The sequence below is a fragment of the Phyllopteryx taeniolatus genome, chromosome 11 (assembly GCF_024500385.1).
Source record: "Phyllopteryx taeniolatus isolate TA_2022b chromosome 11, UOR_Ptae_1.2, whole genome shotgun sequence".
Lineage (NCBI taxonomy): Eukaryota > Metazoa > Chordata > Actinopteri > Syngnathiformes > Syngnathidae > Phyllopteryx > Phyllopteryx taeniolatus.
The window spans coordinates 6790718-6852489 of NC_084512.1; the positions used below are offsets into that span (position 1 = coordinate 6790718).

The following is a 61772-nucleotide window of genomic DNA, read 5'->3' on the forward strand; positions in this document are numbered from 1 at the left end:
CAAATTAAAGTACAGTCAATTGCTAAACTCAACATTCTCACTCACCCTGTTGAAGAGGATGGAATTTAAGTATTGCTTACAACAAATACTAATTAAAAGTTCATTAATTTCAGCAGTTCAATTCAAAAAGTGAAACACTTGTCAAAAAATTAAGCTTTTCATACTTTCACTCGTTCCAAAGGGGTACACAGCGGTAAAGGAAGATCTGAGCGCACATCCACACCATGTAGCTCCTTGCGTCTTATCTGCAAAATGCAGCCCTCCGTTGAAAAGAAGACAACAAGGAGGAAGCGCAGTGAGACACCGCTGTTGCATGGAGAGCCTCCAAGTCTGTGGCGCACAGCCATGTGAGCGTTTGACCTCTGGTTGACCTTGTTACCGATGCACAGAGACTGCTCACGAAGTGCATTTTATTCACATTTTCATAGCAGTATTATATTTGCATGTTACGGAGTCTATATGATTGAACAAAATCCATTCACAGATACTTTTATCCATTCCAGTTTATATAATAAACTAACCAACATAACAACCATAAACAGAATTTGAGCCCTAACATTAAAATCACTCTAAAATGAAGTTAAACTACTTCTAAATTTGACCTACCAAAGGGAAGTGTTTTTAACAACCCTGTCAAACTTGGATGGTTAAAAAAATCAGGAATATAAAATGAGGCTTCAAAATTGTAAAAAAAATTAAAAAAGAGCCATCCTTTCCGCTCTCAAACACTGTGGATGTGTCCACTGAATTCACTGAAACTATGCCCCGCTCAACTGTCAAGCGAATAACAAATACAACAGCTATGACCTGCAAAAACAGCTGCTATTTTGTCTAGCATCGTTCTTATGCCTACACATAGCTACACGTTTGAATAATAATAATCCATCCATCCATCCATCCTTTTTCTGTACCGCTTATACTCACAAGGGTCGCGGGCGTGCTGGAGCCTACCCCAGCTATCACCGGTCGAGAGGCGGAGTACACCCTTATCTGGTTTCCTCTCACATCCCCAAAAACATATGTGGTAGGTTGATTGAAGACTGTAAATTGCCCGTAGGTGTGAATGTGAGTGGTTGTTTGTTTATCTGTGACCTGCGATTGGCTGGCGAGCGGTCCAGGGTGTACCCCGCCTCTCGCCCGTAGATGGCTGGGGTAGGCTGCAGCATGCCTGCGACCCTAGTGAGGGTAAGCAGTACAGAAAATGGAGGTTAGCAGGGGGGAAAAAAACACGTTTTTGTCATATGTAAAAACTGTCTCTATGACCTGACAGTAGAGTATTATTAAACAGATGGGGAAAATCATCCATGCCTGGCCCCAATTTATCCCTCTAATTTTATAATAATTATTAAAGAAAAAAAAACATGCCCAAGAAAGAATAGCCAATCAGAGACAGAAGGCGTGACTGACAAGATAATTTTCCATCCACCCAAGAGCACACCCGCAGTCTCGCACAGACTTGTTTCTTTGGCCAGATTATTAACTCCGGTTAGCAACAAAAGTTAAAAAGAAGGAACTGGACATCTCCAGACAAAACAAGGGTAAACATATGCAACATAAGCCACCGCTGGGCTTCGAGTGTGCACCGCCACCATCTTCACCAAGGCTTTAAAAAAAAAAAAATAACTGCCAGTGCTATAAAGCATTGGGTTGTGAGAATCACATACCGGTACTCGCCCAGCACTTTAGCGCGCCTCAATTACACATCGAAGCTATAGGCATAGCTGCTAGCTATCTAGCACATCATAATTGACCCGGATCACCACTGAGGTGAAAAGTGTTCAAAATTTTATATAGTGTAGGAGGAGTGACTCATGCCGAGGCTGACTGTTTTATCAACGGCCAAAAAAATCTGGAAAACTGAAAAAAAAGACAGGATTCATATTGTGTTGGAGAGGAAGTGTTGTAAATACATTACACATAAAACACATTATTTGTGGTTAAAAGACATTTTCGCACTTATCAGAATATGCTATCAATTGGTCAAAATCAATAATACTCCCTATAACGACTTACTCATGGAATCCTGCGGACCAAAATCCAAACTTTCCTATTCCGACAGGGAATATCAAATATCTAGGCATTAATATCTCAGCAAAACTTAGAGTTAGATACAGTAAATCACATACCACTACTCGAAAAAAATGTGATGATTTAAAACATTGGAATAGCCTACCTATCTCACTTTTAGGGCGTATAGTTACAGTAAAAATAAAAACGTTACCACAAATTAACTATTTATTTTCAATTATCCCATTCAAACCCACATTAAAAATGGTTCCAATTGCTAGACTCTGCCATTTTAAATTTTTACTCTAAAAATAAGAAAAATGGAATCAGCCGAGCTACCCTTCAGAAAGGTAAAACAGAAGGGGGACTTGACGCACCCAACTTTAAACAATGACTTAGCTAGCCAAATAGAGTACCTCATTAAATGGTTACATTCAAATGTTGAACAACAAGCTTGGCTGGAACTAGAACAAATAGACTGCAATAGCACCAAACTTTCTCAAACACCACAATTGTTTTAAGAATCCGATTATTGCAGACACTTTGTCATCTTGGTGGAAAAGTCTAGAAACAATGCAATCTCATTCAGCACCATATCATTCCTCCCCATTCTGGCAAAATCCCGATTTTGAGATTAACAAAATGCACATGGGAACAAAGGGGAATTGACCGCCTACATCACTTATTTAAAAATAATGCATTCATGTCAAGTGAAAGCTTATTCCTAGAATTTCAAATTAGAGGTGGTAACTTCCTTCGATACTATAAAGTAAGAACAACAATGCTAAAAAGATTTTCAACACACGTGAATCCTTTAGAACTACCCGTTTTTGTTCAGAAAATAGTAGAACTACTCTCACAAAACAAAAAATTTCTTTCAAAAGTATAACAAAAAATAATCTCAAGTACTAATTCAATATACTTACCAATCGCAAAATGGGGAAAAAGACCTCTCAGTGTCTACTGACAATGATTACTGGGCACAAATCTGTAGAAATACATTCTCAATGACAAAAAAAACCTGTAAATTAAATCCATAGATCACAAAAAAAAAACTTCAACTGGAAAGATAAACAAGCTATCAACATTAACCAATGGCAAAATCTGTCATAGAGGATATAACATTAGAAAATGTCTCTGCCAAACGTAATAAGCAAATGGATAACTTTAAGAAAAGTTGGTCAGCTTTCATTAAAATGGTGGCGGAAGCTCGATTCTGTTTGCCTGGGAAATAGAGTCATACAGAGATGTAATGTGACCAAATCATATCTTCTCATTTTAGACCCATGTGCATGCCATAGGGTGGGGAGGGGCTGCCCCCCTTTTCACTGTGGTCTGCCAGCCGGTCGGGCTGGGCCGGACCCACAGGAGTCTAGCCTCTTACTTCACACACTATGCACATTTTTAGTTCTCACACTGTACATACTTTGCACACTGGGTACATTTCCATCTCATTCAGGGTCCCCTGGGGAACTGGCACTGGGAATGTTGCGGCGGCCACATCTGTGCTGGTTTCCGGTCTGGTCGCACCCCCCTTTTCTCGATCCTCCAGTTTTAAAGCATCATACACCCATCTGTGGGGGAACGGCAGTGTCAGGCTGGGGAGGACACTCGGCCAGGTGCTCTGTGGGCCGCCATGCCTTTCCCCCATGAATTTTAAATGCACCACATACATTCACACATCCTTTATGGAGCTGGTTGGCCTCGGTGAGGGTGACAGTTACGGGTCATTACTGCCCCTTGACCATCTCGCCTCACCCCCACCAGTTTCTCCAATTTTAATCCACTACACCCCACCACACACGATCACAGTACAAGGATAATGGTTGCCAGTCGGGGACCTGGTAACCATAGTAATAGGGTGGGTCGTGGGTTCTCACATTTCTCTTGGCTTGACTGCCGGGGCCTGACCCCCTCACGCCTTTGGTTGTCAGGCTGTGGAGAGACGGGGCCTCCTAACCCCCCTTTGGGCCCCACCCCTCTCTTGCCGCCCTCGCCCATCCCGGGTGCTAAACATTGGCGAGCTATGACCGTTTTTGCGTGGCGGCTGACTCCTGCTTTGGGCTCTGTTGGTGGCTGGGACCCCCATGCTCTCCGGGGTGGTGGCGGCGTTGGGGTGCACTGGGTGGGGGGGGATTGAGGGTGGGGGGCGGCGGTCCGGAGCTGGTGCCCCTTCCTTTAGGGCTGGTCGGGGCGCTTCGGTTGGGCTGGGGTCCTCCCTAGGTCCTGGGAGGTCTGTGGCATCCCCCTGGTTGGGTCCCTGCTGGACGGGCTTGCTGGCTTGGCCCCACCTTTTGGGTGGATGGGGCCAGGGGCGGGCCAAGCCTTCCTCAATGTGGCGGCTCAGCAACTCCGTACACTAATTGACTAACATGCATGTGATATGGTGTTCATTCACTCATAAGTTCCATAAACACGCTATAGGCTTTAATTGCTTGTTCCGGGACCACAAACAGCACAGGTTATACTAACATATCAAATCACAGGTTCTTACAGGTGTTTAGACACTAAAAGAAAGAATCCCACAGCACCTCTTGTCAGTTGCACTGCCTTGCTCATTTCCCATATACTGGCCTGTCCTGCCTTTTTCTGTCCTCTCTCATCTTGTTCTCTTGGATAGTTATTGCATATCCTCACTGGGTGTGTCCCCCGCCACCCTTTCCACAAATAGGAACACGATTTGACTGTTGTAATATTACTTGTGCTTGAATATCTAGACAGTATAATTATTGTTCTGCTGTGGTTTCCCTCGTCCGTTTTCTCTCCTTTTCTGTCCAGCTGCATTTTCAATAAATCAGAATAATTAAAACATTTTAAAATAACCAGAATGAGTATTTCAATCTCCCGTTGCACAGCAAAACTGTTCCAGCACAAAAGGCATACAGATCCACCATTCTGCAAGGCCAAGCAGCTGATCAGGTCAGTTTCTTTTCTTTCTTTTTTTTTTTTTTTTTTTTTAAAAAAGAAAAGTGCAATGGTGACAAACTGTTTAACGCTACAGCTTCACAAGTGAGTACTGGCAAGTGGCCGCCATCTTTGAGGAATTTTCTAAAAACATGGAACGAGCACTCAAACACCTCTAACAACCTCCAATTCAGGGAAAAAAATATTGATTACAAAAGTACATAACCACTGCCCACACTGCTCTTATAAATATTTGATTTGCGCTATATAGGTTGACTTTTTAGGGCAAGTGACACAGTTTGAAACATCACAGTAATTTTGACGCAGTTACTTGGAGAACTCCTTGAAATTTTGGCCTGTACCAGCTTACTGGTGGATATTTTTAACTGAAACTTGTCAGGCACACGGAGAAAGGATTCTTGAGTAGCAGAGAAAATGAAGGAGTGAAGGAGAAATAATGAACTTATTCTGGTTTGGAGGGATTTTTTTTGACCGGATTTTCTCTTTTCTCCAACACACACAAAAACTCAATTTCTCCAGGACCCATCGTCTAATTTTGAAAATTCTTGCTGCATTGTACTCAGGTTGAAGTCTGCCATTCCAATCAGATTCAGCATTTTGACCGACTGTAATTTTGGGGAAATCTTGTCGTGTTGCTAGTACTACATTGTTCGCAGTCTTTGTACATTTTGAGCAATTATCTTTAAACCTTTATAATATATTTAGAAGCAATCTCAGAATTCACTTCATCGGGTCTTTTCTGAAAACGGTCAAAATGTGGAAAGAAGTTAACCACTGTAAAACATAAAACACTTGTCATGGTGGACAAAAGTATTGGAACACCCCTGGAGTACTGTATACTGTATCTAAGTCTGCTTAGGCTACTCCATTGTTAATTCTTCCTCTGTTATTCTCAGTTGTTTAGGCTGGTGGTACTTTTTGAATTTGTGTTGCAAAAAAGCCACACACCCTACGTTAATCCTGTGATGCTCTGAGCTAAAGTTCTTTCATGTCATGCAGAACTGACACGACAATGAATCGAATTCCGAAAGCCGCTTGAAGATCATCTATAGATCTTCTATGTACTGACAAATCCAAGACAGAGGGGGGACTGATTTGCTTAGCAGTAGTTCAGTTACAGTTTTACCCCCTCCAAACTCTTAGACCTGACACCTGTTCAACATCTGTCGGCCAAAAACAGAGTTCAGGCTCTGTTTCAAATAAAATGATTAAAGTAAGGCACTCAGTTAGCCCCCGCCCACTGCATCCCCCTAAAACCTAAACCAATCCAAAGGTCTTATTGTGTCAAGAGCTCCATCTCTATAGCAATAAGGCAACACGAGTTATGTTGAGCTAAGAGCTCCTCAATCTCTCCCACCGTACGAGCTTTCTGTCATCCAGCTATTGTGGCCCCTTTTGACATGTATCAGTTTAAATGTTTGGAATTAGCTGGAATGTACACGCATTGCAACTCATTTAGAAAATATGCAGGTCAGATTGCAAGCTGTGCCCTATCCAGTCACTTTTCGTCTCTCCCTTTCACACACATGCACACCCTTGTGTCCTTCTCCTTTAGCGCAGTGTGTCATTGCCGCTTGCCTGGCCTTTGCATAAACCCTCAGTCTGCCCAGCAGCCCTTCTTACTCTCACCCTCTGCCTTCCCATGGCTCAGCGAGCCCCCGGAAAGTTCTCCTCACTCAGAGCGCTGGCACTGGGATCTGAATCCATGTATGTGTTTATGGAGGTCTGACAAATTCCTTCCTCCTCACTCCCTCTCTTGAGTTGCAGACTTGACATGCGAGCATTATATTTAATCCCTCATTCCCAGTACATGCAGTGGCCATGTGGTGGAGCGTCTATTGGTCTTTGAGGTGGAACTGTGCCCTCTGTGGTGGCTGTTGCAGCATTATGGATGTAGCCAGGCAGCGCTATTCAGATTTGTCATGTGGTGGAGTTATGGGTTGTATGGTGGAGCTGTAATTTCTTATGGCATGACTTTGCCCGTGTCATTGGTTTGGGCCTGGCTGACTAAGGGTCAAGTTTTTATTGTGAAGTGTCGCTAAAATAAATTTCATTGATAACACAATGGTGGTGCCATTATGATTCTGGAGGGTGGACTGTTCCATTGATGCCATATTGACTGAAAATGAATAAATTCCTATATGAGCACTTTTATTCAGAGCCTCCACAAAATTTAATGGTTTCTTCCTTAGCACATGCATCATCCACCTAGAATGTTTTGTGGAAATCTGTAATGCGTGGTTCTGTAGTCATTGTGCCCTTTCATTGTTTAACTATTTTAAAATGACTAGTCTGGAAAAGGTAATTAAATCAACAAACAAAAGGATGACTATTGGGTCTTGTGTGGGGAAAAGTGTGCTATAATACTCCAATTATATTTATTATAGTGGTATTTTTTACAGCATATTTGTTGCCATGGAGAAATTGGCTAATTTTAGGTGTGGATTTGTATCATGCTGTGTTCAGCTTTTGGTAGAATGACAACCAGTGGTTTTTGGTTTTTTATTAGTGGTTCTTTCTTGCCAGCATTTGGGTGTTTTACTACCCCCTCGTTTGGCTCACCAAACACAAACGCGTGCAATTTTCAGGAACAGGCAGAAAATAAAGATTCACTAGAAAGATAACACTTGGCTGTTTAATTTCAAACTTATACTTTTATAGGTGGGCAGAGACTCCAGAGACCCAACTATCTGTAATTAAAAGGTCAATGTTCTACAAACCCAAGTTCCAATGAAGTTCGGACATTGTGTAAAATGTAAATAAAAACAGAATACAATTATTTGCAAATACTTTTCAACCTATATTCTATTGAATACACTACAAAGACAAAATATTTAATGTTCAAACTGATAAACTTCCATCACATAATCTACCGTCCACATCATCAAAAGGTCCAGAGAAAGTGGAGAAATCTCTGCATGCAAGCGGCCAAAAACCGACATTGAAAGCCTGTCACCATTGATTCCTTAGGCGTTAGGCTGCATTAAAAACCTACATCACTGTGTAAAGGATATTGCCACGTGGACTCATGAACACTTAGTGTTGTTTCATTCGCGAACGTGGGAGTGGAAACAGAACCGTTGTAGAATCTTCGGCAAATGACCAATGTGCACCCAGCCTGCAGGCAATGGAGGGACTTCACTAAAGGTACTGCCATGTGATTTGCGATTCGCCAGCGTTGTCGCTCACGTCGGTGAATGACCAATGAGCAGCCAGCATCAGGCAGCACCGTTCGTCCTCAGGGTATAACTTTCACTATCGTCCGTTTCTCCAAGCTAACGGCTAATGTTGAGTCACATGAAAACAAGCACACATATTTAAAATAATGTAAATTAATAATAAAATTATATATGTACACATATACATCATCCCCTCACCGTGGTGCGGTTTGTCCTGTCTGGGTTTTTTTTGGCTGGTCATTTCCTGTTTTATTTTGAAAGACTAACTATCATCTCGTTTCGGAGCACTTGCCCTTTCCTCATGTGTCGGCCCTGATTCCTGATTGTCTCCACCTGTGCCCCATTACCCTCATGTGCTTAAATAGTCTGTGTCTCCCTTGTCTGGTGTCAGTGTGTCTTTGCCCATTGTTCGAGTCACCCGATCCTGTCTTCAGCCCATGATCCTTGTCAAAGCCCTTATTGCAAGTATACATTTGAACCTCGAAACGAGTGATTTTAGTTTGTAATTTACAACCAGTTCAGGGTGTACTGCACCGCTTGCCTGAAGATAGCTGGGATAGGCTCCAGTACACCTGCGACCCTAGTGAGGATAAGCGGTACAGAAAATGGATGGAGGGAATTTACATAGCTTAGTTAGTTCCTTTGCTAACACAGCCTTTGGTTTTCCTCCGTCGGGAGTGATTTTCTGTTTGCTAATCTGTGCTTAGAATTGTTTTTCCCCTTTGCTCCTCCTGGAGTGATTTTTGTTGTTCTGTTATTTTTTTCATGTGAGGACAGATCCCCTTCCTCGGAGAACCTCGTCCTCCTGGACTTCTAGAGTACTTTCATAGCCGATTGTTAAGAGGTCATCTGTGTGTATAATAAAACCTGCACTCTCTAAGTGATCTCTCCGTCTGAGTCCTGTGTGTAGTCTCTACCTGACCGTACGCTCTGACCAGTATGGCTTCAGCAGAGACTGGCCAGCTGACCGCAGCGCTGCACGCGGAGGAAGACCGTCTCTCCCGTCAGGAGGAGGTTCAAGTGGCGATGGCCTCACAACTCGGCCAGTTGTCGTCCCAAGTACGGGACCTGGTCGACCTCCTGTGAAAGACCTCCAGCCCACCCATAGCGCCGGAGCCCCCAACCAGCGAGAGGACTGATACCAGAGCCCAAGCTGTGTGTGGAGGTGAGCCCGACTATATCTAGCTGGAACTTCTCGACCTCCTACACCAGCTCGGGCTCCTTCCCTGTCAGATGGGCCTTGCTGCAGAGGGGGGGGCCCGGTGACCCGCATCCAGGCGAGGGAAAACGAGATCCAATATTTGTCGTCATCATAAGGGGTCTTTGAGCCATACTTTGTCTGGTCCCTCACCTAGGACCTGTTTGTCACGGTTGACCCTACCAGAGGCGTAAAGCCCCAGACAACTTAGCTCATAGGATCATTGGGAGACCCAACCCCCCCCCCCCCCCCCCCCCCCACGCTAAGGTGACTGCTCAAAGAGGGGTTTTGCAGGCATCAAATTCAAAATAAGTGAATAGTTGCAACAATAAAGTTTATCAGTTTGAACATGAAATATCTTCTCTATGTAGTGTATTCAATTGAATAAAGGTTGAAAACGATCATTGTATTCTTTTTATTTTTTTTACACAACTTCCCAAATTCATTGGATTTGGGGTTTGTAAACCCACAGGACCTTGTTCAATTTTCCCTCTCAGCATGTTTTTGGGCATGTACTGCTATAGTCTTTTTTTAGTTTAACTTTTTAGATGATTTTATAATGGTTTCTTTTGGATTTTAGCATATAAGGTTTTTAGATTTCATCAGTTCTTATTAGTATAAAATTCATTTTTATCGTTTAACTCTTAAATTCCAGTTTGCGTGCACAATGCACAGGTTGTCAATCTACCTCAAAACTAACATTTTTGTTGATAAATGACAATCTCGTAGAAAACAAAACAAATTTTAAATTGGGTCTAAAATGATTTTTTTTCCTAGTTGTATTTAATCCAGTAAATAACAATGAATTGATGAATGAGGTTTTCATGTTTAATGTGGCTGTGATAGAGCCAAAACTTACAAATGATCAATAGTGTTTTATTAATACTGTACATAGAGATCCAGATGGAGAAAAAAAATATCTTTGGGGAAATTTCATTACATTTGCATTCACACAGCTAAAATGTCTTAAAAAAAGAAAGCAAGGTGGGCACAAATAGGCAGCATAAAGGTGAAAGGTGAAAGCCTTACTAGCAGCCTTAGCCTTTCATCATGAAGAAAAACTGGTGTATCTTTGGTGACTCAGCTATTCTGAAATGCATTGCTTTCCCTGGGAGTGCTAAACCAAAGCATGTCGCAATTTAATAATGCTTACTTAAAAAAGACCTTAACAAGAAGCGGCACTGGAAAATCTGTTCTTTTCTTTTCCACTTCTGGTGAAACCTGGCAGTGGTAGAATTAAAGGGGTCCAAGAGAAACTGTGGTTTTGTTTCTCAGCAGTGTGATTCAGCCAAAGATTACCACAAAGGAACCTAGAGATATTTCATTCATCCCCCAGGGTCCCCTCTGTGGGGGTGGGGGTGGAACAACCTCTCTGATGTCACATTGGCCCGTCCCTGTTTCCCAGTGACTCGTGCAGCTCGTCATCATCACTGGGCACCAGCTATTTGACCTGAGCCCACTTAAATTGGGTTTGATTAACTTCTTATTTTTTTTTTTTTACTGATATCCTTTTCTTACAGGTCTGGCTGCTAGTCAAAATTATACTGTCCACATGCTGTTACTATTTCCCGGTTTAATTTCTTGTAATCTAGATTATCATCCTCCTTGGTCACTCCCAACAAAAACCGCAAATCATTAAGCAATTCAGTTTTGGGTTGTTGGATAATGTACTCAGGGGCATCTGCATCTTCTGATCTTGAATTGTTCAACAAGCTTGCAAATTTAGCTTTTTTGCAAGCTAAATTCTGACAGTTTAACCCATTCTGAATTGACAATAGGTCCTGCATGAGCACCTAAATACGTCTTAACAGCACCGTCTTTGCTAAATTAACTAAAGATAACAAACGGAATAAATACATTTTACCTGGATGTTTTTTTTTTCCAGATAATATGAAGAGTTTCAGATTTTTTTAGGCTGGCGCACAACTATGCATTGGCCACAAGTCATTCTTGTCACTGACTAAAAGAGTCTGTTGCATCATTGTTCATAATGCTCCCTAGTTCACCTTCCTCTGTGTTGCTGCTGTCCCGTTTTTTTGTTTGTTTGCCCCCCCCCCCCCACACTGTATAAATCCCCAATGATCTCTATTATAGAGATTCATGATTAACTTTATTTTCCCACAAGTAAGAAATTTGTTTTGGGCCATTAGCCCATGCGGCAGGCACAGCACAGAACATATGTGTACAGAGTAGATATGTGCTGTAGCTGACGCTCATTGCGTTTGATGGGTTGCTATGACAACAGAAAATCTTTAAAATGTGTATCTGTTTGGTTTTATTATTTACATGTACATATTTATATGCGCATAATAATAATACATTACACTTATGTAGCGCTTTTCTCGACAATCAAAGACACTTCACAAGTTCATGCATTATTCATTCATACCCTGGTGGTGGTAAGCTACTTTTGTAGCCACAGCTGCCCTGGAGCAGTCTGACAGAAGCCTGGCTGCCATTCTGCACCTACGCAGCCTCCGACCACCACCAAATATCCAACCACATTCATTCGTAGGCAATTTGGGTTAAGTGTGACACAACGGTGACATGCACTCGGGCGGGGATATGAACGGGCGACCTTCTGGTTGCAGGGCATACTTTAACTCTTACCCTCAGCGTCACACCGCCCACATAAGGTCATGGTTTTGTGTTTAGAGCTTGTTGAAGTGTTCATTTGGGGAATTTTATGTGCGCAGTCACTTCCTGTTTGGGTGACTTATGCGGATGTTGCAAGAGAGAGTGACGAGAGCATATGATCGTGTGGTGGACATACAGTAAAATATTCACTTCATCTACTGCTGGTTTATAAGGCGTACATAGTATGTTACCTTTTGTTTATTTATTGAACATTTCTGTCAAAGAACTGATTACTCGAAATACTTGGGTTGTTTTTAGTTTTCACGGTGCTCCATGACGGGACGAGCAATGCAACAATTTTGGATAGCGGTACGAAGCGTGGTTCTTTACCGGAGTAGATACATGAGCATCATATCATACACGGTGCCAAAAAGTGCAAAACACATTGTAAAATGACAAGATAAATGCAGTACAAAAATAACACCTAATAAAAGGTAATACAGTACAGTGCTATAGTTATAATATGTAAAAGTACTAACCTGTGCAAAATAGACCAATGCAGGTCATCTACGCATCAATCAATCAATCAAAATCTCAAATGAAATCTTTACCTCACTCTTTGTTTTTTGTTTTTTAACATTGCATCATCATCCACAGAGTTTGAAAAAAGTAACGAGCCTATTTTGACAAAGTGAGGAGTACAAAGTACAGATGTTAGATGTTTTCAAATGGAGGGCGTAAAAGTAGAAAGTTGTCAGAATCAGAATCATCTTTATTTGCCAAGTATGTCCAAAACACACAAGGAATTTGTCTCCGGTAGTTGGAGCCGCTCTAGTACAACAGACAGTCGATTTACAGAACACTTTGGAGACATAAAGACATTGACAAAAAACAATTGTGCAAAAAGATGCAGAGTCCTCTAGCACTTAGAGCAGTTCGAATGACTAATATCGCAATAGTCCGGTGCAATGACCGTTGTGCAAAGGGCGCTGAGACTTCAAGGAGTGTATGCGGTTTAAAGTGACGAGTAGTGCGATAATCTGGGACAATGGTTGTGCAAATGTTACAGAAAAAGTGGTACAGATACATGAAAAATCTACTTGAATACAGTAACAAAGTATTTTCACTTTATAACTCCAAAGTACTTAGTTACTTCCCACCACTGTGTAAAAGTGGCTCAGACTCCACAAGAGGTGTAAAGAGAAGTGTAACTTTTTGTGTCGTTACATGTTATAAAAATAAAGGCAGAGTATTTTTTACACTTTGCTAACAACAGAATAATAGCGGTTCATTTCAGATTAACGAGCAAAGCAACAATCATCTAACACTTATTAAACGTGAAGTGTGTTTAACAGAGGGAATGTCTGTGTTGATAAAAATGAGTTTTAGCCTAGCCATACCTCAGGCTCCATTTGTACTATACACTTGAGATTGGTGGCCATGACTTAAACCAAACTAGGGGGTTGTGTGTTTAGGCACAGTATATGTATATGGAAAAACCATTAGGGCATTGGGTCGTCCTACCTACAGGAATTGAAAATGGAAGAAAATATTATATAGCTGCAAAAATCCCCATTGGTCCAACTTTGGTGCATGTGATTTACCACAGTCCACAATTTATTTTATTCAGTTGTGTGCCACATGACCTCCCAGCTGCTGCAATGATGTCCACCACGCTGCTTAAATGCATGCAGACAGTCTTCTCCCTGTAAATTGTATATTTGTAGACAGAGCTGTATAGTCTACTCTACAACCTTTTTCTGCATGTGGGGTCTATATGGCTACAGTCCACTCACGCTGGTCTGCGGAATTTCAATTTGTTGTGAGTTCAAATTATGAGGGTAAAATTATTTGTGTAAAGAAACCTCTTTTTTAGCTTGACTGTGCTAAATGAGACTCAAAGCCAAATCTCCCGGTGCAGGCGGTTGTCTCATCGAGAACATTTTAAGAACTTGCTGTAGTTGGGTGTGATGCGGGAAGCAAAGCTTAGAGAAGCAGAGATTGTTTGAGTCTGGACTTGTGGTCAGCACAGCAGTACTCGCAGTACTCAACAGGAAATGACAGAACTCTGCATGCACAGTGGCTAAAAATAAAGGCCGTTGTTAAGAGAGAATAGCGCCAGGGAGGCAACAGAGAACAGCAAATATTATTTCAATTAAACCACAGGCTTAAAAACTGGCTGTTATGTAAAAAGAAAAGACCAATTGGCTGCTAGAAGGAAGAAAGAGGTGGAGGAGATTTGGAGAGAGCAGAGCAAGGAGGAGTTGAAACTCTTGCTGATGGAGTCAAATGTGGAGTGGGGGTGATGGGGTAAGATGCCTGAAGTTAGGGTGCAGGAGCCTACTTGGGCGTTTCCACCCTGACATTACGTTTGTGAACAAAAGATGAAAAAAAAAAATGGGGCACTGAGGGCTGTAACTTTGAAACTCACACCGACACCAATGCCACTCCAGTTCACCTCCCCCTTTTCTAACACACACACACACACACACACTGGCGAGCTCCGCACACCCTGGCACTCAGCAGCGCCGAGCTAAGAATGGAGCACTCCTTTAGCTCTGCTCACGCAATGTGGTGTGCTGAAATTTCCTGCTATAAAAAAGTGATTGGGAAGATACCCATTAAAATGTGTGAGGGAAGAGGAAAGAGGAGCGCTTGCCAACCATTTGCACACACGTGGAATGATAAAAAATGAAAAAGAAGGCAGGAGTGGATGGAAAGTAGTTTAGTGGGGAAAAGTTAAAGAGAAGCACAAGAGGGGGATCGTATGCTTTCCTTGCTAACTACTAGCTAAAATGCCACCCATTTTGAACAAAAAAAAACCAAAAAACATATTTTGGCTTTATTTGCATTCCCACTTTCTTCAAATTCTGTTTTCAGTTAGCGCCCTGCAGTGCTCCCTCGAACTCTTGACTTTCCCAAACTAAAAGCTATTTCCTGATTCACTCCCTCGCTCATATAATTATTCTTCAAGGCAGTTCTTTTTTCAGCCTTTTCTCTTCCAGCACTGCCCGTTCTGTACTCAGGGTGACATCACAGCCTCAATGAGGCAGCCCGATACAGTATGTTTGCAATCGGCCAAAGGTCGCGACTGCTCCCAATATTCATACAATGCATACTTAAAGCCATGTTGTGAGCAGCATTCACATCAAGACAGTTTTGTTAAAAACATTTACATGGGATATTTAAACCGTGCGGCAGTGACTGGCATCATTTTTGACCTGGGTCTTTGGACCCCTTAAAATGAATTCAAAGATTTGTTTCTAAATGTGTTATACTTGTTTGAAGGTGATTGCTGAAAACGTGCAAAGACTGAGAATTACGTAGAACTCATTTGTGAAGATATAGCATGCAAGTGTTTTTCAGCATTTAGTTTTCCTGAGCTTGGGGGGGAGGTCACGTGACAGCCAGCATATGGACAGCGAGCGGTTTTGCACCGTTGTGGCTGCTTTAGAGCGCCTCATTGTTGCGGTGTGGAAAAGCCCTGCGACGATCTGGTGGGATATATTCTAGCCACTGGAGCCTTTAAGATGATATGTTCGTGGCTCAAACATGTAGTTATGCGTGTGCATAAGAAAGGTTCTAGATGAAGTAGCATCCATCTGTAGTAGTGGTATTTGATTGACAGTTGAGCGGGGCACGGTTTTAGCACATTTAACAGACACACCCACAGCATTAGAGAGCAGTGAGAACGCCTTGATTTTTCACAATTTTGAGTTTTTTTTGTTTTGTTAACAACACTCTTCTCTGTGCTCGGTCCAATTTACAAGACATTCATTTCCACTTTACATCCACTTTAAGAGTGATACTGGAATTTCTTTACAGGAAAACAAATAGTGCAACAGAAAGTCAAATTTAACATGCATGATTGTATTTGTAGAAGGACCCATAAGGGTCGCAGGAGCGCTGGAGCCCATCCCAGCCACCATTGTGCAGGAGGCAGGGCACACCCCGAACAAGTTGCCAGCCAATCGCAGAGCACACAAACAAACAACCATTCGCACTCACATTCACACCTACGGGCAATTTAGAGTCTCCAATTCATGCATGTTTTTGGGATGTGGGAGGAAACCGGAGTGCCCGGAGAAAACCCACGCAGGCACAGGGAGAACATGCAAACTCCACACAGGCGGGGCCGGGGATTGAACCCCAGTCCTCAGAACTGTGAGGCAGACGCTCTAACCAGTCGCACACCGTGCCGCCATTCATATACATTGCAACATTTTTTTTTTTCTAACCAATGGGAATGTGCCCTTAAATCTTATATTTAGAGTTCACTACCACATAGCATTAATCATGTATTTCATACACTAAACCTGCACGTTGTCAAAGCATCACGCCTCTGTCCATCCGTGTCTCTCTCTCTCTCTCTCTCTCTCTCTCTCTCTCGACACTTGGCTCTTCCCCTTCCATCCGTGTGCTTCTGTACCCATTCCAGCTGTTCTGGGTGTGGCTGCTGCTGGAACCACAAGGAACTGGCTCTGCTGGAAAAAGTGAGTTCTGTGCAAATACAAACTCCAATTCCTATGAAGTTGGAACATTTTGTAAAATGTAAGTAAAAACAAACCACAATCATTTACAAATTCTTTTCAACCTATATACAGTATGTATAATTGAGAACACTACAAAGACAAGCTATTTGATGCTCCAACTGATAATTTTTTTTTTGTTTTTTTGCAAATATTCTCTCATTTTGAGTTAGATGCCTAACACATCGCAAAAAAGCTGTGATGGCACAGCAGCAACAAAACACTGGAAAGTTGAGGAATGCTTAAAAAACACCCGTTTGTAACAGGTGAACAGGTTCATTGGAAATTGCATTGTAGAGTTTTAACTTGCATTTGTAGATGTAGCCAAATGTGTATTCCTGAGGCCACATGGCAATATCCTTTACACAATTATGCCAGTTTTTAATGTCTGAGGGATTGAAGGTCGCTTCCGTGCAGATATTTCTCCAGATCAGAATCTTTTGATATAATTGACTGCATATAATTGAACTCCCTCAATTTTGTGCAATTGTATTTTGAAAACCATTGTTCTTGTTGGACTATTTGCTCACACAGTTGTTCACAAAGTGGTGAACCTCACCTCATCTTTTCTTGTGCACAATTGAGTGTATTGGGGGAGGAGAATTGTGTTTTTACAATTGATTGTAAATATAGCTTGGTTAAAAATTAAAAGTTAGACATGGAATGTGAAACAAAGAGGGTGGTGGGGGTGGTAAGATAAGATGTAGGGAGGCGCGGAGGGGGGGACAGTTTTGGTAAACTGAAAAGAGTTATTGGGGGAATAGTGGGTGAGGTATTATTTTATATTAGTGATTGGAATTGATTGAGTTGTTTAATGATGTGTTTTTTATTGATATTAAGTAGTGGGATGGGGGGGTGGATTGTTGTTTTGTTGTTTTGATGGGGATTTGATGGGGATGGGGGGGGGGTGATATGTTATATTGGAGTTATAGGATGGGGTTTTTGGTGGTAAATTATAATGTTAATTTAATGTGGTATTTAGATTTGTGGGTGATTTATTGTGGTTTGTTTTAGAATATTTATTTAGATTAATATATTATGGTAAGTTTGAAATGTGGGATTTGTATGGGGTTTTTGTATGAGTGGTAATATGTGTTTTAGGAAAAATGTAAATAGTGGGTAGGGGAAGTTATAATATTATAAATGAAGTGTAGATTGATAGAATTATATTATGTGAATTGGTTTAAAAAGTAAATGTCTTTGTAAATATAGGTTGAAAAGAATTTGCAAATTATATTGTGTTTATTTACATTTTACAAAATGTAAACCCAACTTCATTGGAATTGGGATTTGTAGTTGGATGTCATGATGGAGATATTTCTCTTGATTTGTGTCTGCAGATATTCTCATTCATTCAGGTCATTTAATTCTTAGGGCATTGAATCGATTGCAACTAGACTGTTCTAGTTGTCTCAGAAGATGTTTCGCCTCTCATTCAAGCAGGCTTCATCATGCAACAAGGCTTAGTTAGGACAGAACTAGCCTGAGTTGGTGTGGAAAAACTATTTATTTATGCTCCAAGTTGAAGGCACGATGATCAATTTTACTACACCAAATCAGAAAAAAAAGCCTTAGCTAATGTGGTTACAGTATATACTGTATCTTTTGCTGGCACATCATGGAAGTCCTGCAACTTCTCAGACTTCAGGCTCTGAATCACTTAAAATAATTATACAGTTTACTTTCCAAGCTGTACACTAAATATTTTAGGAAAACAGAGCATGTACTATCCAGCCATCCATTTTCTAAACCGCTTATCCTCACAAGGATCGTGGGTATGCTTTAGCCTATCCCAGCTAACTGCTGTTGAGAGTCGGGGTACACCCTGAACTGGTCGCCAGCCAATCGCAGGGCACATATAAACAAACAATCATTCACACTCATACCTACAGGCAATTTAGAGTCTTCAGTTAACCTACCATGAGTGTTTTTGGGATGTGGGAGGAAACCGGAGTACCCGGAGAAAACCCACGCAGGCATGGGGAGAACATACAAACTCCACACAGGCAAGGCTGGAATTGAACCCTCGACCTCAGAACTGTGAGATAGATGTACTAATCAGTTGGCCACTGTGCCGCTGGAGTGTGTACTATTTACCCAAAAATCCTCCAAACAACTTTGTACTTGCCTCTTACAGAAGAATGTTGCATAATTTATTGTTTTCTTTTCTGGTTAACACTTAACAGCGTACCAGTGTGTGACATGGTAAAATATTACAGTCTGGTAAATTTATAATAATTTGTAATATAAAGGAAATCAATTAAAAGATAAATATTGATATGGGTTAAAAAGAACATGTAAAATGGTTGATATTATTTTAACATTTTCTTGTCAATCACATCTCTAACAGTGTATCTGGGATATCACAACGTATGTGATCGAGCGGTCTGAGATTGATTGTTTATGTCTTCGTGTGCCTACCAAGACGACAGCGGGAGAGTTTCCTCACTCAAGTAAAGTCTGTTGAGGAAACAACACACGATCACTCTTGTGATTATTTTTCTCTCTCTCTCTAAATCCCTTCACTCCAACCCTAACAGATTGCTCTGAGAAAAGTGTTGCTGTTTGAGGAGAGCTGTAAATTGATGGGTGAATACGTGTCAACTGGGGCCAATTAGAGATCATCAGTGAGACAGTAAGACCTTCTAGTTCAGAGTCAACTCCTGTACAGCTAACAGACTTCCTGCACTGTCAACATGATGGAACAGCTACTGTACAGGAAGAGGCACACACTGACCAAAGACGATCTACTGGAAATATGTAATTTTCTCAACATATCTGGGAATGGCGACACGGTGGCCGACTGGTTAGAGCGTCAGCCTCACAGTTCTGAGGACCCGGGTTCAATCCCCGGCCCCGCCTGTGTGGAGTTTGCATGTTCTCCCCGTGCCTGCGTGGGTTTTCTCCGGGTACTCCGGTTTCCTCCCACATCCCAAAAACATGCATGAATTGGAGACTCTAAATTGCCCGTAGGCATGACTGTGAGTGCGAATGGTTGTTTGTTCCTATGTGCCCTGCGATTGGCTGGCAACCAGTTCAGGGTGTACCCGGCCTCCTGCCCGATGACAGCTGGGATAGGCTCCAGCACGGCCGTGACCCTAGTGAGGAGAAGCGGCTCAGAAAATGGATGGATGGGAATGTTAAATTTAAAATGTGCATATCATTGGTGACTCATTATGAAGCATCTTGAAACAGAGGAACTTGATGCGCTAGAGGATAAAGGCATGTCTGAACTATTGCAAATGAGGGATACATTTTCACTGCCATGTCAATGTCATGCACAGTGATCATGATACAATACAAACTTTGCATGGTCCAGGGATAGGAGGAACTGAGAGAGATACAGCAGAGCTAAGAACTACAAGCTGACAACAGGGACTGAAAATCAAGCTGATGACGACAGTTAAGTCGTCATCAGCTTGTTTTTGCCCCAGCCCCAAAACACGCTTGGTCCTCAAGTGTGCATGCTGCCCTTAGTCAATACTCAACCTCATACTGGTGCAAAGACTTAAAAATGTTTGGTCAAATAAGTGAACCAGGCCAGAGGAATAAGATGACATTCTCCAGTCTTGCTCATCAGGTTGAGAATGGACTGAATAGAGGATATCATGATATCCAAATTTTTTATGCTGTTATCAGGGCCATCTTCCCTGGTTTACAGCTATGCAGCTACTTGGAGGTAAAATTGAACTTAACACTTTATTGCCCGTTTGAGAAAAATCCCCCGAAGTGCAGCGTCATCCCACCCACATTCAACCGCAAAAATACAGAACTCAATCGAGTATTCCGCGACGGACTTCGCGCCCTGAGTGAGCGGGAGGAGACGACAGGTGGCTTCTTTGCCCTGAACGGGGTGATGGAATACTTTACGCAGTTCGGCAGAAAAGGAATCGAATGACTGGAGTACCAGGGAGGAGTTGTGTCATAAGGAAGTGGACCATTTTGCTGCTTTGCCGCAGAGGAGGTTAGTGACATATGCTACTTTGGATCGTTTGGTGGGATAACTGTACGGTTGAAGATTGAAAACGAGTGAGCAATTAAGTAAAAACTGGCTCGGGCGGAGGGACGTGAGGTTCTTTGTACGGGAAGCGGGGTGACTCGGAGGCTGCGGCCTCAGAAGGAGTACTTACAGGAGGGTGGTCGGATTGCATCTTCGAGGAAAACAGGGATACTTGCGTGAGGGAGGGTTCGTGATTCCATGATTTCTTGAAGAGTCTTGTCTTCCTATGTGGGTGCCTTGGATGGTTAGTGCGTTCATAAGCGCCTCCGGGGTTGCTGGGTCCATAGTGGCCAAAGTATTCTGTCACGTATGGAGAGCCTCTGGACCCAAGAGCAGGCGGAAGCAGATAGATTATGATGAACGGTTTATTTAGGAAAGGTAATGGAGGTGGACCTAGGTGGGTTGGCAGACAGTGGCGAGGACAGGCGGCGGGCTTGGTGGCAGGAATGATGTGGATCAGGAAAACACTGAGAACAAGGAGAGACGCAGGAGTCAAAAAGGGAACGAGGAATAGTGTGGCTTACGTGAGGAAAATGGGCCGTGTTACCACTGGAAGTAACTGCAATACTTTGGCGAGGATGTCCAGGAACAGGCAGGCTTATAGGTGGTGACAAGGGCTTATTGGAGACAGGTGCTGAAAGAGAGAGGGGAAGGGAGAGTGCGAGAGGGCGCAAAGCCCCCTCCAGGCTCCAATAATGGTACTGCAGGTTGGTTAGAACTGCTGCCTCACAGCAAGAATGTTTGAGGTTTGATTCCAGCTCAGATCAAGTTGTTTAGAGTGGAGTTTGCCTGCCACCCCTAGACTTATACAATTTTTACTTTGTTCTACAAACTGACAGATAGATACATATGGATCAGTGGCCCTCCACAGTTGGCCCCCGGGCCCAATCTCTCAAGGTCTTTTCACACTGCACTTAGCACAATGCAGTGCACCTTCAACCAACCCATTAATTGCATAAGTGCTGCCACGGCGCAGCGCCGCGTTGCAGAGGAAAACCACGTTTTGTATGTGTTTTGGTTGGGTCAAAACAAGTTTACCAGGACTCGTCTTTATGCCGAAGATACAAGTGCAGCCTGTTACTGGGCCACCCAGAGATCACTGCTGTGTGAGCAAAGTTTCACTTTTGGTTTGGGAGTAGCATTCATATTGTTGACACTTTGCCAGCTCGAGGAGCCTCTATTATATATGTTCCAATTTCCCTACTGAAAAAAGAAAAGAAAAGTAGTTGACAGTGAAAATCAGCAATTTGAAGAATGCACTGAAAAATGTGCATTCATTCTCCCTCCAAACACCACAAGACCCGTCAATCCATCATCCATCCATTTTCTATAATGCTTATCCTCACTAGGGTTGTGGGCGTGCTGGAGCCTATCCCAACTGACTTTGGGTAAGAGATGGGGCAGACCCTGGAGTGGTCGCTAGCCAATCGCAGGGCACAGCTAGACAAGTTTTCACACCTATGGACAATTTCGGGTCTTGAATGGATGTTTTTGGAATATGAGAGGAAACCAGAGAACCCATGAAGCAGGGGGGAACATGCAAACGCAGGAAGGCTGTGCCCGGATACATGCCAACCTTGAGACGACGTGCTAACCAATCATCCAACGCTCCCGCACAAGACCCATGTGCTTGAGAAGACTGAAGATTCCCAGTTTGAAATGGCATTAAGAGATGAAGCATAGGAATTTTGAAAAGACATTTCCTGGAAATTCTGAGGTAAGAACAACAAAAGCAAGCATCATAGGTTACTAAGCTGCAAGCCGAAGTCTTGTCACATCTATCACACAACAACAAAAGCAAGAGTGCTCAAAGTAGTGGGGATATTGGGCAAGCACAAAAAGCTATTCTCAGAAGCTGAAAAAAAAGAATATGAATGAATGACAGAATAGACACAATGTTTATGCAATATTGTTCTGTTTTCGGCGGTACGGTGGGCGACTGGTTAGAGCGTATGCCTCACAGTTCTCCGGTTTCCTCCCACATCCCAAAAACATACATGGTAGGTTAACTCAAGTCTCAAAATTGCCCGTAGGTGTGAATGTGAGTGTGAATGGTTGTTTGTTTATGTGTACCCTGCAATTGGCTGGCAACCAGTTCAGGGTGTACCCCGCCCCCTGCCCGATGATAGCTGGGATAGGCTCCGGCACTCCCGCGACCCTTGTGAGGATAAGCGGCTCAGAAAATGGATGGATGGGTGTTTTGTTTTCAATGAAAGGGACATTTTGTTTTGAATATTACAGTATTATTGCATGTGGCCTCACCACCCTCAATACACAGACCTTTGAGTCATCAGAAGTATTCTTTGTGGCCCTTTAAGATTTGTGTCTGAGTAGCCCTGACATAGACAAACAACCGGTCACACTTTAACACCTATGTGCAAATTAGTCTTCATTGAACTTAAAATGGAGTACCCAGGAAATGTGGCATCTCCACAGAGAAACATCCAACTTGTTATTTGGATGCTGTGAGGCAACAGTGCTAAACCCTCTCCCATAATGCTACCCACTTTTGGCCCAATCACCTGTTAAACAGTTGAGTGATGCTATGCGAGACAGTTAAATTAAGCTACAGCTTTTACAGCCTCACTAATCAGTCTTTTATAGCAACAATGGGTCCATGACAATTGAAGTGAAGTATAATGTGACAAACCCGTTGAGAATTGCCTTTCACATTATTCTTTAAGTCATGCGGATTTGCAACATTAAAATATTTACTTGCATTATCCTGTGACCTCAACAGGCAGTGTGGAATACTGTGGAATCAATGGAAAATAGTAAAATACCCTCTAGCACCAACCAGATGACCAAGTTTCCAGGTTACACAATTGTGCAGCATTGTTGAAAATAGAAAAGAATAGAATAAAACAGAATCAGCCTTTATTAATTCTGCAATGTTATTTTTTTCTTTTACAATTTTCGAGTATCGATGTAGACAGTACCAGCACAATTTTTTAAAAACTAAATACAAATTTATAGTACTAATCATTCATTTCATCCATCCATTTTCTACACCGCTTCTCCTGATTAGGGGTGGGGGGTCCTGGAGCTACTGACTTTGAACGAAAGGTAGACTACTCCCTGGACTGGTCACCAGTCAATCTAATAATCAAAAATCCCTAGATACACGTAAATATTTGCAACATTAGCAGAGACTGAGCAGAATGGGCAACAGCAGTATATACTGTAGTAGCTCATCAGTTTATATGTGACCTGGAGCCAATGGAGGACAATCGGTATAGAAACTGGATGGTTGGAAAATCTCTTCATTTAGTGTAAATGTACATTGTTACAAAGATATTGCAAATACAATAACTGTTTCAGATTTTCTCGCTTTAAGTACAGGATACAACATGGTATTGGCTTTCCAGCTCTTTAAATTCGACAGAGTTGACAGTTTATTATTATATCTGGTAGTATAAGCGTTGCACGCAAAACTGCAACATGCCATTAAATATTATGTAACAATGACATCCCATTTTGATGAGTGTTGTATGTAAAATGGAGTTTCCAGCATGACAAGAACCAAACGCTAAGTCTTTATAAACACAACCCTTGAACATACACATACTAATTTGATAAGAGACTTAAGACAGCAAGAATATAAACTTGGTGATTTGTTGAAACATTCCAGAGCATATCTGATCTTTATATCTTCAAAACCAAGCAGCATTCTTACTTGTGCATACTCTCACTTATAGCAGTGCCGCAAATAGGCCACAGATGAGACTACGATATGTACTGTAAAAGCAGATGACACTTTACACCAGTTTCGAGGTCATGAAGTGTGCAGATAAGTCCTCGTCTCTGGTACACAAATGAATTTGCAGCTTAAAATACAGCCATACAACGTGTGTTAAGTTAGGGCGCATGTGGAGTCACGTTTTACGAGTGCCTGATGATGTCGAGGAATCTGCTGTGTGTAGGGTCGCATGCCGAGGATCAGAGCAGGGTTAGCGCCAATGACCATGATGTGATCTACAGCGGTATAGTAGACATGCTCGTTGCCCTGCAGTAGTTGCCTATTGAGGCAAAACTGTGCGAAGTTGTCTTACTAGTGAGGACAAAAGAGTTTAGTACTACAGGGCCCATAAGATGGATATCAAAGAAATCATGTTAAGTAGAAAGCTGTATGAGTGCTGCTTACCTTCTGGCTTTGAGGTAGACTCAACCAAGTATGGTTAAATTAGCCAGTGGTGGCTAACACGACGGCACGGTGGCCGACTGGTTAGAGCGTCAGCCTCACAGTTCTGAGGTGCGGGGTTCAATCCCCGTCCCCGCCTGTGTGGAGTTTGCATGTTCTCCCCGTGCCTGCGTGGGTTTTCTCCGGGCACTCCGGTTTCCTCCCACATCCCAAAAACATGCATGAATTGGAGACTCTAAATTGCCCGTAGGCATGACTGTGAGTGCGAATGGTTGTTTGTTCCTATGTGCCCTGCGATTGGCTGGCAACCAGTTCAGGGTGTACCCCGCCTCCTGCCCGATGACAGCTGGGATAGGCTCCAGCACCCCCGCGACCCTAGTGAGGAGAAGCGGCTCAGAAAATGGATGGATGGATGGCTAACACGAAGCCACCACTGGCTTATTTAACCATACTTGGTTGTTTAAATTCACACTTGATGAAAGCACTTCAGAGACTCAACTATCTGTATACAAGAAATTAAATACATTTTCCATAGTATATCCCCTTTGAGACATATTTCTCTATGGATCCAAAAGTTCCAAAATGAGAGAGCCATTTTTTTTAAATTCCAGGTTATAACTATAATAATGGTAAATGGACTGTACTTATATAGCACTTTATCTACACTATCAAATCTCCCTTTCATAGCCAAGATTGTTGAGAAAGTTATTTTTAATCAACTCAGCAATTTCTTGAAGTTATATGAACTTTTTGACAAATTTCAATCAGGTTTCCAAACTCATCACAGTACAGAATCTGTTCTTATCAAAGTGCTAAATGATATAAGGTTGAATACTTGGGAAAGGTGTCAATTCTGGTCTTGTTGGTTCTCAGTGCAGATACGGTAGATCATAATACACTACTGTACAGGTTGGAAACGTGGGTAGGACTAAATGGAACAGTCCTTAAATGGTTCAGGTCGTACCTGGAGGTAAGTACAGTAATTTTCACGTATTAATAGGTGCAGTCTCAGTTACGGGGTCTATTTCTGTATTTAAAACATACATTAGGCGGAGGCATGGTAAAACATACGCTAGCTTAAAACATACGGTAGCATGCATGGACGCTAAAACATACGCTAGTATTTATGCAAGCGTATGTTTTTAAAAAGGCAGCGGAAGCAAAATTGAGTTCGGTTGTACTTTATTGAAGTATTTAACAATGTACTCACGTTATTTTTTTATCAATCCTCGTCCACAAATCCATCAAAGTCCTCATCTTCTGTATCCGAAATGAACAGCTGGGCAAGTTCTCCATCAAATGCGCCAGGTTCTCTCTCGTCATTGTCTGAGTCTGTGTCGTTGTCGTGCGGCTCCTCAGAAATGATGCCGGCTTTTACGAAAGCTCGAACAACAGTGCAAGCAGGCACGTTAGCCCAAGCATCCACAATCCATTAACAAATTGTGGCGTAACTCCCCCTGCGCTGCCTCCTAGTCTTAGTAAAGCTGTGTTCACCATCTGTAATCCATCGCTCCCACGCCGCTCGCAATTTCACTTTGAACACCCTGTTTACACCAATGTCCAGCGTTTGGAGTTCCTTCGTCAAGCCTCCCGGAATGATGGCAAGCTCCGAGTTATTGCACTCAGTCGAATGGTGACTGTAGAGACGCTTCTCCCGGCTGTTCTTTGCTCATTAATCCATTGCTCGAGTTGGTCGTCCAACTCGGGCCAACTCGCCATGTTTCCGCGGAAACTCAGCTTTGTCTTCTTGACTTGGCGAAGCTCGTTTTCCTGCTTCCTCCACTTGCGAACCATGTTTTCGTTGCTCTTGAATTCTCTCGCGGCTGCTCGAGTCCCATGCTCCTCCACATAACTGATAGCTTGCAGTTTAAACTGTGCTTCGTAAGCGTGTCTCTTCGTAGGTGCCATTTTCGGGGGGTCCTTAGCCAAACCGATGTTGTTTTGCACAATGCACATACCGGCGCTATATACCTACTGGGGGCGTGCCTTCAGCGTCAGCTTTCACGCGCACCCATCCCCCTTTAACGTCCGCATGCTGTCCTAAGTCACGTCCGCTTTTCCCCTATATAAGCAGCGTGTCGGCAGGAAATGGTCCCAGTCAGTCAAGCGGAGTGCTCATCAAAATCACACAACAACATTTACAGATTTTGGAACTCGGTGCACACATAAGGTTTTTAAAAATTTAAGACTTTTAGGTGCGCCTTATGGTGGTGAAAATACGGTAGTTATTTTGTAACCATTGGAAGTGTTCAATCTCATCGAATGGCAATGACCTATGGGGTCCCTCAAGGGTCAGCTGTTGGACCCCTCCTCTTCAGCCTGTATATGCTACCCTTGGGTCAAATACTTCAGAACTTTAATTTTGACTATCATAGCTATTCAGATCCATCCATCCATTTTCTACCGCTTATCTGAGGTCGGGTCGCGGGGGCAGTAGCTTTAGCATGGACGCCTAGACTTCTCTCTCACCAACCACTTCATCCAGCTCTTCTGGGGGGGATCCAGATGCTGATGACACACAGTTATATCTAGCAGTGTCTCCAGATGACTACAGTGCCATTTCACTGTCTAAAAGAGATAAATACTGGATGAGCCAAAAGGTTTTTCAATTAAACCACAACAAAACGGTTTTTGGCAATAAATAAAAGAGGATTGCTCTTAGTAAATTCCTGGAGTCACTCTCTTTAAAAACCAAAGACCAAGTCCGAAACCTATGTATTCTGATAGATTCCGACCTGACTTTCAACAGTCATATAAAATAAATTACTAAAACTGCCTTCTACCATCTGAAGAATATATACAGAGTGAAGGCTTGCATGTGTCAAGCAGACCAGGAGACGCTCGTCCATGCTTTTATCTCAAGTAGACTTGACTATTATAATGGTCTTCTGACTGGACTCCCTAAAAAGAGCATTAGACAGCTGCAGCTCATTCAGAATGCTGCAGCTCGGGTTTTGACCAGAACAAAGAGATCAGAACATATTACTCCAATTCTAAAGTCTTTACACTGGCTTCCAGTCAGCTTTAGAATAGATTTTAAAGTTCTGCTACTGGTCTATAAATAACTAAACGGTTTAGGTCCTGAATACATGAATGAAATGCTAATAGAATATAAACCCAGTAAATCGACAGACTCAGGTCAAATAGTGGAGCACAGATCCAAAGCAACCATGGTGAAGCAGCATTTAGTTATTATGCTGCACACAAATGGAATAAATTGCCAACAGAAGTGATGTCAGCCCCAAATGTGCATGCTTTTAAGTCCAGGTTAAAAACTCTCCTTTTCCCCCCATGCTTTTTAGAGCATTTCCTCTTTTAAGTGACATTTATTGCACTGTATGCTGTTTTCATTGTAATTTTTTTAAAACTTTGTTTTAAATATTTATAAGCTGTTTTTTTTCTTTGATTTTAAATCATTTGAATCATGTAAAGCACATTGAGTTACCTTGTGTATGAAATGTGCTATATAAATAAAATTGGTATCACAGTGCCCAAAGCCACATATTCACCTATTCGCAAATTAGAGTTCCGTGTCTTGCCCAAGAACACATCGACATGCTGGAGCCAGGATTTGAACCAGCTACCCTTCAGTCACTGGAAGACCCGCTCAACCTACTGAGCCATAGCTGCCCTATTTGTGATGCAGCCTCATGGAAATGGAACGCTGCAAACAAACTGCCCATCGAGGCAAATTAACACAGCTTGTTAAAAACATCCATCCATCCATTTTCTGAGCCGCTTCTCCTCACTAGGGTCACGGGTGTGCTGGAGCCTATCCCAGCTATCATCGGGCAGGAGGCGGGGTACACCCTGAACTGGTTGCCAGCCAATCGCAGGGCACATACAAACAAACAACCATTCGCACTCACATTCACACCTACGGGCAATTTAGAGTCTCCAATTAATACATGTTTTTGGGATCTGGGAGGAAACCTGAGTGCCCGGAGAAAACCCACACAGGCAGAGGGAGAACATGCAAACTCCACACAGGCGGGGCCGGGGATTGAACCCCGGTCCTCAGAACTGTGAGGCTGACGCACTAACCAGTCGCTCACCGTTCCACCTTGTTAAATACATGTCGGGGTTGAAATGTTGTAGTACATACACATTGTAGTGCATGGTGGGTTTTTCCCTGAGAGCGGATTTTTGCACACTGACTTCCTGGAATCTTGACACACTTAGCACTCCAAGCTTCAAGCAAAGACACTGTCGAATATTTCTAACGAAATCTGTAATATCCTATGGAGAAGCAATTATTTGTCTGAGGGTAACTGAATGTAAGGGGAAATTGTGGTATGTAATGTTATGGTTAGGGATGGGAATGCGGAACCTGAAAAGTCGACGTGTGATGTCGAGAAGAAACCAAGTGAAGACAGAGTAACAAAACAAACAAACACTGTCTTGCTGCTTCAGGCTCTTTCCTACTGTATGTGGTGACACACAAGTTCTAAGTCAGGGTGGCAGGAATGAGCTCACACAGCGCCTTTGAGGATCACAGGAGGCCGATTAAGCCAATATAAGGCTGCCGGGAGGGAAAGGAGACACCACCGAGGGAGTCTGGGGCACGAGGCATCCAGACGACAGCTTTGCAAATCCATGGGCCCTCTCTGCCAAACAGCTCAACCTTAAAAACCTCTTGCTGGCCATGTTGCCGCATGCTAGGATTATCTATAGTAGGTTTTTCTGTGATGAAGCTGACATTTTCATGGAAGTATAACACAGACCTTTGTAGTTACATTTCATTAATGATGTTACTATAATGCCGGCATGGAGGTAACTGGTTAGCACATCTGCCTCACAGTTCTGGGGACCGGGATTCAAATCCCAGCCCCGTTTGTGTGGAGTTTGCATGTTCTCCTCGTGCCTGGGTGGGTTTTCTCCGGGCACTCCGGTTTCCTCCCACATCCCAAAAACATGCGTGTTAGGTTGATTGAAGATTCCAAATTGCCTGAAGGTGTGAATGTGAGTGCGAATGGTTCTTTGTTTCTATGTGCCCTGCGATTGGCTGGCGACCGGTTCAGGGTGTACCCCGCCTCCCGCCCGAAGATAGCTGGGATAGGCTCCAGCAGCCCACGACCCTAGTGAGGATAAGCAGTAAAGAAAATGAATGGATGGACGTGACCATAATTGTGCTTCTTGAACTACGTTGTAAGCGGCAAAGCCAAAAACCAACATTGAATGCCCGTGACCGTCGATCCCTCAGGTGGCACTGCATCAAAAAACGACATCAATGTGTAAAGGATATCACCACATGGGCTCAGGAACACTTAAAAAAAAAAACAATGTCAGTAAATACAGTTCGGCGCTACATCCGTAAGTGCAACTTTACGATGCAAAGCAAAATCCATTTATCAACAACACTTAGAAAAGCCGCCGGCTTTTCTGGGCCTGAGCTCATCTAAGATGGACTGATGCAAAGTGGAAAAGTGTTCTGTGGTCCGACGAGTCCACATTTCAAATTGTGGACGTCGTGTCCTCCGGGCCAAAGAGGAAAAGAACCATCCGGACTGTTATGGACGCAAAGTTGAAAAGCCAGCATCTGTGATGGGGGCTGTGTTAGTGCCAATGGCATGGGTAACTTACACATCTGTGAAGGCACCATTAATGCTGAAAGGTGCATACAGGTTTTGGAGAAACATATGCTGCCATCCAAGCAACGTCTTTTTCATGGACACCCCTGCTTATTTCAGCAAGACAATGCCAAACCACATTCTGCACGTGTTACAACAGCGTGGCTTCGTAGTAAAAGAGTGTGTGTACTAGACTGGCCTGCCTGCAGGCCAGGCCTGTCTCCCATTGAAAATGTGTGGCGCATTATAAACCGTAAAATACAACAACGGAGAACCCGGACTGTTGAACAGCTGAAGCTGTACATCGAGCAAGAATGGGAAAGAATTCCACCTACAAAGCTTCAACAATTAGTGTCCTCAGTTCCCAAACGTTTATTGAATGTTGTTAAAAGAAAGGTGATGTAACACAGTGGTAAACATGACCCTGTCCCAGCTTTTTTGGAACGTGTTGCAGCCATAAAATTCAAATTAATTGATTATTTTAAACATTATTTGCTAAAAACATTACATATCTTACATAGTGTATTCAATTAAATGTAGGTTGAACATGATTTTCAAATAATTGTATTCTGTTTTTATGTATGTTTAACACAACGTGCCATCTTCATTGGAATTGGGCTTGTATGTTTGTATCCTTGAAAGATGAGAGTCACGAGGCACAGCCTGCATAAAGCAGTGTGGCAGGCATATGGGCAATTAGTGGGAAGGCTGCATACCTCCCATCTGCTGAGTCATAATGAGTGCAGTGGTTCCCTACTGACCCTGAAGACTGGTCCAGTGGTCAGTTTCACCCAAATAACATTTTGCAATCAGTCAAGGTAAAGAAACTTTCTTTACCTGTTAACAGCAATTTCTATTGACTTGACAAAAACCATAATATTGCTCAGGTGTATTAGGGTCACGATAAAAAAAACCAAGATGAGACAAAATAATAATAAATAAAGCTATATTCTTGAAAACTGGAAATTTCTGACCTGGCAATTAATTTGGCTGTGAATCCAAATGTCGGTTGGCAAGTGAATGGAGTTTCAACATAACAGATATTTTCCGCCAATCAAAATACCACATAGTTACGTCACATGATCGTTTACAACAAAAATAGTTTCCCAAGTCAGATCCAGCCTGTAGCCACCAAGCTGTACCAATGTACTGTATATGCTACTCACAAAAAGTTAATGTGGTATCCAGCTTGTGGGTGAAATTTCAGGACGAGCCTAAAATGCAGCTTTACAGTTGGACTTAATTTGACCTTTTTTTTTTAAAACTTTTGATTGCCGACTGCTCAATGTGGCAGTGGTTTTTGAACAACTTGCTGTCTCTAACAAGGAGCTGAATGGTAGATTCCCAACAGGTGCTTGATCCCTGAAAATTTCCAAAGATCTCCACTCCTAAGCCTTTCTGTGACTCCTACCGTCTCTATGTATCTATGTTGCAATCTGCTGATGACACTCTGTGACACTTTCAACTCAGTGGCAACTTCCCACTGAGAAATAAGCCTCACAATGTTTAGGAACGGTTGATCAGCTGTTAGTTTTTCTTCAAAGTCTCATGATGTCAAAATGTGAACAGCACGATGAAGAAAGAGGGCTGTTTTATTACAAATTCTAATTGAACCAGGAAATGTATTTGTTGATGGAGAGTCTTTCTGCCGCCAAAATGGATGCATGGACAGCATCACCCAGGGGTCAGAGGTCAGATAGAAATGTGAACTTAGTGTCAGTCTAGTTTTCATTGCTTTCACAACCTTTTTCAATACAATTAAAGTAAACTAGTTATACTTTAAGTTACACAAACGTTTAGTTCTCACCAAATGTTTTATGCTGATAACATTATAATTTTTAGCTCAAGTGGCACAATTCAAGTATGTTTCATGCGAGCGTAGAAAGAAAAAAAACACACGGAATCGGGCCTCTTTAGGAGGTCGACAAAAATACGGAAAGACCCAGTCAAAGTGAGACTGACGTCATTGAAGTATGCCGATAGCTGATGTAAATACACTCGTGTGTGCCCAAACAACACAACTAAACACAATAGAAAACACCCACTGTGAATCTAAATTACAGCGAAATAATTAACAATGCTAATTAAGTATAATATATATGTATGGGGTACTTTAGATGTTTGTTACTAATTAAGAGAACTACCGTAATTGCCAATGGAGCCCCAATAAGGTATTGCCGAAGTTGCCCTCATTTAAATCAATGGGGAAAAGAGTCAGCCGATGCGCCTCGAAATTTACACTCTCCCTATGCCTGAAATGTACATCGGAAATAGACAGTCAAAAAATACATAGGTAAAAGGCATTAAATCAGAATTTGGCACTTGGACTTGCAGAGTAAATCCAGCCTTAGTGCATCCAGTTCGGGACTGCACTAACATAGTTACTCGACCGTTTGCCCAGGAGGTTATGTAATCACTGCTGCAATTAAAAGGATTACACAAAAATAGCAGGCCACTTTCTTTGAAACGAATGGAATTGTGCCGCGACGTGAGCTGAAGGAGACACCATTGAATTATTGTCCCCATATGAGGATTCCAGCATGATCTGTCACAGGAAGATGGATATCATTCTCGCTGCTCTGTGACAGATATTCATTTTGTTGCAATACGCTGTTGCTGCTTGTTGTTGCGAGTTCTAGCTAAAAGTCATGATTGGTTTCATGAACACTAAGCGATAAAAGGCATCCTTTGCACGCTACAGTTTCTCTGTCCTCACACAGCTGGGCCAGAAGACTGTTGGATGGATGAGGAGGGGCGGAGGCTGGGGGCGTTATTGCGGGCCGGGGGTGGGGGGGTTGGGGGAGTGGGGTAACATTCCTTCCATCGGATCTGTGCGTCTGCTAACCGGGTCACTCCCAGTTCAGTCCCGGGAAACTGTGAGGGACGAATTTACTAAATGTGTCCATACTGGACTTGGCCACATTTTGCACAGTGTACTTTTGAGCCTTTGAGATGTGTGTGTAACCAAGCTCCTGGTATTGTATGTCCTGCATGTTATTTGATCACAAGTGCAAGGTTGGAATAGGTTTGTGTGGATTGCAGGTGTATGTATGAGAGAGAGAGAGAATAACAAACAATTGAAGAGGATATACTTGCTTCCACTTTGACCAAACCATAACCTCAAATGCAATTCTTCAGGGCACTGATTAAACCAAGAACAAATGACTGTTTCTTCTGTATCTTGTACTTTGCATCAGATAGCGGCACAGAGGGGAGATTCGGAGGTTCTGGAATATTCTAGATTCTTGATGTGGCCTGATAAGAAAAAGATGAAAATGTTTTTGGTTTTGTGAAAAAAAGTATTGGGTCAGAAGGGCAGTTTGATGCTACGGACACCAAACCATCCTGTTTGGAGAGAAGAACCAGAGGACTCACCCCTTCTTTCCAAACCTCCAAATTCAAATAAAGTCATATATTTCAGAAAATATACTTCTAATATCACACAGGTCATCCATCCATTGAATTTCTATACCACTTGCCCTCATTAGGGTTGCCAGCTGACCTTGGGAGACTGGTTTCCAGCCAATAGCAGGGCACATATGCATACCCATTCACACCTATATGGACAATTTAGAAACGTGTAGTCTTCAATTTTCTTAACATGTACGTATGTTTTTGGAATGTGTGAGAATGCTGGAGTACCCAGAGAAAACCCACGCAAGCACAGGAAGGTCCTCCAAGCAGTAATCACTGTTTTTTTTTTTTATTATTATTTTTGTGACCCCCTAGCAAGGGAAGGACCAGGAATGAAGAGCCTGCTTTAACAAAATGTGTATAAGAAGAAGAATATAGCAAAATAATAAGAATAATATACAATAATGTGTGAAAAGTCACCGTTGTATTTTTTATTGTTTTAGCAATGCCGTAATGATCACATATTGTATCGCTAAAATCAAGGGCGGCTGGTGGTGTTTTCTCCGGAGGAGGGGTGATAACACTGAAAAGCAAGTAAACGTGTAGCGTATATTGGCGTTGGATAAAACGTAATTTATTTAAGAAATCACTTCGTCGAAGGTGAACGTCTGCGTTCACTTCCGGGTTAGTTCCATTTCCGTTTTAACGTCACAATTTGTCTCGTAAAGGACACCGCGTCTCGTTTTAAACGTGCACAATTTAGGAAAAGTGACGAAAAACCTCTTATCAGTCTCATAATCGGAAGGTTGCTACACTTAGGGAATACAAATTCTCGATGACAGCAGTCTTGTCGAATCCAAACGCACAAACGATGCAGGCAGTGCATTTTTATAGAAAATGTAATGAAATCTAGCAGGGGAATAAACTACAGTGAAACAATGCATAGAAAAGGAAAACAAGGTACAGGTAAACATTTGTAAAGCAGGTCGAACTTGTAATGTAGGTGTAAAGGACCAAAAGGGAGATAGACCGCGACTCTTAGTATTAATTTTCCTCCTAGGATTATTTGTGAGGTCGTGGTGAGGTCAGCAAATTTGCATTATTAATCCAGCCTTGACTTTTGTTGTCCAAATGAAGTGTGTTTTGTTATATTTATGTTTTACGGCCGGTAAATTATTTTACCACTTAAAATAATGTTTAAAAAATCATTAGATGTCATCGTCATGAAAGTTAAGACCAAACGGTCGGTCCCAACTTTATTGACGATGGCAGATAAGCCTCTCTTTCTTTTCTTTTTTTTTTTTTTTTTTTAGACGTCTTAATGTTTACATTGGTTAATTTATTTTTATACCCATTTGACAGTTAATAATGGCAACAAGCTACTTCACCGTTCCCTGTAGAGTTGATTAAGGTTTTATGATGGTGACAGTTTGACATTGGGATTGTTCCTATTGCCATTGCCTGTAGGTGTGAATGTGAGTGCGAATGGTTGTTTTGTTTATATGAGGTCTGCGATTGGCTGGCGACTAGTTTAGCGTGTACCCTGTCTCTTGGCCAAAGATAGCTGGGATAGGCTCCACTACGCTTAGTGAGGATAAGCGGTTACAGAAAATGATTGGCTGGATGCATGATCTCCTATGGAAGTCAAGATAACCAACTTCCCCATTCCACCCCAAAAAAGTACAATTTTTTCCATTAAATTTCATGTTCATCGTGCAGTATGATGTGGATGTTATTCTGTTAGAAATAAACATCGGTCAAACTCCCACACTTTAAAAAAAATTAAATTAATTTAACTGTAAACAGACAATGTAGATGCAAAAAGCAAAATATGTGAGTTTGCTGACAGTGTGGACAATGACAATGATAATATTTTTTGGGAATTTCTGAAAGGTTTTATCAGAACTGATATTTTACTGTGACAAAGTGGACATTTTTTTTTTAAGCTTGACAACATCCAACTACACACGTTATATGATGAAAATTATGAAACATAAGGGTCAATATTTATTCTGCAACAATCCACTGTTTCAGCCTCTATAGTGAAGAAAGGCAAAACGCTGGCTGTAATGTTGTCGCAGCAAACATCAGGTTTCAGCACTATATTGCAAAATGTTTTTTTAAACTAATAATTGGTGTAATCAGATGTATACCATGGTTGGGCCACAGAAAACCCGAGTTCAAATCCCAGTAACGTACAGGAACAACCAGGAGAGTCAAGGCAAGACGCTATATCTCCATTTCAACTGAACATGTATATGTTCAGTTGAAATGGATATGGAAATATGAAATGCCTTACTGAATATTACGTTTTTGACTGCAGTACCACCTTTCTACCAGTAGATGTTGCTAATACACTGAGATATGTCGAGGCAGATATGACTGTGTCGACCTATTTTTTAAGTCATCTGAGTCGAATAAGTCGATTTTTTTTCCCCCACAGCCATAGTTCAGTATATCAAAATGACTTATTTGATCAATTAACATTTTATGGACTATAAACCCATGCAGAAATGGGATTTCGTATTAATTAACCACTTAGCACACACACTGTTGTTGGCAGAGCAATGGTTGGTTCATGCCAAAATTATTCTTAACTGTGCATCCAATGAAATAATGGTATAAATAAAGAAAACATTTAAATAAGCTTCTTATTGGACCGGCTCGTGTGCAAAGGTTTGGCCACTTATTTTAATAAGGCCTCAGATTTTAATTATTCAGCTACATTTTTATGATGACTGAGTGATTCTGATGAGGACACCAAAAGCACCTTAAAGTGATAAGAAGATTTTTTGAAATCCAAACAATTTTGGATTCAAATTCTTTCTTTCCTTTTCAAACATGATGATGAGCTTATTTAGCATTGCACATTAGCATATAAGATTAGCACGTTAACGTCAGAGTCGATCACGTCAGCACAATTGCTTTAGTGATCAACTTGAAGTGGAACTCAAATCCAACCTCCCCGAGCTGCGAGCGTGGCTGCAGACTGCTTATCATGTTCAACCACATGCAGTTCGTCATGACATGGCCATCTGTCAGTTATAAAACTGTCATTGAGGACAATACAAAAGCTGGGCAACATATGGCCAGAACTTCTGATAATAATTGTGTGGTTCATTTCATCCTTATTATAAGTATAGCTGACAACGTGATTTTCGATTTGATGCAACTTTGTACTAAAGAAAATGCTTAGCACTGGTTGAAGGTGACATGACTCCAGTGCATATTTTGACTTTAATGAAGGACTTGTACAATACTGATCAAATCTACTTACTACATATCGCTAAAAATGATAGCAAATCCCTTTTTGTGCTTCTGACGTCATTGAAAATGGTGAAAAAAGACATGGAATGAGCTCCTTTGTGACTTGCGGTTTCTGCTAAATGTGGTCTTGATTTTTTTTTCTCAAGACAGCATAAAATACAATAGAGGAGGGGTGGGTTGACAATAGCTGTGTGTGAACTAGCAGAAAGGTTTGCAGGGGGGGGAAAAACTAAACACTGATCTCCACAGTCATCCCCACTTTCATGTTTAAAATAATCAAACAATTGTAAATATCAGACAAAAAGATAACCCAAGTAAACACAAAACATAGTTTTAAAATGGTAATTTTATTTATCAAGGGAAAAAGTAATGTAAAAAGTAAAACCCCGTGTGAAAAAGTAATGCTGCCCCCTTGTTAAACATGAATAAACTGTGGCTAATCACATGACGTTGCAATTGACAAACACAGCGCGCTATGTACGGCAATGTACACCAATGCTTTTGGACTTTGGTTACGTAGAAACTCTCTTATATTTTCAACTGCAGGGTTCCACTTTCCCCAACATTGCGCATACTTGGCGACTAAAGCATCATCGACCTCCCTAATAAATATTCCCAATCATTACTCGTCGCATTAGCAACTGCTAAGAAATCAATTCTATTAAACTGGAAAAACAAACAAGCTATTAACATCTATCAGTGGCGAAATCTCATCATAGAATATATAGCGTTAGAAAAAATATCAGCGGAATGAAAACATCTATTACATACTGTATATACATATACTGGTCAACCTTCCTCAACATGCTAAATCTAGATTCTTGATTCTGGGTAGTGGACTATTGCTACATTAGTCATTCAAACTGCTCGAAGTGCGAGAGGACTTGCATCTTTTTGCACAATTGTCAAAAAATAATAATAATAATTGTGCCGGTCCCTGCGGCCTCCTCCGGTTGGCCGGTTGTCCTGGCGCCTCGGCGGGGGGCAGTGGACCGTCCGGCGGGTTGCTCTCGGGTGGACTCCCTTGCATTTTTATGTCTCAAAAGTATTTATTGTCAAAATGGCTGTCTATTGTCGTACTGCAGTGGCTCCAACTACCAGAGACATATTTCTTGTGTGTTTTTGACATAGTTGGCAAATAAAGAGGATTCTGATTCTGATCATCAAATGGAGAAAACATGGAACAGTGGAAAACATTCCCATTGCCGATAAAAATTACCCCATGAGCACAGCGACGACTTATCCAGGAGGCCACAAAGGACCCCAGGACAACAGCTAAAGAACTGCAGGCCTCCCTTGCCTCAGTTTAGGTCAGTGTTTATGACCCAACAATCAGGGAGCGACTGGACTAAAATGGCATCCATGGCAGAGTGAAAGTCCTTGCGAAAACCACTGTTGACCAAAAAGACCATAAAGTCTTTGCAACAACAACAACCAAAAACATCCAAATGATTCCCAACATTTTGGGAAAATATTCTATTGACTGACAAGACGAAAGTTGGAACTTTTTGGAACGTGTGTATCTCGTTAAATCTGGCGTGAATATAACAGCATTTTAGAAAAAGTATATCATGCCAATAGTCAAACATGGTGGTGGTAGTGTGATGGTCTGGGGCTGGCTTGCTCCTTCAGGACCTGGATGACTTGATGTGAACTAGTAGACATTCCAACAGCTTCTTCCCTCTTGCAATCAACTTCTTGAACAGCTAACTTACAATTCCATTACAACAAGCTGGCAATTTTTTGACTTGAGTTCGTTGTCACATTTCTGTATTATGTATTACTCGTGCACTCACTGTAGTTGTCTCGCCGTGCTGCACTATTTGCATATAGTGGCCACTCATGCCAGAGTAGCATCTGCTCCATTTGCACACTGATTGAGGAGTATCTGTAACATTTGCACAACCATTGTCCCAGATTATCGCAGTACTCGTCACTTTAAACCGCATACACTCCTTGAAGTCTCAGTGCCCTTTCCACAATGGTCATTGCACCGGACTATTGCGATATTAGCCATTCGAACTGAGGACTCTGCATCTTTTTGCACAATTGTTGTTTTTTGTCAATGTCTTTATGTCTCCAAAGTGTTCTGTAAATTGACTGTCTGTTGTACTAGAGCGGCTCCAACTACCGGAGACAAATTCCTTGTGTGTTTTGGACATACTTGGCAAATAAAGATGATTCTGATTCTGATTCTGATTGATGGAACCCTGAATTCTGCCCTTCACCAGAAAATCCTGAAGGAGAATGTTCAGCTAACAGTTAACACTTCAAGATGAAGCACAATTGGGTTCTGCAGCAGCACAACGATCATGCAAACCCCACACAGGCGGGGCCGGGATTTGAACCCCGGTCCTCAGAACTGTGTGGCGGATGTGCTAACCAGTCGGTCACCGTGCCGCCACTATACAGATGTGTTTCATTTTTAAATTTAAATCAAAAGCATAATAGATTAGATTATACTTGATTAAAAAAGATCACTTAATTTCTTGTCCTGCAAGATGTCACTGCAATTTGTCCTTTCTTATGTGTTATGGCTGAATTACCAGGATGGTTCTGGTCAAATGTATTTTTGAAACTTTATACTGAGGAAAAAGAATACTAAGAATTCATTACTGTCACACATAATGAGGAATTTGTTTCTGCTAATCTGATACAAAGCCTCTTGCAAAAGCTCCTATTCCCAATGGAGGGACACCAGTGGTTTTAAATCCCATTCTGATAGTACAGTGCCCCCTTGTGGCCGTATCGCTGTCTAGCTCAGTGTTTCCCAACTTTTATTGAGCCATGCCAATGGCACATAGTGTATACTAGGAAAAAACAAATCTCACGGCACGCCAACAAGAAAAAGTACCAAGTACGGCTAAGAGACCCCCTATGATGAATAAAATAAATGGATCCATATTTCCCTTGCCCTGACGCGGATCACCGGGGCCCCCCTCTGGAGCCAGGCCTGGAGGTGGGGCTTGATGGCGAGCGACTGGTGGCACAGGCCGAAGAGGCAACGTGGGTCCCCCTTCCCATGGCCTCATCACCTGCGGGAGGGATCAAGGGGGCTCCTCGGTAGTGGGGCCCCCAGGGGTGAAATCAGCACCTCGAAATCTGCGGCCATGGTCCTCATTCGGAAAAGGGTGGAGTGCCCTCATGACCTTTTTCATATGGTTCCCATCATTCTGACACAAGTGTGCGCGGAAAGTGTGGTGTAGGACCCAAGTGCACACCAAACCACCGGAATAGTTGGAAATGATTTTAGTATCAACTGTGACAGGTCCCTTCAAATCCGTATAAAAATTAACTTCACAGTCAAGATGGCAAAACTTTGAAAATTAGACATTTGTCTTGGGGCAAAGTCATGTAATGCTCTGTAATCCACAGGTAGCAGGCCAGGGATGCTCACACTTCATTGTTGTCTCAAACCACAATTCACAGAGAGCAGGACGGGAAAACTCACATATCGTTGTCTTTGTAGCAGAAAACAGCCAAGGGGGCACGTAGACAAACATGCTTAGGCAGAACTCATGGTCGGAGGCACAAGGCTGGGCAAACAGCCACAAGGAACAGGCAAACGTGGGATGGCAGAACTCGTGGTCTGAGGCGGAAGGCGGAGGGGACTCACAGGGTACTGCTGGAGCGTGAAGAGTGTCGAAAAATCTGACGAGCGAGTCATCAACAAAGCCTTCAATAGGTGATTGTGGCTGCCTGCAAGGTGTTCGTGACTGAACGTGGCTGACAGATTGTGACCGTAAAGGGGTTTTCTTCACCAGGGAAAGGACTGTGTGATCGCCCACTTCTGTGGTGGTCTTTCCTGCACATTCTGGTGTAAGTGATGTTACCAGTGTTTGCTTTCTTTCAAAGAAACTGAGTACCCAATACTAAGTCCAGAATTGCATCTAATATTTATCATTGCATAATTACAGTAATCTGCCACTAAGGAGAATGCAGAGTTTTTGATCGAAAAATAGCATGTAACAAAAACTCTGAATTGTGTTGTCGTGCACAAGCATGCGGGTAGCAACCCCGAAGTTACTACACCAAAAACACCTGCCAATAATAACTTCAAGACAATGTTTGATTTCACCCTGAGTCACGTCCCACTTGCCCTCGTCTTTTATCCACACCCACACAGACAAAGGTAAAGAGCCACGTGACTTCAGGCTTACGGGCAGTGGGGTGTGTGTTGAGTGTTGGATGGCCAGACAATGCTTACCATCCCATCAATGAGCAGTGCAGTGATGGCCCAAGTGACAACAATGGGGGATGCGATGAGGAGTCACCAGGACTGCGCTGATGTGTACTCTAACGTGGCCACTGTCAGCTCCACTGCAGGTAAGTTAGAAAAAAACATACTTATTCCTATAATTGTTCGTTAACTAATTGGGGGGGGGGGAGCCTATTTTTAATCAATCATTTTTCATTAATTGCATTTTCATAACTAGTAAAAAAAAAAAATACACAACTTTGTTACCATATAGAATTGATTGAATACAGCATATGTACAATTGATATGATTAAAAAAATTATATTATTATTATTGAGGGATAATAATTATAATATAATAATAAAAGATAATAATGTCACTGAGTGTTCACCAAGGAAGTTAGGTTTTCATCACGTGTTTGTTTGTTTGTTTTTTGAGGGGGTGTGTGTGAGGGGGGGGAGAGGGCCAGTAAGATTATGCACAAACTAGGGCAAGGGCCAACTAGGAATTTTATGCAACCCCCCCTCACCCCCTGCCCACACAAAATTGTAAATTTCTCAGTAAATAATTCACGTTTAAATAACACAAAATTAAGAAATATGCAATATGTTGATATATACAGTATATAAAATGTAGAATCTGGATTGTCTGCCTCCTCTGGATGCTGGTCTAAATAAATATATGTATATATTTTTTAACATACTACATATAAAATGAATAGTTAAGCCACTATAGGGTGCTGATATGCAAGCAAGAAACATGGATCAATTATCAAATTGGCCTTTTTTTGTGTGACTGGGCAATGTTAGTTCAGTCCTCCAGTCTGACAAATTAATCACTTTGCTGTTAGTTGTGGTAATAATCTGCATCAAATCCCTCCGTTTCTGGTATCTCTTTCTCACGAGCTTGTGTTTGGCCGCAAAGCTCTCTGGTTCTCAGGTTGCTTCATGGCAATGGGAACCACGAAGTCTGTGTAATCCCTCTTTTATCGAAAAAAGTCATCATTGAGGTAACGGGTTAAGTCATGCTTTTTTGCAGGATGCCAACCTGGGAAACACAAGGACATCAGGAAACAGGAGCTGAAGAAAAGGTACAAAACCTCACCATCTTTGTTCTTCCTGAAAGCAGATATTGGAGATTCGGTGAGCAAGGTGTCATTGTGTGAGACTTCCGTGGCTGTGGGTGTTAGTCGGCGGAGCCGAGCCTTTCCGTCTCCGGTGAGAAGACGCCTCCGCACAACCTTCAGCCGTAAGCAGCTGGAGCAGCTGGAGATGGCCTTTGGACAGAACCAGTATCCTGACATCTACTACAGAGAGGAGCTGGCCCGAATCACTAAGCTCAATGAGGCTCGCATACAGGTACCTGCTAGGGGTTGTCCATACTATTCGACTAGTCGACTTGCCTACTCCACAATGAGGTTTAGACCATGGCATCGACGAGTCGCTAAGAAGGTTTTTTGTCCACTTGCAGCAACAGATAAGTCCACTGTATGCAATTACCGTAATTGATTTCAATTGTCTCCTATTTCTAAATGTGCAGCTTTGGTAAGTGAGGGAGAACCAGTGAAGGGGGAAAAAAACAGGCTTTAGCAAGATTTGGAACATTTTTTCAGCCCACACTATCACAGTAGAAGAACAGCGAGGGATTATTTGACCACACATGAAGAGTTCCGTGATTATTTGCAAAAACATTGACAATTCCCATCATGCAGGTTTTCCCGTTTGGCCAAGTTGTGAAAACATGACCTGGTTGTCCCAGTGGCAGGTACACCGAGCAAGAGGACATTTTTTTCCTCCAGCTGGAAATACCATCACAGTACTCCGGGTGCTGCCTTCACCCAGTCCACGTCTGTGTTCTTGAGTCTATGGTCTACACAAATTAGGTGTATGAACTGTCCATTGATGGTGAATGTAGACTATTACAAAGCATTCCCTCCTATGATTTTTACTTTTTTTTTTTAATGATAGTATTGTACTGTACTTTTTTATTAACTCAAACCCGGTACTGAATTTTTTTTTAATTATGACGTCATCAGCGACTAGTCCAACTCGACTTTCATTGTAATTGTGTCGACTTAAAAAGAAATCAAGTCATGCCACCCCAAGTATACACACACACTTTTTTTTATATTAGTATCTATGTTCACTTTCTATATCTCCTCTTCAGTATGTGTGATGTGTGATCACCCAACATTATTGTCTCGCTATGCTGTTTGTGAGTAAAAGAGTACTTAAAGTGTGTGCCCAGAATTGTCTGTTGCAGTCATAACACTAAATTATCTTATCGTTAAGGAGACATACATACTCTACTCTATCTTATCAACCAAGTGCTTTATCAACCCTACGTCAGTACGTATTATACAAAACCCACGCAACACAAAACATTTGTAATACAATTTACAGTTATTTCACACGTGTAATAACATTTGAACGATCTTGCAGAATGGAGCTCGGCAGAATTGCATTTAGCAATGACACCACTTATCTAGCCAACTAATGGCAGACGCACAACTCAGTTGAACGATACAAGTTGATATCCCACCATATATCATATACCGTCTCCACCGATGTCAAAGCAAAACCGTCCCCAAATCATGCTCAATCGCTAATTTAATACATACACACACAAAAATTGCTAATTAATTACACTGTCATTTATAAAATATTTATAATAGCGGCTAGCTGCTAGCGACCAGTTGCCGGTAGACTCGCGACGGCCGACGGACTCCTTTTCCGAGGCAGTTTGATAGTTGCAAAGGAATCTGTACACTTTACTTTTGATGCCGACAGCCGGACACACTTGCGGTTCCTACCGATCCATTTTTAACAAAGCAGGCTAACTAAAATATAGCAGCCAAAGCACCGCGGTAGTTCCAATGTCGATTCACAGTCTGTGGGCGATGACGTTTTCGTCCAACATGGCGCTGCCCGTACATTGATGGCTTATTCTTAGTCCACGATCGCAATATTTAATCAGAGTTCTGTGTTTTGACTAGTGCTGGATCATACAATGTAAAAAAGAAGAGTAATGTGAAGGCGGATTTAGTTCCCCTTTCAGGATTAAGTTTGGTTTCCTGTGATTGGCTGTCGACCAGACTCCCAAAAGTCAGTTGGCATAGGATCCAGTTCACTTGTGACGGTGTGACCGTGATGGATGGATTACATTTGGTACTTGTTGCCTCGTGTCCGCTGAACCACCAAGTGTCTCGTCCGTGTGTCAGCAGGTGTGGTTCCAGAACAGAAGGGCCAAACAGCGCAAGCACGAGCGGGTCTCCCAAAAAGTGCACCCGCTGGGTGTGATGTCAGGCCACAGGGCACTCCTGGGCAGCATGCACGTCGCACCACCCATGGCCCGGCAGTACTACGCCCAACCCCTGGCCCACATTCCCCACGTCGCTACAGTGCTGCCTGCCAGAGTGTACCCCCATCATCCCCAAGGTCCAGTCAGCCAGTGCCCGTTTCCCTCGGTGCCATCGCAGGCGGCCTCTCAGCACCAGCATGAAGAATGGTACAGCCACGTGAGGAGCAACCTGACCTCAACGATGTTCTCTCTGACCTCTGTGCAGCCCCTGGACCCCTCCTCTCACTGGAGCTAAGCACTGGCCAGCAAATAAAAAGCATCACGCATGAGGAGTTTGCCGTTTTTTTCTCTCCGGTATTCCTGAAAACTAGTCTGTAGAGTTCTCAGTTAGGGTTTCTCAAGTATCACCCAAAACGTGTCAAATATTACCCGGTTCGATAAATACATTTTCCTCTGTACTGTCTAGACTTGTATGAATTACAAATGGTGGCTTTCTTTCAAGTTATTTGGACATTTTTGGTGTTCGTGCCCACAACCACAATGTATAACAGACTAAGAACAGTCGGAAAATTGAAATTTGAATTGTCTCCTTGAGTCAATGTACATTTTTTTTAAAAGTCAAGTTCTATTAGCTGCTGTTTTTGTCTTCTGCAGTTAAACAGAATTATTGTACTTTACTCGATGCTCAATGGTTTGAAAACTTGGAATTTAATACATTTATTTACAAAATTAGTTGGTGTCAAATTAATGAAAGAAAACCATAGCAGTCTTCTGTTTACAGATTTTAATAGTTTACATTCCAGTGAAAAAACATACACATTATGTTCATATTTCTAAATATTTGTATTCAACAGACTGAAGAATCAATACAAGATGGGAAAATATATATTTATAGAATTCATAAACTGTACATTATCAAAAACTCACAGATGGATTTGACAGTTTCAAAGATGTTTTCATCTTGAGGCAGCTAATATGTCAAGTTGTGCATGTGTGTGATTTGAGCTTCACGAGTTTACAAACAAACAGCAGCAAGTCAATCTCATCCAGTGATAAGAGGCAGCATTGCACAGGCACTGCGATACATTCACTCTGCGATGACACTTTCCTGTCACGTATCCCGCCGGACGCGTGAACACAGCGAGTATGACAGCCATTGCCTTCTATGTGTAAATTTGTACTTTGACAATCAACATCAAGATACAAGTTTCCGGAAGAAACAGAAAGTTTCCCCCTAACATGTTGTATGCACTGGTATTAATTATACAGCACTCTTTTTGGTTTGTGTAATAATCCCTTCAGTGGTAGTCCATCTTTACACTGCCAAAATCAAGGTATGCAACCTTGGCCAGACACTCCAAAGGGACTGGGGGGGAAAAAAAAGCATTTGATTTGGGTGAAGCAGCCTTTACAAAGGCACTAATTGTAGGAAACTGCAAGAATGGAAAGTGCAGATTTTTATTTATTTTTTTGCTCGCAAGGTATAACCTAAAAAGGGATACGTTTCCCATTTGGCTGTTTTAAATTGGCAGATTTGCTGCTTCAGATGGGAGAGAAAACTTTATTTGCTACCGACAAGACTGGTCCTTGCAAGAGAGAATGGTGCTTTTACCGTGGGGGTGGGGGGGGGGGGTGTAAACAGCTTGACAAAGAGGTGACACCAGTATTAAACGTGGTGATGTGTCATTCCAGTGATTTGGCAAACTCAGCGTAGTCTATGTAACCGTCATTGTTCTTGTCATCATCCCTCAGAACGTCGTCGATGAGCTTGATTAGATCGTTTTCTTGTATTGGCTGGCTGTCCTCGCCTCTTTCCTAAAAAAGAAACCAAATAAAGTAGATGTAGAATCAGCAGCAGTGATGTGAAAGCATATTTAAAAAATAAAAAAATAAAAAAAAATGCAAATGTTTTAAGTTGGATTTCTTGAAAACGTCTTTTCCAGAAGTTATATGTGGGGAATGAGATATGAATAAACAGATTTTTAGCCAGTGGGAGGCCCAAAAACAAAAGATGGATTCATCAGTTCCAATGGTTATACACTTTTCTTAAGAATAAGAGCAATACCTCCACTTTTTTTTTTTACAACACATATGAAACAGTAAAAAAAAGAAGAGTAGAGAGTCACAGTATGTAGCTTTTTATGTTTGCTTTTAACCCTTTGTTGTTGAAGAGTGGATATTTTTTACATCCATTTGAGCATTACATATATTAAGATCCTTTGAAGTACATTGAGTCAATAAAAAAAAAACTGAAATATGCACATATTTCTATCCTCATTTAAAATGGGATTTTTGTCATACATCTGATTAGGAAGTGCACGGTCCTACGTGGCCCCCTGGCAGCGCCGTCGAAAAATTGTGCCCCCCCCCTCCATTATTTTAGTTTCCCATCCCTGCTCTATATGTTCCCTGCGATTGGCTGGTGACAAGTTCATGGTGTACCTCACCTCTTACCAGAAATCAGATGACCCGAGACCCTAATGAATTACAACAGCTTTAGTGGGAAGTAAGTAGCAAATGTTTACATTCATTTTTGGTCACACCTTTTAAGAGGAAAAGCAAATGTATGCACAAGAGCACAGCTCCCACCTCTCTGTGGACGTGGGTGATCGCTGTAGCCAACTCCAGCCCGTCTAAAAGGTTGTTGCCATCATAATCGTGCATCTTAAAATAGTGAAGCTGAAGCTCCTGAGGTGACATGTCTTTTTCTGGTTTGTCAATCACACCCTCCAGATGCTCCAGAATGTGGCTGCAAGACAACAGACCAATTGCTGTGCACTGCTGCTGTGTGTACTCAAAAGTCCAGTAGAATGTGCAGTATTGCGGCATCTCTCACTCTTTATCCTGGACCATATTTTTGTCGAGGCGGCCGTGACCATGCCCCGATAAGTGAGCTGCACTCTTGACAACGGGGGGCTGTCTCTGATGCTGACAGCGGACACACAGAAGACAGGAGGACAGGAAGAGGAGGAGACTGTGACGTCTCATTCTGCTGGAAGGCACAGGGACACGCGGAGACGGTTAAATATCTGCCTAAGCTAAATCATGGTTGAGAAACACCTGAATATGTAATGAACCTATGCAGGTTTTTGGAATGTGGGACGAAGCCGGACTACCCGCAGAAAAGCCATGAATGCACAGGGAGTACCCGCAAAGTCCACACAGCAAGGACTGAGCTGAGATTTGAACCAGGGACCTGGCAACTGTAAATCTAAATGTGCTGACCACTATAGGAAACAGTTTTGCCGAACTTCAAAAATCAATTATCCAATTTCATTCACAAATGATCCACGCCAGACAAATAATAACAGGCCGAACTTTTGAATGGTTTTCGTAGATGGAAGAAGAAGGAGAAAAAAAAAAATGGAGTCACCTGTTGTCATTCAACCAGCAGAAAGAAAACTTTGTGGGCAACAACGGGCCCAGAATTCACAATGAGTAATTAAATCAATTTAAATAGACTGATTTAAAAAAATAATAATGCGTGTGTAAATTGAGACCGGATCCTCATTATTTCAGTTCACGGTACGTACATAGTTTTTGTAACGTTTTTTGTTTGTTCGTCATGTATATTATTGTGCCCTGACTCAATAAAAGATGGGAAACGCTGACAAACGGAAATTAAAAGATACAGCAGCCGGACAACATCAAACTCAAACGCATTGCACGTTGTGAATAGAAACCGCGTTGCGACCATAATTTCAGACATGAACTAACCTCTGCAAAAAAATTGGCATCAGGAATCTATGGCGTGCTTGCAATAAGTCGACGTGTCACGTACATAACAACGATGGCAGAGTACATTGAAGAAAAAGCTGCACTGCCGTTACTCAAAGCCCGCTGTTGATGCCGTAGCTAGCACCGAATTTTACATTTACAATACTTTCATTGTAGCACGCAAATTATTACAGTGGACGAGTTTTTCATACAGCCGCATATACTGTTAAAAGTTTTCACCTGGATAATCGGCGTTGTGTGCGCTTGTTTTTCGGTGCCCGGTTAACAATAAGCGGTCACAGCTTTGACAGTGACACCAGACCCAGCTGCTTGCCGTAGTTCCACTTGGACACGACATAGCATCGTGATTGGTTGACATTGACAAAGAAGAAACAAGTGGAACAAGATATACACTTCAATTTCTTGACAAGTTTTGCATTAGCTTTTCGACGCCGTTTAATCTCTGGGAAATGTAATTATATAAAAAAACAAATGAATATATAAACGAGGATTATCTTTTGAATTATTTTTGTATAGTATGGGCGCTATTATTTGCACGTAGCACGATACTGGAACTCATCATTCAATAGTTACATGGCATCTGGCTTCAGGTCGTCCATCCATTTTCTGGACTGTTGATCCTCACTAGGGTCGCGGGCGACCGGAAGCCTATCCCAGCTGACTGGGCCGTGTCTGATTACAATTAAAAATGTAAATACAATGTGGTTAAAACTGATTACCACTGACATACACAATACATGTGATCAACAAATTCATCAATTGATTTTATAAAATAAATAAATAAATAAATAAATTAAAAAAAGACTTTCTGGACAATCTATCATTATTATGGACCTGTTGTTAGCGCTGCCACGTACTAATGCTTGCTATAGACAGCTTTCGGTCACGTGCTATGTATTTGTTTGTCCACCATGATGGGAGGATACACTAAACTAGTAGAGACGACTTTGTTTTTTTCCCCTGCATAACCCTAATTTGTTAATATCAGCTATATAAATTTTAAAATCTCCTTAGATGTGCTAAAATGAGGGCTGAGTATAGAGAACATTTGGAAGCAGTGGCAAAGACCCGACGTGATGACAACGTGCTCGTCATAAATAACTATGATCCCTATATAATTTATCCATCTCTCATCACCTAACTGCATGCCAAGACAAGCGCAAATAAAACCGAGATATGTTTCACTTAATGAGTTACAGCTTGCCTTACCTTTGTCCCTCCCACCTGTTTTGTTTACAACCAACCATCACACAGTAATTCACCATTTTTGACGTTAGCTATCAAATGTAGCTATTAAAAGATGAATAACATTAATAACATTAATAAGCACAGCAAAGCTATCGTTGACAATTTTTTTCCTCTGTGAAAATTTGCACTCAGGCCATCAAACTCATCAGTTTTCAGTTGCTCATTATTTAAAAAAAAAATATTTGTCATTATTGGAGAACCCTCCTGTTTGTTTCCACCCAAATAAGAAAATGTGAAATGTGAAGTCACAGCAAAATACAGGTGACCTTTCACCATTACATAACACCTACACTCACTTTTGCATTTTGGACTTTCAGTGACAGGCAGACTGGTTAATGTAGTCAAAGAGAAAAGGCCAGAGTGGCATAATAAAGCAGCAAGGCCCCAAACGTTGATTCAAAAGATGAGTAATCGTCAGCTTCTTGTGAACGTGGAGAATTGGATAGCGGAGAACCAGAATGCTTTCCTGCCACCAGTGTGCAACAAGCTCATGTGAGTAAGCATGCGTGTTATATGACTTTATGAACAATATTATTTTATAGGTGCAACTACAGAAGAGCTCATCTGCCTCACAGTTCTGGGGACTGGGGTTCAAATCCTGGTCCCGCCTGTGTGGAGTTTGCATATTCTCCCCGTGCCTGGGTGGGTTTTCTCCGGGCACTCCGGTTTCCTCCCACATCCCAAAAACATGCGTGGTAGGTTGATTGAGGACTCTAAACTGTCCTAGGTGTGAATGTGAGTGCGGATGGTTGTTTGTTTCTCTGTGCCCTGCGATTGGCTGGCGACCGGTTCAGGGTGTACCCCGCCTCCCGCCTGGAGATAGCTGGGATAGGCTCCGGCAGCCCGCGACCCTAATGATGAGAAGCGGTAAAGAAAATTAATGGATAGATGGAACTACAGAGGAGATTTCAGAGCAGCGATCATCAACAAATAGAATCAAATCTCACCAGATCACAAGATTTGAGCCAGTTTGTTGGCGGTGATGTTTGTTTAAAGGCGTGCATTAACTGTTTTTATTTCATCCAGGCACTTTTCCCAGTTAATCATTATGTTTGTTGGAGGGCCAAACACCAGGAAGGATTATCATATAGAAGAAGGGGAGGAGGTATGACAAGCACTGATTTACAATCAATACCGCCATATACAGAATTGCAAACGACACAAATGCACATGACAATGGTATAAGTGCTGCTGGTAGTTTTAATTATCATCGATGTTACACAGATCACACGCCTCCTCCATTAGACACTACTGTTGGTCTGGACACCCAGACAAGGGGCAAACTCTACTTTCATTTTGCAATATTAATGAATCACCTATTACTTTTAGCTTGATTCATGTTTGTTAGCTTTTGTGTTGCAATCTTGCAGTGAATATGGTAGTCAGCTGGTAGCTTCATACAATATGTAGCGCACACTCTGCAAAACGTTTCTCCTCATCCCCAAAACTTCATACTCATGCATGATGTGGAGGTTATGTAGTAATATACTATATGTTATGGCAATATTGTTTATTTCCAACAGCTTTTCTACCAGGTGAAGGGTGACATGTGTCTGAAGGTGATTGAAAATGGCAAGAGCAAGGATGTGCACATCAAGGAGGGAGAGGTGAAATCCAATATACTACATTCACACGACCAGAGATGCAACATTATGCGTTAGAAATGAAATGGAGAACAATGCATGCAGATCAACTCATTAAATGGTGTTATCACAATAGCTGTATGCCTTGTTTTCTCTTTTGGGGGTCCTATAGCTAGCAAAAACATGCGCTGTATGTTAGGGTCATCAAAGACAAAAAATTGAAAGGGACTGTGGATGGTTGTCTGCATGTGTCCGCCCCATGACTGACAGGTCATCAGTCCAGGCCAGGGTGTACCATTGACCAGTAAACCATTGACTAGGGCCATTCCACTGGACCCAAACAATTCAGCTTAGCTTTAAAAGCTAAACTGCAGTAAGGTTGAAGAGCACAACAGAGTCGGCTCCACAACAAGACCATGAAAAACAAATCCTCCCATGGAAATTTCATATTTGACTCAGTTGGCCAGTTGTCGGGGCGCCTCGGTGGGGTCGGCGGACCTCCCTGGGTCCCTCGGTTTGGGATGTGTCCCGTCCGCCGGGCTGCTCTCGGGTGGAACCCTGGGCCCGATCCCGCCCCTCGATTGATTGGGTGGGGTCCTCAGCATCCGCGGTGCAGGCACAGCAATTACAGGACACTTCTGTCAGTCTTTAAAATGGTCTCAATTCACTTGCACGAGTCCGCAGACACACACCCCTGGGACTCTTTCACTGGGTGTGGGGTCACGCACTGACTGCGACAAATAACTCATGAATATGCGAATTGCTTGTGTATCCCCTCACTCATACTCTCATCCTATAGACTTTTATAATTTACATAGTCAATCCCACCCCACTTCAGTTGTACAGCCGGGTTCACGACCCTTGTCTTGCATGCTTCGTCTCCTGTCCTTGCCCTGTTCTATCTTGTCCTGTCCTTCCCTCACAGGGTGTAGCACTACAGCCCCATGCAACACTCATATTTAATGTTTCATTGTTGTAGATAATGTAATGACTTACTTTTCTCATCCTGTTTACAATTAGTGCTTTGTCTTTTATCTTCGTTTCTCTCTCCCCTCTAGAAACTTTGTTCTGTTCGACTGATCGACTCTGATTCCCAATTAACTTCAATTATCATACTTAGAAACCACAGCGGAAGCTTAAAAACTCCACTGTGACACAGTAAAACTGTACCGGCATAAAAGGGATACAGTGCTTCCGTTCTGCTTGACCTAACAGCCGAACAGGACAAAATAAATAAATAATAATAATAATAATAAAAAAATAAAAATGTGGCTTTTATCTTGTTTTGGGAAAATAGCTCTTCATTTGTCCCCCTTAGTAATATGGGGCCCCATGATGGTATGTAGCAGTTTCATAGTGCATCTCTTCAAATCACAATTTTCAGATGTTTCTCCTGCCTGCTCGGATCCCCCACTCCCCTCAGAGACAGGCCAACACTGTGGGACTGGTGGTAGAGAGGAAACGGCTGCTGACTGAGACTGACTGCCTCAGGTTTTGCATTGAACCTACTTGGAAAAGAATGGCAAATGAAAACAGCAGAAGAATAAATTGACACAAAATGTAGATTTCCACATATCACGTGATTTTATTTTGTCACTATGCAAAATGAATGTGTGCCTGATTCAATTTCATCATGTAGACACAAGCATGTGCTGATGCCTTCAGGTACTATGTTGACAACACAACTGACATCTTGTTTGAGAGATGGTTCTACTGCGAAAATCTCGGAACCCAATTGGTGCCGATAATCCAAGAGTAAGAAATATTTTATGATCACCCACTCTTCATGGCTCTATTTAAGATAAATTCCTTTTCTTACCAGGTTCACGGCATCAACACAGTGCAAGACAGGAAAACCTGATCCGAGTGAGATGCTGTGTGGGGATCTGCACTTATTAAGTTTTTTCAGAATGTCATTATCATTATTTTTTGAACAGGTGAAGTCTTCGGGGAGCCTCCATTCCAGATGAACAACATGAACGTGATGTTGCCCTTCTGCTTGAAGTCCTGGCTGGAAAAACAAAAGCCATTCCTCGCCAGTGGCAGCAGCATTAACATGTTTGGAGCTCAGTTTGAGACAGAGGTACAATGTTGGACCTTATCAGACACGAATGAAGCCTTTCATTACGATAAATACAATTGAACACCGAGATAACGTCAACGATCAATAACATAGACTCACTCACCTGCCACATTATGTACCCCCGTAATATCTGATAACACACATATTTGCATGCATACAAGAAAGCTTTTGAGTGACATTGTTAAAGAGGCACTAATAATTGAACAATAGGTTGAGTAGCATAAAAGCAACCAAATACTGTATATGAAACACAACAGTATGATTCAGTGCATTTTGTTCACCACGTTACAAAGTTATTCTAGTTTATTACCTCTGCACAGTAACAGCTCTTTTATGCAGGTGTACCTACTAGAGGGTGCATCAAAATTAACATTATTTCTCAGTTGGAAAGTAACAAATCAGCTTAATTTTTCCATTCGGAGATCATTCGAAGCCGCCACGGTGGGCGCCTGGTTAGCACATCTGCCTGTGTGAATGTGAGTGCGAATGGTTGTTTGTGCCCTGCGATTGGCTGGCGACCAGTTCAGGGTGTACCCCGCCTCCCGCCCAAAGTCAGCTGAGATGGGCGCCAGCGCGCCCGCGACCCTAGTGAGGATACGTGGTTTAAGAGAATGGATGCATGGATGGAGGTTTGGGGGGTTTGCTTACACATTTCTTGATAAAATATACTGTCACATGATCATTTAGATGTGGGCAAATTTAGCTGCCATCCAACGTGGCATCTTGCAGGGTTAGCAAAAACGTGATTCTTCCCGTTGCATTTATCAATCCTTTCATATTGTGTGTCTTGCCATACAACAGCCACTTTTTTTTTTCAGAGAAGAAGGTTGTAACATCAGGAATATGAAATAATACTGCTGCTTGTGATCCTGACAGGTGACCATGTATGGACCTGGTTTGTCTGACACATCCTTGCAACAAAGTGATCTCTGGATTTGGCAACTGGTATGTTCTATAAATGTGCTGCTTATTGTATAGCTTTATGTTCTGTGTGCTATCTGATGATTCCATCTCTAACAAGTTAACAATTTCCAACATGCAGTTAAGCCCAAAACAACCTTTCTAAATTCACACGCAATAGTTTGCATAATTCTGGAAGATTCTAGTATTTTTGTGCATAATGTAAAACATTCCAATCAGAATGAACTAGGCTTGTATTACAGAAAATAGTATGAATGAATTTCAGACATGGAACTTTTTGTAAAAATGTAAGTAATTCATATCAATATCACTTAAAGCAAGCATGTTGCAGGACGTTTTCACTTTCTTGAAGAATACCCATTCTCCAAATACAAATTCACTATAACGTTGTACACTGTAACATTGTAGCGACATTGTATCTCTTCTGCTTTTCACCATCAGGAGGGATCGTCCCGAGTAACCATGAATGAACAGGAGTTGAATCTATCTGCTGGAGACAGTCTACTCATTCCTGAGCACACCCAGTCAGCCCACCTTATTATTTGCAATATCAATGACACACTCTGATTTTCCATCTGTCATAAAATTTACGTGAAGTACATCAGTGGTTATGATTTTTAATACAGTATATATTCATATCTTCTTCTGTAGGTACCAGTGGAAGCGAAATGAGGAGACTGTAGCACTGGTTGTGGTTCAAAACCCCGAGCGTAAAAGACCCTGATCAGACCTGCCAGCAACACTCAACATGGAAAATTTTAACACAAAAGTCTTTCAGTCATATAATTAATGACAATAATAGAAAATACAGTTGCAAAAAAAAATACATAAACTCCCTGGAATTAGCTGGATTTCTGCATACGTTGGTCATAAAATGTGATCTGAGCTTCATCTGTTAAATCTTAACAATGGCAATAGACAAACATAGTTTGATTAAACTCATACCACACTAATAATGACATGTTTTCATGTGTTTATTGTACACACCATGTGAAAAGTCACAGTGCAGAATGGAAAAAACTTGTAAACCCCTAGGCTAGGGGTGTCAAACACATTTTTGTCACAGGCCACATTGTAGTTACAACTTCCCTCAGAGGGCTATTGAGACTGGGAAAAAATTATAAATGTTTAATTGGCTCATAATATTATTACATATACACAACACATTGGTGGATAACTAATTTTGAAATCAGAAGTCCAGGAATAGTTTTTTTCAGTTTTTGTTGACGTTACTGTTGTTGAAGCGCAACATTTATTACATATGACAATTTGGCTATTTGCTGCTGATTTGACACATGATTTGGTTTGACGGACCACATAAAACTGATGTGGTCGGCCAGATCTGGCCCCCGTGCCTTGCGTTTGATCCCTGTACCCCAGGCTAATGACTAATTGTCAGGAGTCAGCCAACCTCGAGTCTCATCAATGTGTTGAGATTGGAGGTGTTAGTTAATACTGCTGTGGCCTATATATATAACCATCCATTTTGAATTTGCCAGGCTAAAGCAGCATTGACTGATGTGAATTGTGCCTCACGCAAAAGAGCTCTGAAAAGACCGACAGTTAAGAATTCTTAACTAGCATACAAAGGTACCTCTAAAAAGTATTTTATCAAGAGATTCTGCAGGAGAATTTCGGGCCATCTTACTTGCCAATTGAAGGTTAACAAAAGACGGTTGATGTAACAGGACAAGAAGAAGTAAATCCACAGAATTGCTTCAAATAGAAGAAAATATGCCTTATAGAGAATTTAGAAAATGGATGGATAGTATAATTCCATCCATCCATTTTCTGAGCCACTTCTCCTCACTAGGGTCACGGGCATGCTGGAGCCTATCCAGCTGTCATCAGGCAGGAGGCGGGGTACACCCTGAACTGGTTGCCAGCCAATCAGAGGGCACATAGAAACAAACAACCATTCGCACTCACAGTCATGCCTCCGGGCAATTTAGAGACTCCAATTAATGCATGTTTTTGGGATGTGGGAGGAAACCGGAGTGCCCGGAGAAAACCCACACAGGCACGGGGAGAACATGCAAACTCCACACAGGCGGGTACGGGGATTGAACCCCGCACCTCAGAACTGTGAGGCTGACGCTCTAACCAGTCGGCCACCGTGCCGCCGGATAGTGTAATTATAATGTCTAAATATAATATTAAAACATACAGGCTATCTGAATTTTAGAACTTTACTGTTTGCAGTGCTCAACATTTCAATTCCAAGATGTGCATTTTATACATTTATTTAGAAATCCATTCAAGAGTCACAATTACTTCTTGCATTGATACATTGGGTGAAAATGCTGCAAATTACTGTAGCCATCTTCAATTAGTTGTCCATTCAAATCTGAATACAAATGTTGTTCTTATTTAGAAAATAATAACAAAAAATATATTGAGAATCCAAATATACATGGATTAGTCCAACACAACAACATAAAGGAAAACCTGAAAAATTTTCAACATTTCATGAATTTACTTTTGTGCAGTTTGTTCCAAAATGAGTGTGAATGAATTAGTTGATAGCAACTGTTGGAAGCTAATTTTTCTAGATTATAGCAATAGCTGTTCACGTGAACATTCTTATCCTCAGCGTGTTCTTGATTACATGCTGCTCTGCTATGAAGGCTGCAATAGCCCAAGGTAGCGCATACTCCAGAGTCACCAGTCCTCCCAGATTATATTTATAACCCGAGTAGTCCCAGGGACACGCCCCGAGCAGCCTGAGCCCGCTCCCCCAGCTGAACTCCCATAGGTAGATGAACAGTGTGTAGGTTATCAGACGCACAGACAGTGGTTGATGATGAGCCAGCAGCCAGCCTCTCAGACTCTCCATGAGGTAGATTGCACTGGCATACATAGGCAGCGCCCAGAGGCTGCTGTACCCCATCATCCTCCTGTCCTGGATGCTGCACCAGTCCAACACAGCAGTGAAAGTCACCTCACAGAAGCAGCCGTGCAATGCATACACATAGAGACGAGCCAAAACAGAGAGGGAACAAGTGGAGACCCTCCCACAAAGCTCTGCAGGGTCCTTATCGCCAACATGGCCTGCTACCAAGAACATTTTGTTAGTGCAACATGTGGTGGTGTGTGATAAAAAAAAAAAAATTCAACATTACTGGCTGCTAAAATGAAAAAAAACAAAAAAAAAACATATGAATTAAAAGTTTCCTTAAATGATACATATTTAAAAAGGGTAGATTGTTGCTAGTAGAACAGAGATGCCTCTCTTTTGTGTTTGTGTGTTGGTTCATAATGAAGTTTATTCATTGCCATCTACTGCCTTGTTCTTGTCAGTGTGCATGCTGCTGATTGCAGAAAATGCAGCTACTCACAATGTGGCTGGACAAACCAACCCAAATACTAAGTTCTGTAATTTTTGTTCACTTTTGTCAACAGCTCAACCTTGGTGGAGGTCTGCGCTCCACTGGGTGCTATTTGGGCGGCAGTAGCTCAGTTTTTGGGGGCTTGGACTTTGGAGTTGGAGGGCATGGCACCGAATATTATTGCAAATGATGGAGAGGCAAGCCCAAGAATAAAAGTGGGCAGTCAAAAAGTACTCACCTCTGTTGTTTTGGGGAATTTGAACATTATAATAAGATATTGTTCTTATAATTTAATATCAATTGGAACTGCCCATTTCTTCCCATATTTCATTGTCATTACCGTCTACACACATTCCATTTGTCACAGCTCAAGGATTGAGAGTCTAGAGTATCCTCTCTAATTGGGATTAATGATACAGTAGGTCATCTTAGCGGATCAACAACAACAACAAAAAAAAAAAAGCGCGCACGCATTTAGAATTCAAAAACAGTTTCTGACCAAAACAGATTGGGCAGATTTCATTGGAACTTCATTTGTGTTTCCTTGACGTGCAGTTAACTACAATAGACTGTACATTGACACTGTAGTGTAGTGTAGTCAGTGTAGACTGACTCTAGCTCCATCACTTCATTTTTGCCAGTGCCAATAAATGCGATATCAAGTCACCAAGAGTGAACATGAACAGCCATTAAACACGAGTTAACATGCAATTAACAGCCATAACTCTCACCTAAGGGGCCGCCACCATGCGTTCTCCTCTCATGTGATATTCTCGACTCCATCCTCAGGCAGCGTATGTGTTTCCCCCTGGCTTTTTAATCCCGTGCGTGCGTGTGCGTGTGCATGTATCTTGGGCTAAACATTAAGCTGATCCATATTAGACAGAGAAGTGCCCGTCCCAGGCTGAGATCGAAGACCAAGGGAGAGACCCGGGAAGCAAACCTAGACTACCTGATAAAAAAATGGTGTGGCACGAATGCCAATATTGATCGCAAAGTTGCTCATGTGAATGTTCCCTTTCACAATTTCAGTAGATGTACTCGCCCTTGTACTGATGCATGCTCTAAACCAAACATACTGTCATGTACTGTGTATTGTGCCGAAGCTCCATCTAATAGTGAGTCATTGAGTCAGTTTCAATGTTGATAATAGAACTTGTAAGATAGACATATGAGTAGTTAATGAAAGCTAACAATTGCCAATACGTATTGTGAATTCTATTGAATAAGCCAGTTAAAATAGTTTCATCGATTGGTCTACTGTAGGCATGTTAACTGCAAAACAACATTACGCAACACTACAGATCTCCAGTAAAGCTGAGACATTTCCATGAAATAGTCACTCCTTAAATGAACAAATAATAACAATGTCAAAGACGGCCGCATACTATATGTGATTCCATGCAGACAGGACGTATACTGTAATGTTGCCATGTGAGCATAGCAGTGCCAATTTAGGATGTTTATTTAGTGTGACCACCGAAAACCAGTTTGATGAATTGTAGACCTCCAGATCAGAGTCCAGGGAGTCAGTAAACATGCATGTGAAAGGAGAATATGCCACTACATCAGAGTCAATAACCGTAAAGTTATCAAGCTGTCAAACGTTGGACGCAAGTGCATGAAAAATTTGGTGTTCTTCTTTTGAGGAAAATCTTCATTTGACTAGGAATTTTAATATGAATGTCAAAATAACTTATAATAACTAATAACATCTGCGATTGGCTGGCAACCAGTTCAGGGCGTACCCCGCCTCCTGCCCGAAGATAGCTGGGATAGGCTCCAGCACTCCCGTGACCCTTGTGGGGATCAGCGGCTCAGAAAATGGATGGATGGAACTAATAACAATTATTCTATAAAGCCGCACCGGTTATTGTATGAAGAGCCAATTTCCAAAATAAAAGAAACATTTTCAAAGATAGATTTTCCTATGACATTGCGTAGATGTTACCGTCTCTTTGGACACTGTGATAGTGTAGATAAAAGCGCAATATAAGTGCAGTCCATTTACCATTCCCATGCCAAACATTTTTCTGCACATGGTGGTTAAAGGGGACATATTTTTAAACTTTTTCTAGTATTTGGGATGTAATATTGTCTCCATGGAGCCTCAGTAAACGTGAAATATGAATGAAAATAATCCACATATTCCTGAGTTCCCGACGTTTTTCGGTCGAGAGGCTTAAAATCAGGTCATTTGAATTTCTCGAGATTATTTACGTCACTCGCGAAGATCTCTGCCTACCTCTCCTCTCCCGAGCCAGCGCCGTCAACATAACAAATGTGTGCTCTCACACGTGGGTCTTCTACACAGAGGCAACCAATCAGAACAAAGGGGGCAGTCAAATATGGACAATGCGGATACAAAACTGGGTCCAACAAAAGTAGCTGTCAGAGGGGAATTTTATCGAAACTCGCATGACCAAATCAAGGTGATTTTTTTAAAATGAAATTGACATTTTTATAATAAGTCCATGTTAGAGAGCCACTATCTGGAGGTCAAAATATGGGCCCTTTAATGTATTTTAAGATACAGTAATTGTAGCACTTGCTATTAATGCCCAGGGCATCAGAAGCATTTTGTGTAGTTTCTTCATTGCCTCGATGCCATTGATGATCTTGAGCTGTAGTATGGACTGATTGTTTTGGTTAACAAGCTAAATTTTTTTTTACTAGTGCTTGTTACTGAACTTCCGAGTAATGAAACCCGGCAAGTTTAATAATAAAATCAAATTTGGTCCAGTGGTCTGTTATTTCAATTATAATACACTGGACCTCAAGCGGCGGCACGGTGGACGACTGGTTAGAGCGTCAGTCTCACATTTCTGAGGACCCGGGTTCAATCCCCGGCCCCGTTTGTGTGGAGTTTGCATGTTCTCCCCGTGCCTGCGTGGGTTTTTTCCGGGCACTCCGGTTTCCTCCCATATCCCAAAAACATGCATTAATTGGAGACTCTAAATTGCCCGTAGGTGTGACTGTAAGTGCGAATGGTTGTTTGTTTGTATGTGCCCTGCGATTGGCTGGCAACCAGTTCCGGGTGTACCCCGCCTCCTGCCCGATGACAGCTGGGATAGGCTCCAGCACGCCCGCGACCCTAGTGAGGAGAAGCGGCTCAGAAAATGGATGGATGGATGGATGGACCTCAAGCAGCTTGGGTTCTGTTCTTCACTCGTCTTCCTCCCGACCCTTGGACCTTGATTCCTGTATGAAAGGCACACTTTACTTTCGTCGGAAAAGAGGACCTTGGACCACTGGCCAACAGTCCAGTCCTTCTTCTCCTTGGCCCAGTTGAAACGCTTCCTACGTCGGCTCAGGCTCAGCAGTGGCTCGACCCGAGGCACCCGACAGTTGTAGCCCATCTCCCGCATGTGTCTGAATCAGAATCAGAATCATCTTTATTTGCCAAGTATGTCCAAAACACACAAGGAATTTGTCTCCGGTAGTTGGAGCCGCTCTAGTACAGCAATTTACAGAACACTTTGGAGACGTAAAGACATTGACAAAAAACAATTGTGCAAAAAGATGCAGAGTCCTCTAGCACTTAGAGCAGGTCGAATGACTAATATTGCAATAGTCCGGTGCAATGACCATTGTGCAAAGGGCGCTGAGACTTCAAGGAGTTTATGCGGTTTAAAGTGACGAGTAGTGCGATAATCTGGGACAATGTTGGTTGTGCAAATGTTACAGATACTCCTCAATCAGTGTGCAAATGGAGCAGATGCTACTCTGGCATGAGTGGCCAGTATATGCAAATAGTGCCGCATGGCGAGACAACGACAGTGAGTGCACGAGTAGTACATAATTGGCCCCACAGAAATGTGACAACGAACTCAAGTCAAAAAATTGCCAGCTTGTTGTAATGGAATTATAGGTTAGGTGTTTAAGAAGTTGATCGCAAGAGGGAAGAAGCTGTTGGAATGTCTACTAGTTCTAGTTTGCATTGATCGGTAGCGCCTACCTGAGGGAAGGAGCTGGAAGAGCTGGTGACCGGGGTGCGGAGGGTCCGAGAGGATTTTGCACGCCCTTGTCTTAGTTCTGGCAGCGTGCAAGTCCTCAATGGTGGGTAGGGGGGTACCGACAATCCTTTCAGCAGTTTTGATTGTCCGTTGCAGTCGGAGTTTGTCCTTTTTTGTACAGCACCGAAGCAGACTGTGATGGAAGAACACAGGACTGATTCGATGACCGCTGTCTCAGCAGCTCCGGTGGCAGGCCGTGCTTTCTCAGAAGCCGCAGGAAGTACATACTCTGCTGGGCCTTTTTGAGGACGGAGTTGATGTTAGTCGCCCACTTCAGGTCCTGAGAGATTGTAATTCCCAGGAACTTGAAGGTCTCGACGGTTGACACAAGGCAGCTGGACAGCGTGAGGGGCAGCTGTGGCGAAGGATGCCTCCTGAAGTCCACGATCATCTCTACAGTCTTGGTGGTTTTTGAAGCTGTGACTCCCGCCTCATTCCACTCTTTCTGGATCTCTGCTAGATTCTTCCACGAATGTCCCTTGTACAGACCTGGCACACACATAAAGGTTTTTCCACTCTTAAAAGATTAAAAACTCAACTTTTTGAGCTGTATCCATCTCAAAGCAGACAACGTCAAGACCAAATACCAAAAACGTCCTCACAAGTGCA

General features: G+C 42.2%; 4 protein-coding genes across 13 annotated transcripts; 2 read left to right on the top strand and 2 right to left on the bottom strand.

Annotated features, from left to right (window-relative positions):
- Window positions 1–40942: 40942 nt before the first annotated feature.
- Window positions 40943–45084, top strand: prop1 (PROP paired-like homeobox 1). 4 transcript variants are annotated; one of them, XM_061790862.1, is made up of 3 exons: window positions 40943–41073; window positions 41984–42303; window positions 44166–45084. In XM_061790862.1, exons 1-3 carry the CDS (start codon window positions 40947–40949, stop codon window positions 44538–44540), a joined length of 822 nt encoding a protein of 273 aa, XP_061646846.1. In that variant the 5' UTR covers window positions 40943–40946; the 3' UTR covers window positions 44541–45084. The 4 variants fall into 4 exon arrangements, with proteins under 4 accessions (XP_061646846.1, XP_061646847.1, XP_061646849.1 ...); XM_061790863.1 differs by having other exon boundaries at window positions 44169–45084; XM_061790865.1 differs by having other exon boundaries at window positions 40947–41073; window positions 42074–42303.
- A 30-nt stretch (window positions 45085–45114) lies between these two features.
- On the bottom strand, window positions 45115–48644 carry mcfd2 (multiple coagulation factor deficiency 2, ER cargo receptor complex subunit). Of its 5 annotated transcripts, none has more exons than XM_061790871.1 (4): window positions 48557–48644; window positions 47082–47237; window positions 46835–46994; window positions 45115–46060 (listed from the first exon to the last, which is right to left on the bottom strand). In XM_061790871.1, exons 1-4 carry the CDS (start codon window positions 48580–48582, stop codon window positions 45929–45931), a joined length of 474 nt encoding a protein of 157 aa, XP_061646855.1. In that variant the 5' UTR covers window positions 48583–48644; the 3' UTR covers window positions 45115–45928. The 5 variants fall into 5 exon arrangements, with proteins under 5 accessions (XP_061646855.1, XP_061646856.1, XP_061646860.1 ...); XM_061790872.1 differs by having other exon boundaries at window positions 47082–47234; window positions 48557–48597; XM_061790876.1 differs by lacking the exon at window positions 48557–48644 and adding an exon at window positions 48203–48539 and having other exon boundaries at window positions 47082–47234.
- An 890-nt stretch (window positions 48645–49534) lies between these two features.
- haao (3-hydroxyanthranilate 3,4-dioxygenase) lies at window positions 49535–54777 on the top strand. 2 transcript variants are annotated; one of them, XM_061790849.1, is made up of 11 exons: window positions 49535–49723; window positions 49807–49926; window positions 50258–50336; window positions 50755–50838; window positions 52199–52305; window positions 52480–52569; window positions 52637–52680; window positions 52752–52897; window positions 53774–53842; window positions 54260–54342; window positions 54470–54777. In XM_061790849.1, exons 1-11 carry the CDS (start codon window positions 49635–49637, stop codon window positions 54540–54542), a joined length of 984 nt encoding a protein of 327 aa, XP_061646833.1. In that variant the 5' UTR covers window positions 49535–49634; the 3' UTR covers window positions 54543–54777. The 2 variants fall into 2 exon arrangements, with proteins under 2 accessions (XP_061646833.1, XP_061646834.1); XM_061790850.1 differs by lacking the exon at window positions 49807–49926 and having other exon boundaries at window positions 49538–49723.
- A 1216-nt stretch (window positions 54778–55993) lies between these two features.
- Window positions 55994–58100, bottom strand: LOC133486139 (transmembrane protein 229b-like). Of its 2 annotated transcripts, none has more exons than XM_061790877.1 (2): window positions 57879–58100; window positions 55994–56872 (listed from the first exon to the last, which is right to left on the bottom strand). In XM_061790877.1, the coding sequence occupies exons 1-2, from the start codon at window positions 57928–57930 to the stop codon at window positions 56388–56390; spliced, it is 537 nt and encodes a 178-aa protein (XP_061646861.1). In that variant the 5' UTR covers window positions 57931–58100; the 3' UTR covers window positions 55994–56387. The 2 variants fall into 2 exon arrangements, with proteins under 2 accessions (XP_061646861.1, XP_061646862.1); XM_061790878.1 differs by having other exon boundaries at window positions 55994–56869; window positions 57879–58097.
- Window positions 58101–61772: the final 3672 nt, after the last annotated feature.

What these genes read in the sequence shown, in the direction of transcription:
- haao (XM_061790849.1), top strand. Translation starts at nt 49,635, where the DNA reads ATGAGTAATCGTCAGCTTCTTGTGAACGTGGAGAATTGGATAGCGGAG. An exon ending in TTGGTGCCGATAATCCAAGA is followed by an intron (nt 52,570 to 52,636) that starts GTAAGAAATATT and finishes TTTTCTTACCAG; the next exon opens with GTTCACGGCATCAACACAGT. An exon ending in ATCTCTGGATTTGGCAACTG is followed by an intron (nt 53,843 to 54,259) that starts GTATGTTCTATA and finishes TTTCACCATCAG; the next exon opens with GAGGGATCGTCCCGAGTAAC.
- mcfd2 (XM_061790871.1), bottom strand. Translation starts at nt 48,582, where the DNA reads ATGGACGACCTGAAGCCAGATGCCAT. An exon ending in AATATGGTCCAGGATAAAGA is followed by an intron (nt 46,995 to 47,081) that starts GTGAGAGATGCC and finishes GTTGTCTTGCAG; the next exon opens with CCACATTCTGGAGCATCTGG. An exon ending in TCACCCACGTCCACAGAGAG is followed by an intron (nt 46,061 to 46,834) that starts GTGGGAGCTGTG and finishes TTTCTTTTTTAG; the next exon opens with GAAAGAGGCGAGGACAGCCA.
- prop1 (XM_061790862.1), top strand. Translation starts at nt 40,947, where the DNA reads ATGCTTACCATCCCATCAATGAGCAGTGCAGTGATGGCCCAAGTGACA. An exon ending in CACTGTCAGCTCCACTGCAG is followed by an intron (nt 41,074 to 41,983) that starts GTAAGTTAGAAA and finishes GCTTTTTTGCAG; the next exon opens with GATGCCAACCTGGGAAACAC. An exon ending in TCAATGAGGCTCGCATACAG is followed by an intron (nt 42,304 to 44,165) that starts GTACCTGCTAGG and finishes TCCGTGTGTCAG; the next exon opens with CAGGTGTGGTTCCAGAACAG.
- LOC133486139 (XM_061790877.1), bottom strand. Translation starts at nt 57,930, where the DNA reads ATGGAGTCGAGAATATCACATGAGAGGAGAACGCATGGTGGCGGCCCC. An exon ending in GCATGGTGGCGGCCCCTTAG is followed by an intron (nt 56,873 to 57,878) that starts GTGAGAGTTATG and finishes TGTTCTTGGTAG; the next exon opens with CAGGCCATGTTGGCGATAAG.